This window comes from Miscanthus floridulus, chromosome 8, assembly GCF_019320115.1.
Source record: "Miscanthus floridulus cultivar M001 chromosome 8, ASM1932011v1, whole genome shotgun sequence".
In the NCBI taxonomy this organism is placed as follows: Eukaryota; Viridiplantae; Streptophyta; class Magnoliopsida; order Poales; family Poaceae; genus Miscanthus; species Miscanthus floridulus.
Window position 1 is genome coordinate 80,975,721 of NC_089587.1, and position 72,089 is coordinate 81,047,809.

Here is a 72,089-nt window from a genome sequence, read left to right on the forward strand (position 1 = left end):
TCTCAATGGATACATCAATGAGCTTATGTATGTTGAGCAACCTCCTGGTTTTGAAGATGAGAAGAAACCCAACCATATTTACAAGTTGAGAAAGGCTTTGTATGGATTAAAACAAGCACCTAGAGCATGGTATGAGAGATTGAGGGATTTCCTACTCTCTAAGGGATTCAAGATGGGAAAGGTTGACACTACTCTCTTCACCAAGAAGCTTGGAAATGACTTGTTTGTAATGCAAATCTATATTGATGATATTATATTTAGGGTCAACAAATCAAGATTTTTGTGAGGAGTTTGGCAAGATGATGGCAAGTGAGTTTGAGATATCCATGATTGGAGAGCTTAGCTACTTCCTTGGTCTTCAAATCAAGCAAATAAAGAATGGCCCATTTGTGAGTCAAGGCAAGTATATCAAGGACATGCTCAAGAAGTTTGGAATGAATGATAGTAAAGCTATTAGTACACCAATGGGGACAAGTGGAAGCTTGGATAGTGATGCTAGTGGCAACATGGTGGATCAAAAGATGTATCGGTCTATGATTGGAAGCCTACTCTATGTGACCGCATCAAGACTGGATGTGATGTTTAGTGTATGCATGTGTGCTAGATTTCAAGCCTCACCAAGAGAAAGTCACTTGAAAGCAACAAAAAGGATATTGAGATACTTGAAGCATACACTAAAATATTGGATTAGTGGTATCCCAAAGGAGCAAGGTTTGAGTTGATTGGATATTCTGACTCCGATTATGCTGGGATGCAAAGTTGAGAGAAAGAGCACATTAGGCACATGTCAACTATTGGGAAGATCACTTGTATCTTGGTCATCAAAGAAGCAAAATAGTAGTAGCACTTTCAACCGCCGAAGCGGAGTACATTTCGGCCGGATAGTTGTTGTGCTCAATTACTTTGGATGAAGGCTACTTTGAGTGATTTTGGAATTAGGATCAAGCAAGTGCCATTGCTATGTGACAATGAGAGTGCCGTCAAACTTACCAACAACCTGGTTCAACACTCAAGAACAAAGCATATAGATGTCCGTCATCACTTCATAAGAGATCACCAACAAAAAGGGGACATTTGCATAGAGAGTGTGGGCACCGAAGATCAACTTGCCGACATATTCACCAAGCCACTTGATGAAAAGAGGTTTAGCAAGCTAAGGAATGAATTGAACATACTTGACTTCTCCAATATGTGTTGATGCACCCTCAAATTTATATGACATGCCTCTCCTTCGAGCAATCCAAGGTAAAAGTTGATTGGCATGGCATACATCCTTGCTAAGGACATGATTAGTGCATCTAGACATATTTCACATTTGAATAGGCTCATTCATGAAAATCAAATGAATTTGATGCTTGTGTGGTACCACTATTGCTTGTATGTTTGAAATGATCTAGTTGTAGCATATGACATGTTTGTGGGCTTGTCAACCTAGTGATTGATCTATAAAATGAGCTATAAGTGTTTAACTCAACATGGTACAAGATAACCCTTATTTGGAGGTGTGAAGAAGCTTGTCCTTAGATCAAACCGAGCTAAATATCTTTTGCAAGTAATCTAGATTGAACCAAATTGGGAAAATGATCCTCATTTCACATAGTTTCACCCCAAACTATCTATAATTTGAGCTCACCTTTTGGACTAATTGTTGATATTAATAATCTCAACCTATCTCTACTTTAAACCTTTGTGGTCATTGATGACAAAGGGAGAGAAATAGTGTACAAAGATAGTAAAAAGATGAAAAGATAAGGGTGAGATAAAATATGACAAAGTGTACAAAGATAAGTAAAAGATGAAAAGATAAGGGTGAGATAAAATATGACAAAGGAAGGGGATCAATTAAAATTTTGAGCATACACGTAGGGGGAGCAAGCTCATAAACTTATATGATGCATTTGTGTATGCTAGTTGTAGATTTGAATGATGAAATGAAAATCTAGCATGCATAGGTCATCTAATGATTTCATTCCTATGTATTTACAAGTGGTATCTAGCCATCAAGTGGTATCTAGCTAAAGTAACTAGACTTAAGTTCATCATATGAAAATTAGACCCTTGCTTGTAATATTGATCTCATGGGGTATTCTAGTTTTTATAAATGGCTAGTTACTAATGGTGCTAAGGATGGTATAATGGTGCACTCCGATTGGTATCACGCTTCAAAGGTCCATCTCTTATACCTTAGCATCATTTGATAGAAATTGACTCCTATATTTCCTATCTAAGCATATGTGTAAAGCTACAATCCAAACTCTTAGCACATATGTAGGGGGAGCAATTGCTACCATATGGAGTTCATGAAACTTGTCCATATCCTTTACACATGGTAAATATGCTTGGGCAAGTAACATGGATTCAATAAACTTTAATTCATATCTTTGTATAAGGGTTAGTCATCAATTACCAAAAGGGGGAGATTGAAAGCTCTAGTTTGGTTTTGGTTAATTGATGAAACCCTAAGTGCTAACCTAGTTTATCAAAGTAATCATGAGATAGGTAGCACTATTCCAAGTGATGAAGCAATGACGAAGATCATGACAATGGTGATGGCATGGGTATGATCAAAGGCTTGAACTTGGAAAAGAAGAAAGAGAAAAACAAAAGGCTCAAGGCAAAGGTATAAAATGTAGGAGCCATTTTGTCTTAGTGATCAAGACACTTAGTGAGTGTGATCACATTTAGGATAGATAGCCATACTATTAAGAGGAGTGAAAACTCGTATCGAAATGCGGTTATCAAAGTGCCACTAGATGCTCTAATTCATTGCACATACATTTAGGATCTAGTGGAGTGCTAACACCCTTGATAATATTTGTGAAAATATGCTAACACATAGTGCACAAGGTGATACACTTGGTGGTTGGCACATTTGAGCAAGGGTGAAGGAGATAGAGATGATAGAAGGTCAGTTTTGCTAGTTTTACAACTGACCGGACGCTGGTCTCAGGGGGACCGACGTGTCCAGTCAGGTGTGGCAGTGATAACTTGGTGTCGGTCATGCGGCCGGACGCTGGGCCTCTGACTGACCAGACGCTGGAAGGCTACGTTCGGTCAGAGCTGACGTAGCTGCACAGAAGTCAGGCTAACTGACCGGACGCTTGTTGTGTCCGGTCAAGTGCGACCGGACATGTCCGGTCGAAGAAATGCGTCCCTAGGAGCTTACTGGAAATGACCGGACGCTGATAGCGTCCGGTCACTTTCTAACTGACGTGTCCGGTCAAGTCTTGACCGTTGAGATCCGTTGGGTCCTGTTGAACGTAGAATGACACGTGGCCGCCATCGGGCGACCGGACGCTGAGCCCTGTGTCCGGTCAGTAGGACCGGAGCATCCGATCACCCTGATCAGTGCCCAGTGAAGGGGTACAATGACTCTATTTTGTGGGGGCTTCTATTTAAGCCCCATGGCCGGCTCAAGCTCTAACTCTTGCACATTTTCATTGACATAGCAACCTTGTGAGCTTAGCCAAAGCACTCCCACTCATCTCCTATCATTGATCCATCATCTTTTGTGAGATTGGGAGAGAATCCAAGTGCATTGCTTGAGTGATTGCATCTAGAGGCACTTGGTATTCATGTTGCGCTGTGGATTTCGCTTGTTACTCTTGGTGGTTGCCACCACCTAGACGGCTTGGTGTAGTGGTGGAGGATCGACATGAGTTGGAGATTGTTCAGTGGCCGTCTCCAGGTGATTGTGAGGGGAGTTGTACCTTCCCCAGGCGGTGTGCCGAAAGGTAACTCTAGTGAATTGCTTATGTCATTGAGTTACCTCACTTGTGGGTAGGTTCTTACGGTGTCCAATCAGTGTCGACGAGGTTCAGTGAAACACCTCTTAGCCGCCGAACCACTAAGTGTTGGTCGACACAACTGAGGACTAGCATGTTGGCAAGCACTGTGAACCTCGGGAGAAAATCGGTTGTCTCTTAGTCATTTATATTCTCCCGATGATTGGTGTAATCTTCATCTTGTGATTGGTTCATTCCTCTACACAACAGGTATAATCATCCTACTCACTCACTTACATTCTTGCAAACTAGTTGTAGCAAGCTCTTTAGTGTAATTAGAATTGAGAGCTTGCTTTGTTATTTTAAGTTCATCTAGTGAAGATCTTTAGAGTAGCAAGATTGAGAACTCTTAGTGAGTAGTAACATTGCAAGTTGTGTGCCTAATAATCATTGCTACTAGAATTATTGGATAGGTGGCTTGCAACCCTTGTAGAGCTAGAGCAAGTTTGCATTTCGCCATTTGTCATACTAATCAAATTGCTCTAGTTGATTTGTAGAAATTAAATAGGCTATTCACCCCCCCTCTAGCCATATTAGGCCCTTTCACCATCCCCTTGAGCGGTGTCCTCCTCGTCATCATCATCTTCCACTACAATGACCTCCATATCTTCTGGCTCTTCCTGAAGTTACTTAGGCGTAGGTGTAGGTGTAGGTGCTAGCCGGGGCGTTCCCCTGGCTCCTAGGATTCCTCATCACATGGTTCCATAGGTTCATACAAGGAACAAGGCGGATAGTAGCCTTCGGTGCTGATGCGAGCGGTCTTGTTGGCATGAGGCATCTACAGAATTTAGATTGAGTTAGAATAGAAGCAATAATTTTTATAATAGAGTGAGGCAAAAGGAGCATAAAATTTAGCACATGACCAGAGAGAGGTAGTAAGCATGAAATGCAGTGGAGCAAAAGAGGCTAAAACGATCATTACTAACTAGGCTTGTGTCCTACAGTTCAACACGACTCTGATACCAATATGTCACACCCAATTTTAAGGATAAAATGGGATGCATAATCTTATGTTCACCTAGAGATCTGTCACACACATAAGCCGACAAATTATAGAAAGTACCATCACAAGTGTTTATTACATCACGAATATTATCACATAGTCTTCACATAAATAATATCAGGAAATATAATGATAACTCTCTCGTAGAAGCTCCATAGCACAGGGACGTCAACTGCTTAACCACAAGACTAGTAATCCTTAGGAAAGTCATCATTATAATAGCAATCTGTTACCTATCCTGGATTTTTATATAAATAATGAAAATAAACAAGCGTAAGTACATGTCATACTCAACAAGTGTAACATGGGGTTCATGAGGCTCAAAAGACTTGACACAGGTTTAACAGCATTTAGCTTTTAGTTGTCACTATTTTAGCTAATGAATAGCATCAAGTTGTCATAAACCCAATAAAAACACATGATCAAGTAAACATGAATAATATATAGCAAAAATAATTAATTAATAGTGATCATCTATTCCATAAGGGTTCCAAGGCCACTCGTGACCATGAACACTGGCTGATATAAAGTTTTACACTCTGCAGAGGTTGTACACTTTCACTGTGAGTCATGATTACCCATATGCCTAGGTTTATAACTCTCAAAACACTTCTAAGGTGAGCAGGTAAGGTTCACCATCAAGTCTTTCAAAGGTTCATCTAACAAGTTAGGGTCCGCTAGGATTCCAATTGGCAAACAGATGTAGAGCTCCGCTTCCTAATGGCACATTCCGCATAGGCTATACACATAAAGACAGAGGCCGCACTATACCCAATTCGGCAAGCCCTTTTTGCGCCATGAAGGTAACCACTAATAAGCTAGAAAAGGTCCTCATACTTGACCAAAGCTAGAGCCATGTGGCCCTCATAGTTGTACTGTAAGTCCTGGTGACCACTTACAAATAAGTTCTTAGGGAGAGAAATCTAGAGCATCTGGAAAATAGCCAAACACTCTAGCCCCCTTTAACCATGTTGTTAAAAGTTATCTTTTAGTGTTTATTGCATATACCATTAGTCAAGTTATAAGATCATGGTTTTAGTTGAGCACTAGCATCACTACCCAATGCAATATCCCACGAGTGACAAGGAATCCAAGATATCAAACAACTAGGAAATTTACTACGGTTGCCAAGGTAGACACATGCATATGATTAAGTTGTTATTAAAGTGAATAGGACAACAAGGATGATCCCTTGCTATACTTGCCTTGATCAAAGTGTTCTTGCTAATCCTGGTCGTCAAAGTAGTACTCTTGATCTCCCACGAATCGCTCACTGTCTATACTCGATCAATACAGCAACACACAAGCATCCAGACGCAATCATGCATAGCAAACAAAGGCTATCGACTTAGGAACAGTACACCAACACCATAGAATCAAGATGAAAAGTTTATAAAACAAATCTACATCTCGCTATGAACACACAAAGATCACAAAAATCAAAGCTATAACGAATAAGTTATGAATTAAACAAGTTTTCCTTTAGTAAAATAATAGATTAAACCTAATCTTAAATTTTAAAAGTTGAAAACATGTTTAACAATAGCATGAGTATGTAGATTACGCTATTATGAATCTAACGCAACTTGAACAGATCAAAATGGAGTTAAAACAAAGAAATTATAGCTTAAATAAGATTAGTGGCAAAACTGTAAATAGATGGATCTAATTTTTGGAATAAAAAGAAATAAAAATGATTTTAAATCTAACCGAGGGACTATGGGTTTGAATATAGAAAAGTCTAGGGGCTCTTTAACAAAAGTAGCAGCTGAAAGGGTATGCCGTGATATGGACGGTTGGATCGAGATTTAACGACAGAGATTAGAAGATGGGAAGGGAGAGGACCCGGCTGGCTGGAGAAGAAAGCCAGTGCGGCGGCTGCCATGGTCGGTGGCGAGAAAACCTCATCGGCATTCGTTGATTCAGCGGTACAGGCCACCGTTTGACTCAGGACCGGTACGGAACAAAAGAGGAGGGAATGACGAACTCACCAAGATCGAAAACGAAGGCGGGAATAGATCGAAGATGATAAGCAGCTCAGAACAGCGGCGGATCTCCTGCAGACATCGACGACAAGGGGTGAGCAAACCAAAATGGGAAAAAGTGAAAGAAGGGTCTCGGTGGCTTCGCAAGCTCGATGCGAAGCTCGGCGAAAAGCTTACGGCTGTGTTGAAGCGACGGAATCGCGAGGCGAGTTCGATGGCGGTGGGTTAGGGCTTGCGGTGGCACTGTGAGCTCGAATTGAGGCTGCACGAGCTAGGGTTCGAGATGAGGGTGATGCGGCACGGATGCTCAACTTATGTAAGGGGGCTCGGCGTGGGGCGCACACCAAATCGCGAAGAAATTGGGAGAGGCAGCGGATTCCTTCGGGAGGAGTCCGGCTCGAACACAAGCTGGAGGTGAGGGATGACGCTGACAGAGCGGGCCCACCTATAGGTGACTCAAGGCATGGGCCAGAGCTATCAAACAAGGGAAGAAGGGTGTGATGGGCGCCTGCGCTGGGCTTTAGCCCTAGTTGTGTAACACCTCTGGTGGTACGAGCTCATTTAGCACCGAGATTTAGGTCTAAGAAAAATTTCTGGAACGAGTTTCTTGGATTTTTTATTTAAAACATACTTGAAGTGATAAGTGAATCCTATGTGACTCAGTTTTGTGAACTCAAATAAATGCCCAAGTTAAATTACTCAGTGCGTAAAGATATTTAGGAATGTCTGACAATAATTCTAGCAAATAGATGGCGAATGGCTTGTTCTGTTGGATTGAGCGTGAAAACCTAATTTTTAAATAAAATAAAATATAACTTGTAATTAGAACTTAAATAAAAATTTGAAGTGCAAGTTGGTAGTTAAAAATGCAACTGTTGGTTTGGTGAATGGATATTGTTCCATGGTTTTTTGATAGCTCAAAAATTGAATTAGAAATTAAAAATTAGCCCTTTTCGTTGAATCGATAAAAATTTGAAGTTGTGTTGAAAGTACACTTTTTGGCGATTTATAAAATGCAAAATAATTAAATAACGCCCTGCTGTTTGATTCTACTTGTTTGGTTTGATAGACTGGTAGTGTGGACTTCTGATTGGAGGATTTGCTTGGGCCTCAATCGCGATCAATCGCAGCACTTGATTAGCTTTTAAATTCGTGCGCATCACTACTCACCGTCGAATGGCTCGGCCTACGGTCACCGCGTGCACTGCCTGCTAGCCGTATGGCCGACGTGGTGCTCCGCCCACCGCACGAGCCACCTACCAAGCCATGCTAGATGTCGTCACGTAGCCTGCTGCATCACGACATCGCGCTGCTGTGTGTGCGTGGCCGCACGCGGGCACGCTTTAATGCTCTGCCGCTCTCTCTTTCGCGCACCTGAGGCGCCCATGGTCACGCCGCCTGTTGTCGGCCCCTTTTCCCCCCGCTTGCGAGCGCGTGTGTGCCCCTCGGCCCCGCGCTGGACCTGTTGCTCCACGGCGCCCATCTCCTCGCCGCGTCCGGAGCGTAGCACCGTGACCATCGCCACGTCGTCGACCTCCAAGCTGCGCTGCTCTTCTCTGAGCCGCGCCGTCGCTTTCGCCGCGTTGAGCCACCTTGCCTTCGCGCCATGGACGCCGTAGCCTCGCCACCGCGTCATCGTGAGACGTCCTTCTCATCGCCGGAGATCCACGTCGTGCCGCCAACCCCGACGCGCCCTGCTCTAGGTCTATGACGTCGTCGCCGACCCTCCCTCGTGAGCGCGCATGCCCCGTGGCCTCGCGCTGGTCCACAGCTCCCATGGCGCTACCCCTCCCGAGCCCCGCGTTGCCTCACGCCTCGTTCCCGTCGTGGCGGCGCCACCGCCGACCCTGCCACCGTCACGCCTTGCTATGGCCGCTTCCACCGGCGCCACCACGCGCGCGAGCACGCCATGCCCGTGCCCGGATGCGCCGTGCCCGCCACCATGGCTCGCGTGGGCAGGCTGCCAGGGGCCGGCTCAGGTCTTGCCGCAGCCAGCCCGTGGTCACGTGGGCTCCCGTGAACCTCGCCGGTGGGCTTCCCGCCGCCGCCGTGCTTTCCCCGGCCGGGATTGACCGCCGGCCTGTGCCTCCACTCCGTGCTCTGCTTTTGGGGAGAGAGAGCAGGTGAGAAAGTGTGAATAGGAACTAATATAGGGTTCTAGGTATAAATTACATAACTCATATAAATAGTGCTCTGGATCTCAGGTTGAATAGAGAAAAGCGTGGGGTCCTTTCTGCAAAAATGCATGCCGTGCCTGGGCCACGCCACGTGGGCCAGCCTGTTGGGCCGCTCGCCCTGCCCCTCCGCAGCCGCGGCCTGCTCCGCGCCCCGCCTAGGCCGTTCGCGCCGCGATGGGCCTCGCGCGCCGCACGCCCTATCTAGGCCGGCCTTGTGCCACTAGGCCGTGCCTGGCCAGTAGGCTGCGCGCGCCTGTGGGCCGAGCCGCGCTGCCGGACTACCGCCGCACTTGGGCCGCGTGTGCACGGACTCCCGCCTTAGGCCGCTGGGCCGAATAGGTGGCCGCTGGCCCCTTTAGTTTTCTAAGCAATTGTTAGTTTAGTTTCAGAAATAAACTTGTAAAATCAATATAAATTTGTGCAGTTGTCCAAAAATTATGAAATCAATTTTGTTAAGCTCCTAAAATCATGATATATCTATTAGCATAATTGGTTCATCTAGTTTTAAAATGTTTCCAGGGTTGTTCTAATTATTTTAAAATGTTTAATATTGTTAAAATGTGAACTGGTGGGAATTTTTGTGAGAAAATGGTGATAGTGTTGACTCTAAAAATTTTACAGTAAATTTCTAATATTAACAAAATATTATTAGTCTATTGGTTCTTCACTTAACAAAATAATATTAGTCTATTGTTTCAGAGCATAGAGCATACTACACGATGACGCGGCTCCGTTTTTTTCCAAAGAAAGAAAACAACATGCCTCGCCGTTAATTTAGGAAGACTAGGCTGCTGCTCTCAAGGTTCAGTAACCCAAAAAAAAAAAAACGAACTTGCTGGTATGCTGCTTACCTGTCGAATTGTTCTAACTGATGGCTGAACTGCACTGCTGCTAATCGCCAGAATATTAAGCTATTATGAATTGATGGGCAGCTGCTGCTGTAGGAACCAATCCTATATGAGATATTTAGCCCAAGCAAATGCATACACAGGCTAACTGAAGATCGTCCGTTCCTGGGACACGTCTTGCAGGAAACTAACAACAGATATTGGTATATTTGTTCAACAAATCTTGGAGGGAAGCAAACAGTAAGAAATCATCACTCACATTTGTAAGCACCTGAAACCCTTCTGAAGCACAGGGATGGTTGGTAATTAGGGATGAAAACGGATCGGATACGGACGGATATCACCGACATTACATTTGTTTTCATATTTCTGTCCGGATTCGGATTCGAATACGGATAGTGTCAACTATGTCGGATAGGATACGATTGGATATCGACATCATAAATATGCGATTTGAGTATTCAGATACGGATACGGTATCGGATGCTGGATATCCGGACTCGGATACGGACAGATCTCAACCCCTCTAAACGGATTCGGTTTCGAATACGGTCGGAAAATATCCGTACCGTTTTCATCCCTATTGGTAATGGTAAGCAACATGGTGATGGGCTGCCAATCATAATCATAACCCTAGCATAGGAAGCCACACAAATTTTTGAGATAGAGAAAGACGCTCCAGTGTCACAAAATCCACAGTTTCTAGAACTAAGCATTGATGAAGTATGGTAAATCCCATTTCAACAGTGGAGGAAAGAAACCTAACATATGGGTTCTGAACATGAATCTTTGGAAAAAGTTAAATAAAAGTTTAACATGTGGGTTCCGAAGATGGTATTCACAAATAAGGAATATATGGTAGATACACAAATAAGGAATATGTAATTGCTATGACTAACGTATGCTACGCTGATTTCACAGATACTAGCGGAGGCCTTTACTTTTTATCAAAATCATCCAAATTTGATGTCCTTATGTGACACTCAACAAGCATACCTGGTGTTGTGGGTGCTCATCGCTGCAGATCTGGACGCCTGGGTGCCAGGGTGGAGGCAGGAGCGAGCGCGGCGGGTCCAGGTCAGAGGTTGTCAAGACGGAGGCGCAGGGCATAGGGCGGTAGGCATAGACGGCGGCTCCATCGTCACGGACAGCTTGGAGGAGGGTCGAGGCACGTCCCGCAGCGGCGGGCCTTGGGGACCCGCCTAGATGACCGGCGGCATGCCCGAGGCCGCGCCTTGGAGGGCCGGTGGCCGGCGGCTGGCCTAGGCCAGCGCACGGGAGGGGCCGTTGCCGCTCGTGAGTTGGGGGCGGCGAACGACATCGAACCTGCGGGCGGCAGCCGGACTGCGCGAGGAAGAGAAGCGAGAGAGAGAGAGAGAGACTGGGTGCGGCGATTAAGGGTGAAAACGGTACAGATATTTTTCGCCCGTATTCGAGACCGAATTCATTTAGAGAAGTTCAGATCTGTCCGTATTCGAGTCTGGATATTTAAAATCTGATACCGTATCCGTATCCGAATACTCAAATCACATATTTATGATTCAGATATCCAATCGTACCATATCCGTCGTGGTTGACACTATCCGTATCCAAATCCGTACAGAAATATAAAAACAAATGTAATATCAGTGATATCCATCCGTATTCGATCCGTTTTCATCCCTAGCCAGCGATGGGAACGAGAGAGATTGGGAAATTTTGTAAGGGCAGGGTGGGTTAGGGTTCAACTGTACTTCGTTTTCACCGTCGAATTTTGATCAAACGGCTAAGATCGCGGCAGGCTGAGTGGTTGTGGGTTGAATACGTGGAATGGGATAAATTTAAAGTTTTTTTCATTTTCTTTTTCCTTTTTTATACAAAAATTCAAATTTCAAATTTGAGAAATTCAAACGTAATTTTTTTTGACAAAATGATTTCAAATGAAAAAGTTGTCAACTATAAAGTTCTATAACTTTTCGAGATCAACTTTCATTTTGGTCCATCCGTGGTCGTTTGAAAAAATCAAAATTCAAATTTAAAAATTCAAACGTAGTTTTACTCGACAAAATGATCTCAAATAAAAAATTTGTCAACTACAAACTTCTATAACTTTTTAGATCTACAACTTTTATTTTGGTCATCTTTTCACGTAACTTTGTTTGAATAATTCAAAATTTAAATTTTAAAAAATAAGTACTTCAAATAATATTTTGAAAGAATAAATGATTTCAGCTAAAAAAGTCATCAACAACAAAGTTGTAGAAGTCATCAAGATCTACAATTTTTATTTAGGTAATTTGTTCATGCGACAGAGTTATAGTAACATTGTTCACAAATTTTATATATATCTCCAGATATATAAAATTTGTGAACAATGTTATTATCACTTTGTCGGATGAAGAAATGACCAAAATAAAAGTTGTAGATCTTGATCAGTTCTACAACTTTTATGTTCATGACTTTTTCAGCTGAAATCATTTACTGCTTCAAAATATTATTTGAATTTACCATTTTTTGAAATTCAAATTTTCAGTTGATAAAATAGTTACATGAAAAGATGACCAAAATAATAGTTGTAAGAACACAATTAATTGATAGAGCATGATTTAAAAAAATTAGGAAAAAATCATCAAATTTGAAGTTAGTATGAGGGAGAAAGACTAGTTCCAAGTTTTTGCCAAAGATTAAAAAGAGAAATCAGAATAATTCAACAATTTAAATATTGGATTTCTAACAGTATTTTGACATAGTAAATGATTTCAAATGAAAAAGTTATAAACAACAAAGTTCTATAACTTTTCAAGATCTACAACTTTTATTTTGGTCATTTCTCCATCCGAGGTCGTTTAAAAAAATTCAAATTTTAATGCTTAATTTTTACTATTTCGTGGCGGCGCAACTTGACTTTCATGAAAAAAACTATCACTACTACACAAATCTTTTCCAAGGCGGGCAAAAACGATTTTTCGAGGCGGGCATCCCAACCGTCTCGGACCAAAGGTCACGGTAAATCAAACTTTACCAAGGCGGTTGAAATGCCCGCCTCGGTTAATCAAATAAAAAACAAAAAAGGAAAAAGCACGCAGCCCAAACCGGGTCTGGGCCTGGATCTGGGCTGCGCGCCGCCGCCGCCGGGGTTCCTCGATCTGTCACCGGGGGAGCTCAATTCGGCCACCATGGACACAGATCCGGCCACCAACGGCGGATCCACCCACCACGGTCACGGATCTGGCCACCATTGGCGGATCCGGCCACCATGGTAGCCGGAGGAGATGGGGGAGGAGGGCATGTCGCCGCTAGTGGAGGAGCTCGGGGGAGGAGTGTGCCGATGCCGGGGAAGGAGCCAGTGCCACTGGTGTAGGAGCTCTGGGGAGGAACGCTCCACCACCAGATTCGGTGCCGCCGCCACTGCTCCCACTGCCTAAAGGGTGGTGGAGGGCGCCGCTGCCGCCCAAGAGGAGAGGGAGAGGCGCCGCTGCCGCCCAAGAGGAGAGGGAGAGGCGCCGCCGTCGCCAGGAAGTCGCCCGCGCTATGAGGGAGAGAGAGGGGAGGGCGAATGAGGGAGAGAGAGGTGGGCGAGTGAGAGAGGCGTCGGGTGGGGGCGATGGGCGAGTGAGAGAGGCGTCGAGTGGGGACGATGGGAGAGGCGCGGCATCGAGCTGAGGGTCGGGGTAGTGGAGGGAGTGAGTGAAACCCTAACCTTCCCCAGTATATATATATTCAAGGTGTGTATTGGCTGGTTTGGGCTTTTCTCATTGCTAGTGGGCTTGGCCACAATTAAAAAGGCCCGCCTCCGAAAATGAGTGTATTTTTTGGTTAATAGATTTTAGGACGTCTCCGCAAATCGATTTTGCGAGGCGGTTGATTGTGACCGTCTCGGTTAATAAAATTGCCCACCTCGGTTAATCCCAGGCATTAATCGAGGCAGTTGAAATTCCCACCCACCTCCGAGGCTATTTTGAAAACGCTGCGCAAAAGATTTTACGTAGTAGTGTATCACTCTCATGAAAATAGATAATTTCGTGGCCGGGTAGTCATTTTCATGAGGGGGTACTAAATACTCTCACGAAAATAGTTGATTTCATGACGGTGTGTGGAGCACTCTCATGAAAATAAGTTTTCGTTGCGGGATTTACATCACCCTCATGAAAACTATTATTTTCATGAGAGTGCGTTTTCCACTCTCACGAAAAACTGTCCCCTTTCTTCTTCCTAAATAGCATGCATGGAAGGGGATATAAGACTAAGATGCGGGTAAAATCTTCTCTCCAGTACACCTCAATTTTAGTCACTATCAACTTATGCTGAATTTACACTCGACTTGTACTAAGTTTCCGTGACTATTTTGATGTAATTTCTAAATAGAAATGGTGTAACTAAAATTCTGGTGGGAAGGAAATATGTCACCTGATTCCTACAACACCTTTATCTAAATATAGAACTCCTCTAAAACATCCTAATCTTTTCTCTTTCTTATAATAATAACATGCTCATAACATTCAGCTGAGAAACCTTTTCGACTGAACCAAAAAACATAGTCCAAAATGCACAAAAGTAGCCAAGCATTCACAAGACAAACACCACAACAGCAGAGACATCTATCTTTGAAGATCTTCCATCAGCACGCGGCTGTTATGTCAATATATAAATGCCATATATTTTTCTTATACGGGTTAGTAAAAAAAAATCACCAACCCAACCCACTAGCCAGTTGCTAGAGCACAAACTAGTGAAAAAGGAAGTCTACATATGCATATATATGGCTGGGCACTACAACAATGTAAAGCACAGCATATTCCATATGCCGATGCCTCTTGGATGAGAAATTGAGAATTGCTGTCTGCGTTCCATTCCATCATCAGCTCGTCAGACGACTTCAATGCTCTGATCATCACTCTCGCCATCCATGACCACGGCGGCATTAGCTCCACCGATGCTGCTCCGGCCGTCGTCGGCGTCGTCGACCACGTCCATGTTATAAAGTATAGGGATCATGGCCAAGGAGCAGATGCAGGGGAACACGGGCCCAGAGATCCAGAGCAGGAGGGGCGCCCCGGCGAAGAAGAGCCGGTTGCCGGCGAGGTTGAGGAGGAAGCCCCTCTCCATGACGTTGGCGACGTAGTCCCGCGTGACGCCGGGGAGGGGGAGGTGCGGCGACGGCGAGAGCGCGTTGACGAGGAAGGAGGCCTGGTTGAGCGTGCAGATGGCGAGGCTGTGGCAGAGGAAGGCGAGGAGGAAGACGGACAGGATGAGCAGGTACTTGAGCGCCATCATGTACTCGCCGTGCGCGCCGAAGACGGCGTCGCTGAGCGGCTTCTTCACGACGTAGGTGCTGCTCAGCACGGCCGCCACGCCCGTGCAGAAGAGGATCGACGTCGTGCCCACCAGCGTGGAGCCCATCAGCACGTTCCGGATCGACTGCACCACGGTCACCGCCTGCTTCTCGTTGTTCTGTGAATCAATAATGACCATGAGCGTGTGCGCCATGGACGGCGGCCATGGACGAGAAGAAGAGAGGAAAGAAAGTGCGACGACGTACGTACCTTCATCATGGAGAAGACCCAGATGCGGCGCGCGGCGGCGCTGATGCCGACGGTGGAGCTGAGCGGGCTGCGGCGGACGGCGCGGTAGAGCCAGAGGTGGTACACGGCGGGGAAGAGGATGGCGAGCGGGATGAGCACCATGTCCAAGTAGCCGTCCCTCCACGCCATGGCCGACGACGACGACGACCTGATGGACCGCCACACACAAACCTCTCTCTAATATAGGCTCGCTCGGCTCCACGCGATCCCTCTCTCTCTCTCGCTTAGACGGTGACGGTGTATCAGGTGTCGTCGTCGCACCGTCAAGGATGGAGAATATATAGGCAGCTCGCCAGGCTGGCTGGGAGGCGCCGGCCGGTAGAGATGACGACGACCACCACTCGATAGCTCTGGGTAGCGCGAAGAGACGACGACCGCACGTACAGGCGGCGGCACACACACCTACGACAGCGAGTGTGAGTGTGAAGCACATGCACGTACACTACCTCTCTCTCAGCTCCCATGGTGATGGTGGAAACTTACTCGAAGGCCACGACGCTTAGAAAAAACCCAGCGACCTAAAAGTGGTAGAGCTAAGGGGGGGCAGTGGTACGTCGTGACCAAACCTCACACACTGTCTCGATCGCCCGAAATGACTAAGCGTGCTGGATCTCCCTCTCCTGACCTTTTTGTTCGCTTTTCGTGGACATTTTTTAGAAGGTAGTAATATATATAAGAAAGTATACTGGCCAGGTTGCATTGCATGGTGCATGCATAGATTGTCGGCCTTCTCTTTAGTCTAACTCTAATCGCACTAATGGTATATGCTACTTATTAATTCCACACAAAAAAAGGAATATGCTACTTAAAGCTAGAGAGGTACGTACTCCACTCCGTTTGTTTGGTTTGAAAGATTTGTTTTTACATTTAATTTCCGGCTGCTGCATGAAAATGCTATGAGATAAACATTTGCGAATTATTAGTTGGGTGTGGGTTATTCATTAGGATTCTCAAACTATATAAGCCGCGCTCTAAGATAGACAGCACTACTTTGCTCATCTGTCATCCTTGGTTTATGCAGAAACCTGCATAATCATTCATGGGAGATTTTTTATAGTGTCCTTCTGTCTCAAAAGATTCTAAATTAATCTCTGATAAGTTTGAAGAGATCGAGTATAATACTCACAATTAAACAAGGGAACATGCATGCCTTAATCGATCTGAACACGCTTCGAATCGATCAGACTAAATTAATGGAAACACGAGGTAGTGAAAAGTGCGCGGACCAACACACTTCGAGAGTGCATGCATGTCCTGAAAAGTGCGCGGACCGAGCTCGGCGCCGCGTGCTGATTTTGATTTAATTTAGTTTAATTTGGGCGAGGGCGTGAGGCGTGTGTTAGTTATCACCAATGCAATGCATGCACATCATATCATATATATCTACTCGGAGTGCATTCATTCTATCACACGACGCGTTGATGGATGCGAATTGAGCTAGAGGGTTCATCTCAGATCTTGTTTGGCTCTATATCCTCTCTTCCACTGGTGGAAGGATCTACGGTGATAGAAACAACATAATGTGGCCGTGGTTGTGATGCTTGCACGACAGAAGAAAACTTTGTCAATCATAAATTTCTTTTTTTATTAAGGTCTTTTTCTTGTCTTCTGTAAAATGGAAAACAAGCTAGCAACAAAGTGCAGCTGTGACTCTTGTGTAACCAATGTTTCTATCTTTTTTTTTAACTTGTTGATGTTATTTATTCGTTATATAGACCAACTTGTAAACTACTCCATTCATCCTAAAAAGAATACAATTCTAGCATAGTATCCAGTTAAGCCATTTTGAATTTGACCAAATTTATAAAAAAAATAGCAATATTTGCAAATAAGTGTCATCAAATTCCTTATGAAGCATGTTTGTGTTATAAATATTAGCACTGTTTTCCATAAGCCCGATCAAACTCTAGCGCCCTGTTCGCTTGACTTATAAGCCGTATTTTTTCAGCTAACGAACATTATTTTTCTCTCACAACAAATCAGCTAACAGTACTTTCAGTCACGACTTATCAGTCAAACGAACAGGACAATTTTACTAAGGACAACTATGATTGTATCCTTTTCATGACGGGTCCTATACTACTGGACCAGTTTGAGAAAACTGCACCTTTCTGAAGGCGACACTAACATGGCAAAAGCAAAATAACGTAAGCACATTCTTAGTTAGCTTTATGTCATTTTCTAATTTCTGGCAAAGCAAAAATAGGTAAACCAACTCCAGTGCCCAAATTAGGGCCAGATATACAGAAAGTAATAAAAGAAGAAACAAACAAAGCATTGCATTACCATCAGCTTGCACACTCAGTATGACGGCATGGAAGAAACTGGCCAGCTTAGAGTCTACATTCAGTAGCCATGAAAAATTCTTTATATCACCCTGTGGGTGAAAGCACAGAGCATCTGAAGAAAAGAAAAGCGAGCTTTTTTTCCAGTGACGAGGAGTCTAGTAGGCAGGACACAACCATTTGGTGTTGGTGCCCTGGCCGGAAAACATGCATGGTATAGAGTTAAATCATTTTGAGCTTGACCATGTAAAAGATATCAATATTTATGATACCAAATAAGTATCATAAGATTCCTCATGAACTACTCCCTCTGTGCCCAATTAATTGTCGCCGTTGGTTTTCGTGACGAAAGTTTGACTCGGAGCCTGTTTAGTTCCCCTCCAAAACGCCAAATTTTTCAAGATTCCCCGTCACATCGAATCTTTGGACGCATGCATGAAGCATTAAATATAAATAAAAAATAAAACTAATTACACAGTTTAGAGGAAATCCACGAGACGAATCTTTTAAGCCTAATTAGATTATGATTGGACACTAATTGCCAAATAACAACGAAAATGCTACAGTGTCGTTTTGCAAAATTTTCGGCAACCGAACTGGGCCTCGATTTATAGAAAATACGTGCAGCATTTATATCTCCAAATAAATTTATTAAAAAACTAGATTCAAATATCTATCTAATGATATTAATTATGTACCCTAAATACTAATATTTTTATATATATTTAGCCAAAGTTGTTTCTCGGGAAGCGAAAACAACAGATATTTAGGGACGGGGAGTATCTTCTTAGAGTATAGCTATTTTGTCATAAATATTGATATTTTTTCTATATGAATGGGTCGAACTTTAAACAATTTGACTAAGGACAAACTATACTTGCATCATTTTCATGGCGGATGTAGTCATGTAAGCATTGGGCCTGTTTGAGAAACTCCTTTCTGAAGGCCACACTAGCATGGCAAAACAAAAAAATGTAAGGACTTTTAAATTAGTTTATTTACTGCCATTTTCAAATTTCTGCAAAGAAAAAGTAGGTAAATTAGTAAGCAGCACATCTAAATTACTCTACCATTGGACCAGTTATAGAAACTGACTATACCATTGTACCGGTTATAGAAACCAATCTTCTTTTTGAAGGCGACACTGCTAGGTCACTAGCATGGCGAAAGCAAAATAACGTAAGCACATATTCCTTTCTCTTAAAAAAAACATTCAAGTTTTAGTTTACTGTCATTTTTTTAAATTCTGGCAAAGCAAAACTAGGTAAATTAATAGGTAGCATCTGGCCAACTCCACCGCCAAATAAAATAAGGGCCAGATATACACAAAGTAATTAATAAGAAAAGAAACAAACAAAACTATTGCATTGCATTGCCATCACCTTACACTATCAGTATGAGTGCATGGAAGAAACTGGCCAGCTTAGAGTCTACATTCAGTAGTAGATAATAAAGCCATGAACAAAGTCTTTAGAATAATTAAATCACCCTTGTGTGAAAGCACAGGGGATCTCAAGGAAAGAAATTAAAAAGGGAACCTTTTTTCCAGTGACGAGGAGTCGAGTAGGCAGGACACACAACGATTTGCGCCCTGTTTGCTAGGCTTATTAGCCGTACTTTTTTAGCCAACGAATATTATTTTTCTTTTACAATAAATCAACCAACAGTACTTTCAGTCATTGCTTATCAGCCAAGCGAACAGGAGATCGGTGTTGGTGCCCTGGCCGGAAAGGGCAGGGGAGATGTCTGGGCATTTCCAGCGTACCGACGCATTCCATTTGCAGCCCATCAGCATGCAATTCCCCCAAAAAATTTTATTTTTCAGCTTTTTTAAAAAAAATATTCATAAATAGATCCCTAGTGCTTTGATTTTTGTTTATGACCCTGATCTCGGCGCCATAGCTTTTGGCGTCGAGAAAACACGTCTCGGCACCATGGCCAATGGCGCCGAGGTCTTGGCGAGACATCGGACGTGGCGGTGACCTGGCGTCGACGTGGACAAGGCCTCGGCGCCGAGCTCAGCGTCGTAGATCTTGACGCCGAGCTGTTACCCTATAGATCTTGGCGTTTGAAATAAAACAAGTATAATTGTTTCGAGGAACATACAACAACGCCATTACGGTTCTGTTGGTTATGACGCGCGCGACTTAGCTCAAAGGCCTGGGCTCAAACTCCAACGCTGAATCTTTTTTTGCTACATTTTTATAAGCAATAGAACAAGAAAAATTATTTCGAAAAATATGCAATGATCCCATTGTGGTCCAATTGGTTTGGACGCACGGGTCTTAGCCCACAGACCTGGGATCGAACGCAAGCAACAAATATATTTTGTTAAATTTTTATTTTTATAAGCAATTACAACAAGAAATATTATTCCTTTACTAGTATATTGCCCGTGCTAACGCTATGGGTCATATTAAGTCAAAGTTAATTCTATTAAATTTGAAGTACTTAGCTAATTGTGCTTTGTCAAAGTTGTTTCCATATCCCTGAACTAAGCACTGAAAGTTACATTACAGGAACAATAAATTTATTCACAAATAAGACTCTCCTAAAAATAAAGAGGAAAGAAATTGAATCTCTTAAATCAACTCAAACTCCAAAACTTAGAGCTAACAAAAAAAAGTTCAGTCCATATAATTGAGTCATCATGGAAAATTTTTCTGTACTGTCTTGCTTTCTGTACAAGTGAGTAACCGAATAACATGCACATGGCCGTAACTATTATAGGCATACTACAACATTCGAAATACAAACTGCTTAAGTGACTTTTTCAACCCTAATCAATGTTACCATGATATAAGGGGAAAATTGTGATGACATGACATAAAGCTGGCAATTACCATGACTTTGCATCCTTCCCATCCTCTGCATCAGGTTTCTTTTCAATTTCACTCAGTACTTTGTCAAGTAGAGCGTAGTTCAAGCCCTTGACCAGATGTGTATGCTCCAAATTACCTTAAAAGCATAAAATGGAAATGGAACGTCATTCAAAGAGCAGGTCATAAGATGGAAATATAAAGAGCGACATGCACATAAAAATTAAGTTACCTGCTGCCCTGTTTCTTAATGTAGCCATTTGACCTCAAGCAGTACGCTATTGGGGATTTAGATGAGCATAATAAATGTTGACCACATGACCTGCATTTTCAATTCAGGAGAGATAACCAGAAGAAAAATTCGCATCAACACTATACAGAACAGTAAACCGGTTGAACTTGTAAGATGGCAAAGCAAAAACAGTCATTTTCAACTGAGGAAGCACGACATGGCCGCCTGACTCATGAAATCCTCCCACAGTCCACAGTCATTTACGCCTGAGGGAGCACGGCATGGCCTTTTTTGTTTTTAATTAACCACAGTAGAATTCATGTATTGTATTTGTATCCGTATGAAACTGAAAGATGCAAATATCAGGACGTTGTGTTGCTATCTCTATCCAGCTACCACATCCGCATTGCTATCTTCTCTATGTAGTTTCAGTATAGAATAAATTAAGGACGAAAGTATAGATGCTAACCTGCGAGGGTTTAGGGTTCAGGCGTGTATTCCTCCACTGCGCTAACTCCGTCGAGGCCGCCCGCTTGCCGCCAACGTCGTCCGCTCCTGGAACCTGCGAGTGTTTAGGGTTCAGGCGTGTCTACGCCACGGGTTTATCTCAGGGATGCACATGAAAACAACCAAACGGCGATATTTTTTTTTCATAGTTTAATCTGAAAAACACTCATGCATAGCAAGACATAATAGGTCATGTTATCACTCAATCTATCAAGTGTGCAATTTCATTTAGGAGATCAACAAGCATCTGTTTGAGGTTACCTGCTCATGAACCCAGCTCAACCTTGACACATGAGTACATACATAAATAAAATCAAAATAAAGTTTTGAGAAGTGGCCGCTGAAATTGATTCTAGAATGTAGTTTTTATACCGATGCTTGTTTACTTAGACGAAGTTGCTCCAGCACATCAGCTGTCAATCGATTTGGTAGAACTTCTAGCAATTTAGCCACATGAGATGCAAGTGGAAAGCAATATTTGTCATCGAAGTTTTTAGTGCTCGAGTACTATATGATTCAACACGGCTGACGTCAGATGCTTTCACAAATTCCTAAAACAGTGACTCAACAGATGGCTAGTTGACATGATCTCTACCAAACAGTGGCGGATCTAAAAAATTTCATGTGCAATTTGCTAAAACATATTTAGCAATTCAGTAATCCATTTCAAAATTTATCTCATAATTTAATATATACAAGTACTAAATAACATAATAGATTAAGAACTTTGTTACTATGCTTGGGAGGAACCACCGGTTCCTCTCGTAAACTCTCCCCTAAGACTAAAGGGTAGTTTAGTATTTTTTTTTCTCTTATTCCAAACATATAGATACTCACGAACAGGAAGTAATTCGCCGGCGACGACCACCCGCCGCCCCGTTAATTCGCCGGCGACGACCATAACATGCAGAACAAATCAAACCTGCCTCTTACTCGATGTCTGCCTCCGCCGCGCCGCCATCATCCCCAATTTTTTTCCCCAAACTTGGAACCCTAAATTCCGAACTGAGGCATGAATTGGCGGATTAATACCTGCTCCAGCATCAGTGACGGCGTGCCGCCGCTGCCAGGAGGCTCCCCTCCCGCGCACGCATCCGCACGCCATCGACATCCTCCTGTGCACGCCACCGTTGCGAGACCGAGGACCGGCCGGATGCAGTCTCCTCGGCGACCGAGGGCTTGGACGACTACGGCACCGATGCGCCTCCTGCTGCTGCGGATGGCTGGCGGCCAGTGCCTTGTGGTCCGGCGCCCTGGTGGCCTCCCGTCCCGGCGCAACGTCGTGGGAGAGTAGTCGTCGCGTCTCGTGTGTGCGTGGGAGAGGAGGAGTCGCGGTGCGCCAGGGAGCCGCGGGGCTTCCTCTGGCTGCGGGGCACGGGCACTGCGGCTGGGGGCGAACGGAGGGCGTGCGCCCGTGGGGGAGTAGCAGACACATTGAACGATGGCCGTCGGATTTGGTTGACTAAGGAGAGAGAATGCATGTGAGATGATCTGGTGTCTTCATTTCGATGGTGTTATATTTTCCAGGTGTATTTGTGGGTGTGGATGTAGCATAAGTCATAACTGTGGAGCAGATATTTACTGTGTGGCTGTAGATTTATTCTAACTGGTGTATTATAGGGGTAGAGATTATTAGCGTCCTGGGTTTCACCGCACACTGTATATTATTGTTTCATTGTTCCATCGTACACTGTATATTTAATTTATTTTTTATTTGATTTTGAAACATTACGTACCTTGATCAAGTTGAGTTGAGTGACGTGTTTATATATATTTTGTTGCTTGGCCGTCCTTTTACTTACATGCATATGGCTTTTGTCATCATATATAAGTTGAAGGCTTCCGAGGCAAGAGTAAATAAATAAAAAATTTATTTTACATTAAGTAAGTGTAATTTTCTTTGCCTTCCTATTTCAGTGTTGAGCTCTTTAATTTGCATACCTCCCTATTTTACATGAAATAGAATTAACAAGAAGAATTGGCTTAATGTATTAACTAAGAGCTCCATATTATCATCATTTGGACTGTTCAACTAAGTTTGGTGAGGCACGGAGGAGGATCTCTCCCTCATAAGAAAAACACTACTACCGAGGTATATAAACTAATAAATAAATAAATACATCCATGATTATGACAATATAAGAAGGATTTTGATTTAGATAATATATAAATAAATGCACCTTGAGATGTATCCTTCATCTAAAACAAATTACAAATTAGTGAATAGTATTCTCTCATGTTAATAATAACAAAGTTTGGTGGAACCAAGGACGTTAGTAATAACTAACTAAGCAAGAAAATGATTAATAAATGTAGCAAATAAAATTTGCCTGCTGGATTTGAACCTAGGTCTCATGTTAGAGCCAAGCATCCTAACCAACTAGACTACAACTAAGATATATCATGTTTCTCGAATTTTTTTTTCTTGTTCTATTGCTTATAAAAATGTAGCAAAAAAAATCAACGCTAGGGTTTGAACCCAGACCTTTAAGCTAAGTCACACGCGTCATAATCAGTTGAACTGCAATGGCGTTGTTGCATGTTCCTTAGAACAATTATACTTATTTCATTTCAAACGCCAAGATCTATAGGGTAACAGCTCAGCGCCAAGATCTATGACGCCGAGGCCTTGCCCACGTCGGCGTCAAGTCACCGCCACGTCCGAAACCTCGCTAAGACCTCGGCGTCATTGGCCATGGCGCCGAGACGTGTTTCCTCGACGCCAAAAGCCATGTCGCCGAGGTCAGGGTCCATAAACGAATACCAGGGATCTATTTATGAATTTTTTTTAAAAAATGGCTGATAAATAAAAAATTCGGGCATTTCCCACTCTCCTGAGAAAAGAATGTGCGCGCGCGCGTGCTGTGCATGGTTACACGTCTGCAGATTACGGTAGGAGTTTCAGGTCGGTTCCCCACTAAATCTTGACGATCGAGTTGGGTATGCGTGTTGGCGTGTCGCCAAGACGATTGCCAGACGGCGGGATAATGCTGATTATAGGAGAGAGCATGGCGAGTTGGGCACGATGGCTTTTTTTTTTGCACAAGTTGTAGCATGGCGAAAAATAGCTCCAGCTTCGTTCGTTCAATAAAAAAAAGTACTTTCTCCGTCCTTAAAAAAACGTAATTCTAACTATGAATTATTCAGATTCATAACTAGAATTGTGTTTTTCTGATGGAGGGAGTACTCCAAAACTAAAAGAGCTACGGAATAACGATACGGAGCGGCTGCGCTCGGAGGCCCGCGTCGGCGTCGTCCTCGCTCGCCGGGCGCCGACCAACGAACGAACGCCTTGGATCGGGAGTGTCACCTGTGTTGACACGTCCGTGTCCGTCGATGGATCATCAGTCCCCGTTCGCATCTACATTTTTTTGCTGTCGCAGGCGAGGGCGCAGACGCGCAGTGTGTGTGGCAACGAGGCCGGCCAGCCCGTGCGGAGCAGTGTAGTGTACAGTACGGCGAAATGGCAACTCGCACCAGGCCCGTACCTACGATTTGGAGGTACTTGAACGAAACGCGTGATGTGGCCCTAAAATTTATAAGAAAATAATATAATAAAAGCATACTTTTATTTCATTATAAAGCTTTAAATATACGTTGTTCTTACGGTACTTAGAACATATCAAATCTGGATGCTAAAACAATACAAAAAGTACTTAAGCAACAAACTGACCTTATGTTCTACTGAAAAGCATCATTCTCTTAGTATTCTTTGAAATGAAGTCTTCAGTTATATCTTCATACTTGATCATCTCCAAGATATCATTTGCAAGTGCTATTGTTGCCAACCCATTGAGTCTTTCTTGTGTCATTGTACAACGCAAGTAGGACTTCAATAACTTGAGTTTAGAAAAGCTCCTTTCCGCAGATGCAACAGTAACATGAATGGTTAACAAAATTCTGTGTGCAATAATGGTGTTTGGGAAAGAACCATGCTGTTTCAAATGTTTCAAAATATCAAGAGGGCCCATAGATCTGTCAATATGATCTTGGATGAACTTTAACTCCGCATATAATTCTCTTCAATTCCATCAATATCTGAACGTTCACTCTTAAGTTTCACTTCTAGCTTGACACAAGAAGAAAGCAATTTTCTATCATCCAAGAACTTAGTGTATTGTGTAAATTTGGAGGCCCTGTAATTTTGGAGGCCCTGAACAGTCGCATACTTTGCACCTGCTAATGTACGGGCCTGCTCGCACACACGTTGGAGGAGGGCTTTTCCCTCGCTCACACGACGACTACATCGAGGCCTGCCTGCCTGCCAAGGTTCGACGAGGCGAACCGGCAGCAGGCCCATCTCGAAGAAACAAAAGCGATCCAGGCCGTAGCGGCCGACCCACCAGACGAACGCTCCCGCATCAGCGTATCAAATTAGGCCCATCCAAGCAGCAGCAGCAGACCAAAATATGCAAGTTTTTTTCATCACACGAAAAAGTCCGCACTTCTCCTCATCCGTCAGCTCCACAAGGCCATGCAAATATGCAATGCACGCGAGTACGCGACACGATCCTGTCACGGTGCCGACCGCTGTTCAGGGTCCGACAACAGGCGTTGCTGAAGCAAGCTCTGAAGCCGGCCCGTTACCGCGAAGGTCCACCAGGCCGACAACTCAGAACGTGCGGGTGTTTGGCCCAGACTGGAAGACGGCGTAATCGATCAGCCAAGCTCGTAGTCATATATATATAGGTGTTTGGCCCAGACTGGAAGACGGCGTAATCGATCAGCCAAGCTCGTAGTCATATATATATATATATATATATATATATGTGTGTGTGTGTGTAATAGGGAGAGAAAGAGGGAATCATTGATTGATGCAAATTGTAAACCACTTGCCTTCTCCTGCAAGCACTCTTCCGATCCCCTTCCTCGTGCTTTGCTTTCCCATCCTCCACTCCAATCCATTGCTGCTACCCTGAATTCTGCATGCTACTATCCTAAATTTTCCAAATACTATCCTTGATCGTAACAGCAGCCTGTTCGTTTCGGCTAGATTGGCTTATAAGCCATGCCTAAAAGTACTGCTAGTTGGTTTGGTGCGAGAGAAAAATACTATTTAAGCCATGGATTATAAATCAGATGCGAGCAATCCAGCCGAAACGAATAGGCTGCAGATCCCCACCTCCTCCGTGGTGTGGTGGGCTCCGTCTCCGTAACTGCCTGGTGTCCGTCTCTCTACCTCCGTGCGTGCCTTTCGCCCCGCGCTCACGTTTCTTTCATCACACTTTGGAGCCAGACAGCCAGCCCGCGCGCGTGGCCGGTGCGGGAAACGACGGGGATCGAGCGAGCTGCTAGCGACGCCGTGACCCTTTCGGCACGTTTCGCTGCCGGCGGTTGCACTGCACCGTCCGCCAAGCCCTTTCGGCACTCTGTTTACACGGTAGCTTACTGCTGCCAGCAAATCCCTTTATTTTAACCCATCTGGACCTATATATATATTAACGGATTTTTTTGTTACTAAATCTATCAGATTCTTAAACATTTGATTGTGTTTTAAGATTTATGCGGTAACTGTCTACTAGGTAGCATTTATAAAAAATCTGAGACCATATAAAATCTGTCGACAGATGACTAGACACTTCCTGTATATAATACAGTATATAAATAAAACAAAATTGTGTGTATGAATAGATCCATATTCAAAGTTTATATTCCTTACGAGTTTACAATAATTGCAAAGAGAGAGATCAAATGTCACTCTTTATATGACGTTTCTTTTACCAAAATATGTTCATCATCCGCGAAAGGGATGTTGCCGCAAAAATAGAAATAGATATATATTTGTTTTCATTTTTATTTCTATAGGACATACTCCATAATAATCGGATACTCCAATTGAAATGAAAGTACCTGAAAGGCAGAATAGCTATTTTGGTCCTTCAACTATTTCTCAAGGCTCAGTTTCGCCTCTGAACTTTTAAAATGGCCGTTTTAGTCCTCCAACTCTACTTTTAGGCTCAATTTAATCTAAAACTATGAAGATGATCGTTTTAGTCCTCGAACTTTGCATTTTGGGTTTTTTCATTTATAAACTATCAAAGTGTATTTTGTTCTTTAAACTTTTATTTTCAACACAACGTTGTCTACGTTCTACGTGGAACGCTGTACTGTTGCACCTGGTTAGCTCGAACACCATCAGCGATTGGAGATAGAAAAATAATATTCATCCAAAAACTCTTTCGTGGTCATTAATAATTCCAAGCTATTATTTTTTAGTGTTACCTTATAATGGTACCATTTGTATATATCCGACTAAATGATATTACGGGAGTAATTACAGTTGTATCGAACACTATTTATTCATTAAGAATACATTGATATATTGAAACAATAGCAGATCTATAATTTTGATAATTTATGGATGAAATTATGCCTAAAATATAAGGTTCTCTTTTTGAATAGACAAAATTGAGTTGAAAATAAAAGTTAAATGCACTTTGATAGTTTATGGATGAAATTGATCCCAAAATGCAAAGTTTGAGGACTAAAACGATCATCTTCATAGTTGTAGTATGAAATTGATCCTAAAACTAAAGTTTGAGCACCTAAACGACCGTTTTAAAAATTTAGATATGAAATTGAGTCTCGAGTAATAGTCGAGGAACTAAAATAACTATTATCTAAAGCGTCAAATATACCTTGTCCGCCCAGCTCATGGCCCCACAAAAAACCCCATGTCCACGGGGCCCACCCCTCGCTACCGACACACACAGACACACCGAGTGAGAGGGCTCGTAGAACAGAGCTACCCAAATAAACAGACCGTCAGGATAGATCCAGAGCTAAAATGAAGTTTAGTGACTCCTACCTTGTACAGTTCGTTGCTCTTACACGTCATCTTCAACTTTCAACATCACATCCAACATGCCTTTTTTTGGTTACTTTACTGGACCATAACCAATAAAAGAAACTTGCGCGCCATAACAAAAATGCTAAAAGGGGCTTTGTTTTGTGTTAATTAACCCCTCTGCGATCCGGCTACACCATACAAACTAAACAAACTTGTGTTATTATCTCCACGTATTTATATATATAATAATACATATACCTCATTTTTTTAAGAAACGTCGCATTGGCTTCCTTTTATATATATATACTGTGAAAATAGAAAACGGTTATTTCTTCTCTTTTTGGACTATATAAGAGTATAAATGAAAATGAAAATGAAATAATGCCTGAAAAACACCAAATAGATCTTGTTTGCCAGTATGCGGCCCCACAAAAAAGCCCACGTCCGTGAGGCCCAGCCTCACGCTAACGACACGAGCCGAGTGGCCGGTGGCCGGACGCAGGCCTTGGCTTGAACTTATCAGCCGTACAGGTTTCAGCGAAATAATCAGCATCAGCATCGGCCTTTTTGTAGCCGAATGGGGCTTGCGGGCGCTTCCGCCTGTGAAAAAACGCACGCTCCGACTCCGATCCGAGGTTCTGGCCCCACTCTGTCAGGGACTCAGCGGGCGGCCGCCGCACGCGGCGCGCGTGACGAGGACGCCTCCCTACTCCTCACACCGTCGCGCACGGGAGCCGAGTCGAGCCCCCTCCCGCTCCGCCTTGCCTCGTCTCGTCACACTCCTCACTCACTCCCCCTCCCATTCCGACGCACTTGATCGGCCCAGCGAACTGGGTTCCCTCCCCTTCCTCCTCTCTCCGCATGGCGCAGCTCCCCTGCGTCTCGTCGCCGCGCCCGCTGCTCGCCATGCCCGCGGGCCGGTGGCGCGCCGGCGTGCGGGCGCGGCCCAATGCGGCGGGAGCGGGAGCAGGGCGGGGGCGACTCCGCGCCGCCGCGGCGCGGCCCGTGGCCACGGCGGTGCAGGCGGAGCAGGATGACGGCGAGGAGGAGGTGGTGGTGGAGGAGAGGTACGCGCTGGGCGGCGCGTGCAGGGTGCTCGCGGGAATGCCCGCGCCGCTGGGGGCCACCGCGCTCCACGGCGGGGTCAACTTCGCCGTCTACTCCAGCGGCGCCTCCGCCGCGTCGCTGTGCCTCTTCACCCCGGACGACCTCAAGGCGGTGAGCTTCCCCCACTCTCTGCTGAATGCAATTTCTGCAACGCGTGCTGCGATCCTTCTGTGTCGTTTTTTTTTCTTTTTGAATTTGAATGAAAGAAAAAAGCCTCCTGTGTCGGTTTCATAGCTTACTACTCCGATGCTGTACGCTAATTTGTTCGCGAATTTGTTTTTTTTATCGGGATTTGTTTTGGGTTCATAGCTTACTCCGATGATGAAATGAATTGAGCTCTGTGTATTGCTGGTATGATGCAGGATGCGGTGACTGAGGAGGTGCCCCTTGATCCCCTGCTCAACCGCACGGGAAACGTGTGGCACGTGTTTATCCATGGGGACCAGCTGCACGACATGCTCTACGGATACAGGTTCGATGGCGTGTTTGCCCCTGAGCGCGGCCAGTACTATGATGTGTCCAACGTCGTGGTGGATCCGTACGCCAAGGTGACGAGCTATTAGCTTTTACTTGGCTATGCGTGTGAGTGTGATACACTCAGAAATTGATTGCTGGGTTTTTGCTCATGTTTTAGTTTTTTCTTCTTCTTCTTGTTTTCTCTAGGCAGTGGTAAGCCGAGGTGAATATGGTGTGCCTGCGCCTGGTGATAATTGCTGGCCTCAAATGGCTGGTATGATCCCTCTTCCGTATAGTACGGTAAGCGAGAACCACTCTCACACTAGTTTCCTGTTTTCTTTCGTGCCTGTTTCCTTCTCTTCCAGTTTTATTTTCCCATGTTTGACCCAGTCATGATTAAACAATAAAAGCAATCAAAGCATATATTTGGTCATTGATGATTGTGAAAAGTCTGATGAACTGACTAGAAGCACTAGAACTGTCAAATGTAGGTTAGGATCATTGATTGTGTTACTTAGTTTCTTGTTGCAAGTTAAAATGAAGTGAAATTACCTTCACTTGTATTCTTGTTGTCTTCTTTTTTATTTCATTTCATATGGTAAGGGTTTGCATTTGCAGTTTAACTGGCAAGGCGACCTACCCCTGGGGTATCATCAGAAGGACCTTGTCATCTATGAAATGCATTTGCGTGGGTTCACAAAGCATGATTCAAGCAACACAAAACACCCAGGAACTTACATTGGTGCTGTGTCAAAGCTTGACCATCTAAAGGTACTGCTGTGAACAGACTAGTTATAAGCCTGAGAAAGTGTTTTGTTTAGAATTTGCATTTCTACCAAGTAATGCTGCTCTATGTCTATTAGTTCATAGGCATAAATACATATTTTACTTTGTGCTGTATATATTGCTGAATTGACTAAGCATCTATATTACATAACTGTTTTTGCTCAGTAAACTCGTCAGCTCAGTATTGGCCATTTTAGACTTTTTGGCATGTGTTTATGACTGAACTCTTTGTATGACCTGCATAAACTCCCTTTGCAGGAACTTGGAGTCAATTGTATAGAGTTAATGCCCTGCCATGAGTTCAACGAGCTAGAGTACTTCAGCTCCTCTTTCAAGTATGTGGACTTGGATTACAGTATATAGATGCCATTAGTTTTTTAGGACTCTGGAACTGATATCTTTTTGTTTCATTCAGCATGATCATATATGACCTTTTCAGTTCTATTTTCCATGCTATTTCCCCCATTTCCAGATTTGCTAGTGTGGTCTCTAATTTTGTGCCTTACTCTTATAGCATGATCACAACTGGCTTATACTGTGACATTGTTTCATATTGCTCATCCTTGTGCTAGGATGAACTTCTGGGGATATTCCACAATAAATTTTTTCTCACCAATGGCAAGATATTCATCAAGTGGCATAAGAGAATCTGGACGCGGTGCCATAAATGAATTTAAAACTTTTGTAAGGGAGGCCCACAAACGGGGAATTGAGGTAACCAGGCCGATTTAAGCTAATGGCTTAACTGAAATAACAGCTTCCTTATCTTATATCATTTTTGACATGAAGATATGTCACTGTTAGGTGATCATGGATGTTGTCTTCAATCATACAGCTGAAGGTAATGAGAAAGGCCCAATATTATCCTTTAGGGGGGTAGATAATAGTACATACTACATGCTTGCACCTAAGGTGAGATACGTTGTTCATCTTGCCATTCTTCTTTCCTAGTCCACAAAGTATAATTTTGTTATGTATTCCGTTTCATAGATTCACGTCTATATAACAAGCTATTTGAAGGGCATTTATTTGTGCAGGGAGAGTTCTATAATTATTCTGGTTGTGGAAATACCTTCAATTGTAACCATCCTGTAGTCCGTGAATTTATAGTGGATTGCTTGAGGTACAAATCTGTATATAACTTTTATTAAAATTGCTCCTAATTTCTTTATGCCGCTTGTCATTCTATTGGATGATGCAAGCTTTTGAGGGATAGATAGCAATGCTGATGCTTTGCTGCCTGAATATATAAGAATTTTGAATTTCTTGTATTCCAACAAAACAGAGAAACAAGTTATGTCTAATTGATATTTTGTCATTGACTATCGGTGTTTAGGCTATATATTTGTGAAGACAAATTGTTTATGCACTATTAACTGAGTTTGATATTGCAGATACTGGGTAACAGAAATGCATGTTGATGGTTTTCGTTTTGACCTTGCATCTATAATGACCAGAGGATGCAGGTAAAATGTTATTCTGATTTTCTCCGTATTTTGTCTTTTTAGACATTTCTTAAGCTAACCTTTCCTTTACCAGTCTATGGGATCCAGTTAACGTGTATGGAAGTCCAATGGAAGGTGACATGATTACAACAGGGACACCTCTTGTTGCCCCACCACTTGTTGACATGATTAGCAATGACCCAATTCTTGGAGATGTCAAGGTAGCTGTTATATTTGATACTTATGTTTTGTCACCTGCAATCACTGAAGATTCAAACCCATTTTATGGTTTGGATATGTGTACACATGCTATGTAGCTAATCACAGTTACCTTCTGCTTGATGCTTTTGGGTAATATATGAACGTGATTGGCTGTTAAATATGCAGAATAGTATATATAATAATCGACAGCCTCAACATATTATAGTTTCTTGGTTCTTGTTTTCACTACTTCCTCCATTACAATTATAGCTCATTGCTGAAGCATGGGATGCAGGAGGCCTCTATCAAGTAGGTAAATTTCCACACTGGAACGTTTGGTCAGAGTGGAATGGAAAGGTAAGAATTTTATACTTTCAGTGACTTGAAAGTCTCTTTGCTACTTGGTACTTGCTAAATAACAAATGGAGCCTTGTCAAATACTGAATGTAAGTTTCAACAGAGATATTTAAATAGAGGAGTGCTTCTATGCTACCCGTGAAATGTTGCAGGCATCTAATACTATTAAAGCCTAAAGTTAGTTTCTTCTAGAGGCAAATCAGTAATTTAGTCTGCTAATTGGGTACACCGATACAGTTTGGAATTATGGATAGAACCAGAATCTACGTTCAGGCCCAACTATCAAACAGACTCTGAGGGCTGTTTTGGGCAAGTTCCAGTTCCAGTTTTCAAGCTCCTGAAGAAGCTGGCTCCAATGAACCTGAGCCTCGGATACTTGGATCTCATAATTCTGTTTTTTACTCTAGAGAAGCTGGGTTCAGAAAGGTCAACACTTAGGACTTCAGAGCCCAACCATTTTTATGTGGGTTGAGCAGAGAATCCCAGCTAGACAGAAAACACAAACAACCCTACATTTGTTGGACTATAATCTATGATGAAAAGAATTTTAAAAGTATAAACACAAGAATGATTGCTGAGATATACATTTTGGGCAATAGCCTCACTGACAACATAAGGTAAGTGCATCTTTGGTCTTTATCTGAGCATGATGCTGATGAAGTTTTGATAATTAACATATGATCTTTTGCAACCTTCTTCAGCTAAACCGACATCTTCCAAATTTATTAGTTCTCTATAGTTGTTTCACCAAAGTACTGACTCGTTTAGTTGTTATGTTGTTTTCTCAGTATCGCGATACCGTGCGTCAGTTCATCAAGGGCACAGATGGATTTGCTGGTGCTTTTGCTGAATGCCTATGCGGAAGTCCACAGTTATACCAGGTATGTAGCATAAGTACCCATCAATGAGCATGGTGCTACATGTCCTGAACAGAAACTTTTGAAAGAACTAGGTGGTGATAGTGATACAGGTAAACAGAAATAACATAATATGACAATATAGTATATATTTCAACCTAGAAGTTTAACACAAGTTCCACATTCTATGTAGCAGTATAACCTTTAGGATCCAGTCTGCAAGTAATGGACCTTTGCAAGCCATTGAAAACTCCTACTATATTTGTATTTTCATGGATGAGAAGAAGCCACATGAATAAATACTATCTTCATGTATACTTCATGAAAACATTAATAATGAACTGCTGAATACTTTGCTTTGTTACTACAAGTTTCCTTTAATTTTCACCCTTCTTGGAAGCACTGCATGTATTGTATGCAATTAAGTGGCTTAGTGTTTGTCTACAGATATATTGGTATTGATAAGTGCATGCCTTTTATTATCAGGCAGGGGGGAGGAAGCCTTGGCACAGTGTCAACTTTGTATGTGCCCACGATGGATTTACACTGGCTGATTTGGTCACATACAATAACAAGTACAACTTGTCAAATGGTGAGGACAACAGAGATGGGGAGAATCATAATCTTAGCTGGAATTGTGGGGAGGTAATTCGAAATCTCATGCTTTTATCTCTTGTAGCTTGTTTATGTTAGTCAAATGTCTGTCAAATGACCTTGTGATGGTTTTCTAGTCATGAGTACCAAACTGGTTTCCCCTACCACAGGCTATATAGTTTGTACACGCGCATTTCCAGCTAAATTTATGTGGCAAGTATATACAGAATCATCTTTATAGTGTAGCGCACTTTACAGTTTCATTTGAACAATGCAGGAAGGAGAATTTGCAAGTTTGTCAGTCCGAAGATTAAGGAAGAGGCAAATGCGCAATTTCTTTGTTTGTCTTATGGTTTCTCAGGTAAGAATTAGTGTCTGATCTTTTAAGTTTTTTATGGGTTGTGCAGGTCCCTATTTGTTCAGGGTAGAACTCAAGATTGCATTTGCAGTCAGTGGTATGCTGGAATATGCATCATTGGTTCAGTCCTTGAGTTTAGTCACTTGATGAGGGTTAGTACTTACTAGGTTGTGTGAGGATCCGTGTTTTCCAAAAGATTATGCCATGCTGCATTGAATATCCAACTAGCTGTCTTTGTACATGGGAAACATAGTTATTTAAACAGAAATTACCGTAGACATCATTTATCTGACAAGGTTTCAGTTTTTCCCTGCATCCTAATATTGGGGTAAGGTTAAAGTGGAGCTGAAGTCACTTTATTTTTTTGTAGTGATTTGGTACTATCTTGTCAATTGTTTTCATTTTCTAAATTTTTAGGGAGTTCCAATGTTCTACATGGGCGATGAATATGGTCACACAAAGGGAGGGAACAACAATACATACTGCCATGACCACTATGTCAGTGCAATGCCATCATACATATTATTCTAATCAATTTCCTTGACATTCTTGTAATCTTCCAGCTTTTTATTTTTGTTGTGCAGGTCAGTTATTTCCGTTGGTATAAGAAGGAAGAACAATCCTCTGATTTGTACAGATTCTGCTGCCTCATGACCAAATTCCGCAAGTAAATACTCTTCCCACCAAATTTTTTCTGTGTGGAACCAATGATGGTTCCTCTGTTCACTAATGGGTGAGATCCTGTACAGTTTACATTGTTCGTATTGCCTATTTGTGTTCTTTTGATGTGCAATACAGGGAATGTGAATCCCTTGGCCTTGAGGACTTCCCGACTTCAGAACGGTTGCAATGGCACGGTCATCAGCCAGGGAAGCCTGACTGGTCGGAGGCAAGCCGATTCGTTGCCTTCACCATGGTACAGACATAACACGTACCACCTCGTCACCATAGTCATTACAAAAATCGTTTTTCTACCATTAAGTACATCAAAGGGACATCTAAAAAGTACTGACGATTTCTTATGTATCTGTTGCTGCAGAAGGATGAAACCAAAGGCGAGATCTACGTGGCCTTCAACACCAGCCACCTGCCGGTGGTCGTCGGGCTTCCAGAGCGCCCTGGGTTCCGATGGGAGCCGGTGGTGGACACAGGCAAGGAAGCACCGTATGACTTCCTCACCGACGGCCTACCAGACCGTGCTGTCACCGTCTACCAGTTCTCTCATTTCCTCAACTCCAATCTCTACCCTATGCTCAGCTACTCTTCTATCATCCTTGTATTGCGCCCTGATGTCTGAAAGAAGAGAATACAATAAAGAGTATACAGGAGTAGTAGTTCTCTAGGCTGTAGCATGCAATGGAAAATGTTGGGTTGCTCTGTTGTCTGTAGTTTACATGTGTATATATAGCAGCTGGTGGATGTCACTTCTCAGATATGTTGGTCGGACTCGAGAACTGATTCTCAACTGGAACCAACTGGTTCTCAGATATGTCAGTGCAATTACTAATACCCTAACTAAATGGGCAATCCGTACCCTTCCCAAATGCTACGGGTAGAGTAGGGGCACTTTATACCCAGTCCCAGTGCCCTAGCATGAAAACGGATGGAAAAACTCCTCTTCCATTTTAGTTTCTATATTTTTAGCGGAAATAGGATCAGGTTCGAAAAAATAGAATTGAAAATGGTCGAGGATATATGGAAATACAGGAACAGATAGGAACAGATAATACGGACGGAGGGCTGAAAAATTAAGTTAGAAAAAACATGATCAAATATTCTCCAGTATACATGAACAAAGTCACAAAATAATATACGCGTACGAAGTTATCGGTCCAATGTTCATTAGCATGCCATATGTTAACATGTTAATATGCATAATTGGTGATTAATAGATTTATGAACATAGCAATTTTTAGACATATCTCACAGATTGAAAACGGGTTGAAAAATGGAATAAATACGGATCAATTTCAGATGAAAACGGGACCCTTGGAAACAGGCGGAAAAAACTCTCTTCCATTTTTGTAAATACGGAAACAGGATCCACAAATATGGAAACGGCGAGACAAAAGTAGAAAATATAACGGGTCGGGACGGGATTTTTTCCATCCATTTTCATCCCACTGCCATCATTATACCAAATCCATCGGTCCAGTGGCCTTTTCAAAGTGGAGCTCCAAGATTGTTGCAAGAACTTCCTTCTCAGAAAATTCTTCAAAAATACTAGGTACTCCCAGATTGTGTTGTTGAATGTGAGGTTGTCCCAGTTCAAAGAATGATGAGTTCTTGGAGTCGGATCCCCAAATAAATTTGAGAAATGAACGTGGGCCTTTCCGGGTTGTGACAAGACTGTCCCATTCTTTGTCCCACGACTCTGAATAAAGTTTATCCTTTTCCTTACATTGGCTCTAGGTAGAGCATAACAGCTTGGAATATGCATTGGCTGCTATGATCATGGTTGTCTAGCTAGAACTTCATATCTTTTTAGCATAAGTTTGGCAAGAGTTTTGCTTACTAATAAAGAAGTACAGTTGGACGGAGCCCAATAGGAAAAGACGGAATAGTTATTTTGGCAAGCTAAACAGCAGCATCACCTCCGTCAAACACCTTTAACAAAAACAAGAGTAAAATGCACCAGCGGCCCTTAAGCTTGGCCGGCAGAGGGTGTGATATAAGTCCCCAAACTCCTAAAATGAATTGCACTGTTCGTTTCGCTGAAATTTAGTTGCTGATGATGCTTATGCTGATTTGTTGTGAGAGAAAAACACTATTTGTTCGTTGTGAGTACTGCTGAAGTAGTGCTGCAGAACATGGTGAACATCCAGATCCTCAAACTTGGCACACGGTACGTCACAGGTCCAAACTAGACCTGTTTGCTGATGTGGTGGTCCACGCTGACACCAACGATGCTAGACCAACCTCTAAACTTGGTAGAGTGTATCATCTAGGTCCCTAAACTTTCAAAATACACACTCACGTACATGAAGTAGGACCATGCTACATTGTAGGTCGAAATAGGTCTAGGCTAGACTTATTTGCTTACATGGAAGTCCACGCTGGCACCGTCTACTAGTGACCTCTATAATATATATATATATATATATATATATATATATATATATATATATATATATATATATATATATATATATATATATTCTTATCGATAGTTTTAATAGAACAAAATCATTATACATGTAAAGAATATGATTATATAACCCTTAGATAACGAGAACTTATAAAACAACATATATATAATAAATATTTTAATAACTAAACATATCAAAAATCAATAAAACAATAATAATATTTAAAAAAATCAGTAAAGTACTTAAAATAATATGATTAGCCATATTAAAACTAACCTTTCTATCATTATTAATAATATTATTATATAATGTTATTAGCCACATAGATGAGTTTTAAATAGTTTAAATGATGCATTTTTTGTTATATTAAAGTTGATATAAAATAATTTCACCAATATATGAATAATTAAAAATCCTATGTTATTTCCTGATACAACTAATGACGGATATTTGACATTTTTTGGAATATGAATGTGGAATCAGATATAGAAAAATTATAGAAAACAAATATGGATACATCCACTTAGTATCCACATTAAAATCAATTATGAATACGAATATCCATGTTGACACTAAAATGAATACAGATACTGGACTTGTGATGCAGCGTGGGCCTAGTTCATGTATATGGTTGTGCATTTTGAAAGTTTAGGGACTTAGATGACACACTCTGTCAAGTTTAAGGATTGATCTGGCATCGCTTGTTCCAACGTGGACCACCACATCAGTAACGGTTCTAGTGACGTACCATGTGCCAAGTTTAAGGACCTAGACGTGCATTTTAGGAGTTTGGGGACTTGACGACACCCTTCGACAAGTTTAGGGGCCGTTGGTGCATTTTACTCAAAACGAAACAACTTGCCTCCACCGACACATCGGCACAGGGCTTCGCTGACACCTTCGGTGTCTACACCAACATCACCTTCACCAAACACCTTTGCAGGAGGGTCCTCGTCAACATCTTCGACGAATCACAGCGACACGCTTCCACCAACATTTCGGCAAGAGGGGCTTCGCCAACATCTTTGGTGAACCACTATGACTCGCCTTCGACAACACTTCGGCAAGAGGGGCTTTGCCATCATCTTCGCCCATGACAATGACTCGAGAGCATTTGTCGACAACTTCGGCATCAACACCTACAATGACTCGCCTTCGTCGCCGAGCTCGAGGGGCTACATTAGCTCATTTGGCACCGAGCTCTACATCACCTTGGTCGACCACTTTGGCTCGAGGGGCTCACCGAAAACTTTGGCTTGAACATCTACTTCTGCTACTATGACTACTATGACTACATCGACTACACCAAGCATGACTAAGGATTCATTCATGAGCGCTAGCCAAGAGGGGCTAGGGGAGCACACCAGAGGACCGACCACTCTAGAGGGTGAAGTTTTTTGCCAGGCACTCGTGAGAGAAGATTTGGGGGCCTCACAACATCCTTTGGCCATGACTACATCGACTACTTCAACCATGAAAACTACATCCATTTCCGAAGGGAAGATGCGTCATCAAGCAAAGCTTCCATCGAGAAGGCCCAAAGACGAAGATCTGTGCGCCGAGATGGTCATAGAGGTGAAGACCTGCGCGTCGTGCGAAGCCGATGAAGCATGCCATAGAAGTGGCAAAAGGAGCCTAAGCCCAAAGATGAAGACATCAGAAAAATCAACATCAAGGCACTTGGAGCTAGAAGCCTTGGGAGTTAGCACATGTATATGCTAGAGTCATGCGCGTGCTCTTTTCTCCATAGCCTTTTTGTGATGGAGTTTTTTAGTGAGGCGTGCTCGAGTTGTATTTATGCCTCTTCTAGTATGAGCATCTATTAGGTCATGTTATATCGGCCATGACCTAATAGCTAAGAGGCTATGTTGGGAGGAACCCATATAGTATATGGGACAAGACTCCTTGGAGAGTCCCAATAGGTGCTAGTGTAGTGATATGTGAAATTCGCCCCCACCAAGGGGGCACTAGTATCTAACCATTATGTATATGTAGTGCCCAAGGGCATGAGGGCAAGGGACTCTCTCCCCTCACTCATTTGGTTGTCTCAAAACCCAAATGTGTCCCATCTCCACCACCAAGCTCTCTCCTATCTACTCTCCCCCCTAACTTGATCGGAACCCAAGTTCCAACAAGGAATTACAACATCCATTGCATACCTTGAAAAGAAAAGTGATTTAGAATACTGGACTTGTGAATTCAGCGTATCAGCAAAATATAACTGCAAGACAACATTACAAAATAGTGCATATAGATCAATAGGATTCTCAAACAGGATGCCACCACGAACATAATATTAGGCTAGCAAACTTTCAACAAATATGTAGTCGAGCATAAACTGTTCGACTTATCTTGGTTTTGTACACAACACACATACATATAAGAAGATTGTGACTGCACACGCGTCTCTTGATTTGTGTCGAACAGATTATGACTGAAATGATAATATGTTTTCATGGCGATATTCATAGGATAAACCATGGTTTAGATTCTAGGAATAATAAATTCATTGTCCCTAGGGTGAACATGGATGGACTACGCATGGACGACACATGGATGGACTACGCCGAACCACTTGGGATGAACCATGATTTTATCATCAGGCTGGACAAGAACTCATGACTTCTCAGGCTTGAACTCGACAGTGAGGAGGGGGAATTTAGAAAACAACACCAATAATTGGTGAATTCATAGAATACACTGAAGGCAATAAATACATTCATAAAACAACACTCTACCTCTATTTTTTTCATATACTTTGTGAATACCCCTGTGCTTCTGAAAGGCACACCCATCGTGTTGACACCAAATTGGGTCACACACACCAACAAGGGCTAGCACGCCATGGTCGCACACAACCTAGCTCACATCAAGAATCAAGAACATAGTAAATCAGCAGGACCGACTAGCAAGCGGTCAGGCCGATGCGATGCCCGTTCTTCGCCTGGTAGCCAGGAAGACCCATCGGGGAGGGACACAATGAGGTTGTACTAGGGTCCGCGAGGCCACCTAGAGAAACACCAAATCTCGTCGAGAGGCATGATAAACAACAAGGATAGAGAGAGCTAGGGTAAAAAGGGTAGTAGATGTGTCTTTTGGTGATTCAAAGTTGGAATACTCAATCAATCGTGCTCCTCTTGTTCATATAGAGGGGGTGGTCTTATTCAAGTAGAAAACAAGTTTCCCACGACTAATGTCAGGATTGGCTCCCTCTTTAAGTAAATTATCTAACTAAATAGTCTTTCATTGACTATCATTAGATAGATAATAAACTTAATTGGTCATCCTAGTACACCACATATATTGCACTATGTCCGATCTTCATCCAAGATTATACAAGTAGAAAGAATTATTACAACCTACATCAAGTTCAACATAACATTAAAAGAGTAGTTAGGTTATAACACATTGTTTCACACATAGTTCATTACACCATCAACCCTAGAGTACGAGTGACAGTCTTTCAAACACAATATAGTTTTTACGATAGAACTTATGAACGTGTCAACTTCATGAATTCTATGCAAACGAAGGCATCCTCTACCAATCTTGGTCTTTAGAGGACTTAGGGACATAGAAGAAACCATACACGAGAGCGGGAGTACCTGCAAGGTTAAAACATTAACAAGATGAGTACTCAATTGTACTCAATGGGACTTACCCAAATATAATAACAAGGACCATGCATTTGGCTCATTAGAAAGGGATGAAGTTAGTTTTGCATACAAGCATTTCATACATGAATAAAAGTGACCTTATCAACTAAGCAAGTGTAGCATGGTTAATGAGAATTCAAGCAATTAGCCATTGGAGCTTGATCTTCCATGAGTCCCCCATTGATCTCAAGTGTGAGCTCTGTCTTCCCCCTCACTCAATCATTCCATAGATCCCTCAAGTTTCCCTCTAATGGATATTCTATGGTTTTTGCAAGAAAATCTTGATTTTGCTCGAATCCATCTCTCTCACTTGGAGGCAAGAAGGAGCAAGGCAATAGCTTGACCTTGGTGGCCAAAGGGTCACCCAACTCCCAAAGTTAAGTTACCATGATTTAAGTTACCAACTCGTTTTTCTCAATGTTTAGCTCAATCTCTGATCACTAGTTTCATCTCCTAAATGGAAGCTCAAACTCTAGGTAGCACAACCCTAACACCTCACTCAAACACTCCTAGATGATCACTACACATGCCTAGGAAACATCACCCAAGAACCTAAACCTCCCCACCAAGAACACATGAACCACAAGGTTCTATCGATGTCCCCCACGGACTGACCGATAGATCACCGGATCGTTCGTAGGATCACTCAGAGACGATATTAAATAGATGCATGCACAGAATGTTCTAGTGAACCGCCGATGTTCCCGTGGACCATTTGGAGGAACACCAGACTGATCAAGAGAACATCGAGTCCTAGCCTAGAAAACACCCTCTTGGGGTTTGCATCCGCTGGTCGTCCGGTAAAATTGATGAATTTTAAATTTTATAAACCCTTGACCCCTAAACATAACCACCCTAGCACATGTTTACATACCACCTAGTACAAAAATAGTTCACCTCTCGATCCATCCAAATAGCTCTCCATCTTGAATCACAAGCTTATGCCTTTTATCGCTTAGTTTTGCCAATCTCTTCATCAATCTCAACTCCAACTCTCTTGATGTCTTCTTACAGGTTAATCTATGGTATGAGGTATGCATGTTAGTTGTCATGATCCTCCTTGATCACCGAGACATCATGATAGGTAGGCACCACTACTAATAAACCCTACTTTGGATATTCATGACAATCGTTCATAATGTGTTTGCATATCTTTTCAAAAGTGCTTAACTAACTAAATATGAACCCACTAAAGACAGATCAACTCACTGAAGTAAGGATGCATAGCCTTCTAAACCATTACTTGGTTTGGGATGTATAACATGCTTAGTTAGCTAGAACAGATAGAAGTTGAGTGTGAGCGGGAACTCACTCTCGCGCAGTAGATGCTTCACCGGGTTAACCAACTCTAAACCTATAATTGGGTTTAACTTGACTAGTCTATTTAATTTCCTTAATTAAGGACCAACCCTTAATTGGTTTCATTTATGAACTTGATGTGAGCTCAACTCAAACGAGGGGTAAGGTCACTACGAGTGTTGGATCTTGAGTGGCATAGCTCGTGGAGTAGCTAAGGACTGTCCTTAGGGATAGTGAGTTTGAGTAACCCCCTATAGACCACACGTCATGTATGGGAGCGGTAAGCTAAGTACTTAATGGCAACTTGACAATCATGTGGATTTGGCTCGGATTGTGGCACGGGGTAGCTCAAGGAGTACTTTGGCTTATTACCATACCGTTCATGGTTTAGAAAGCCACATTAAGGAAAGGTTGGAACCTCGGTGCAACCCTTACTCATGCATGGGTATGCCGGTTCATCCTTGGTCTCCATATGGGTACAGTTGTACACCTCTCTGGAGTTTTGTTCGAATGCCTGAAGTCTTCAGATGGAATATTTTGGTTGTTCTCTCTTCTAGACTAGACTCAGTGTAGTGGGAGTTAATAAACCGGTGTTTGAGATGAAATTTTACCACTTGCTACATGTACATCTTTAATAGTTATGAATTGACAAGTTAGATTAATACTCATGAGCATGTCATTTTCTTAACATACATACGCCATGCTTTTTTGCAAATTATAAATACCTATTAATGTTTCCCTTGCATCCATAAGATATATATTTTTGTTGGAATAAGCCCTCTCAGCACAGTCATACTCATGGTACCACCATTAACTGGCGAGTTAATGGGCATAATTAGTTAAACTTCACCATGTATTTGAAACCTATTTTATTTCATGTAATTATAATCATAATGTAAGGTTCTTCAATTAATTTTGTCATATGATTTCAAACCATGTGAATCTTGGTGATTGGTTCTTAAAGTGAATTTCTACAACTTGATCCTGCAAGTATAAATCACACGAGTGGAGGTTGTCGACAACAACACCATGGACCTCTACATGACCCAGAAGTTAGCACCACATTAGTCAGGAGGGAGACTCGAGGTGCTAGCTTGGTGGGAAGGGCCCAACCCTCGTGGTGGCTGCCTCTCATAGACAAGGTCTCTTAAAACCTGAAACCCCACACTCTCGGGAGGGACCTTGTTGGGGGCGAACGACGGCTATGGGATGCCCTAGCCAGCTTGACTGCTCTATAGGGCTTTGTCATCGTCAATCCACTGGCCATGCAGTAGCGACGAAGAACGAGAAGAAGTAGTAGAACAAAAAGAGAGGGCAAAAGGGAGATAAAAGATTGTTTTTGTCGATTGTGTGTTGGATTACCTCAATCAGCCATGACGGGCTTAGAACTTCTGACTTTTTCTAGTCCGATCTAGGAGAGTGCAAAATCGATCCAAATTCGTGGGAAACTTGATAATTTTGTCTCATGAGGGTTTCCTACCGGGATAACATCACCCACCTTTATCAGCCATGACCCTTTTTGTCGATTGTGTGTTGGATTACCTCAATCAGCCATGACCCTCCAATATATAGAGGTGGGTGATGTTATCCCGGTAGGAAACCCTCATGAGACATAATTACCAAGTTCCCCACGAATTTGGATCGATTTTGCACTCTCCTAGATCGTACTAGAAAAAGTCAGAATCCGACCTTGTGAAAGTTGGAACTTTCGGTAGGGGTCGGAACTTTCGATACGGTGATACCTTTCCGAGGGCCTAACTCCATCCGGTCTCTAAATATATTGAACATTCCATATATGTTTTTTGACCATCTCGATGAGAGGAACACAATGGTGGAGTCCATTCTATATTTTGGCAACTTCACAAAATGAACAAATTTGGTTGTCAACACTATCTCATGGTGATCCTCTCACCGGCTACTCAGAGCATCACCTCCCACTGCTCAGTGCCATCATGGGGCCTCCACCACACACCTGCTGGTCCTCGCGGTGGTTGTGCTCTAGTGCAAGCCCTCCATGCCGAATCGCCTCCTCATCCGTGGTGACAGGTTCCCACCCCACGTCGCTCTTCGCCGCACCACTCAACGTCCCTCAACTCGCGGTTCCTCCCGCAGCACTCCAACATTCGCACCGCCGTGATCGTCACGGTCGACGATAATGTGCTCCTTGACTCTGTGGCATTGTCCTTCGCCTTTACGACCTGGCATCAACATCAGTGATAGGCGGCGGGGCCTCTTGTCGTCTTCTTCCCGCGGTCGCACCACCTGAACCTGGCCCGTGGGAGGTGGCAGTACACGGCGACGTAGCCAGGGTGGTATTCCATGGCGCTGACCAAGCTCATGCTCCTCGGGTCTGACCTCCTTTACAGGTACTCATGCTAGCCAAAGCTAGCGGCCACGCGTGCCGTGGAGGACCGAGAGCGCAATTGTGAAGACATCCTCATGAACTTCTTCGCCGCCGAGGCGTCTGGTGCAGGGCCCATGCTCATGGAGGTTGGCGGCATCAGGGACTGGGACTTGTGGATATCTGTTGGCATGCGTAGTTCCCTGAGGAATCGGCACATATGTACTCCCTTCATTTCAAATTGTAAGTCATTTTGGATCTTATAGATAAATAGCTTTTGCTACGCTTCTAAATATATATTATGTCTAGATATATAATAAAAACTATGCATCTATAAAAGACAGAAGAACTTAAAATTTGAAATGGAGGTAGCAATAGGTTGAGGGTAAAAAAATTGGTACAAAATTTAGGCGTCATGGGTGCGGTAGAACTAATAGCTGTAACATCCCAGGTGTTAAGCTTGCATATTGCACTTGCATTACATGAGCATAAGCATCATCCATTCATAAGCATGAGCACATGTTAATGCATTCTTTTGTTATATGTTCTTCCATCAAATGCTTAAGTTTAGGCATTTGTATGCTTGATGATCATGTTGTTAATGCAAGTGAGTATTGTTTGTTCACCTAACCAACCTAGGCATACCCTGGATAAAAAATGAGTTAGATTTTATATTCATCTTTTAGGCTAAAAATGCTTTTATATGCCAGCTGCCTGGGAGCAACTTTTTTCAAGATGCTAGTTTAACCTGAGTTGATCTGTTGCTTAGAGTGCTTGCATGAGGTTTGACCTTAAATAAAAGTTGTAGTTTAGTTTGAGTAGAACTAACTTTGTTTTAGGGCCAAGACCTAGTTGAGCCTCTAACACAGCCAGCAAGAGCCCACAAATCTGAATCCAATGCTGTTTTCAGGGTCCAAAAATCGGCTAAGTCTGGAAAGTCTGAAAGTTCAGTTTTAGTTTCCAAGTAGCCATCTCTGGGAGTTTTTACATTGTAAACCAGCTCGATTTGGACCAAGCTCCTTTAATCAATGTTGTAGTACTCATGCATCTCTAATTCTCTATAGCATGGAGCAATTGGTTCTCTACAGCATGGAGCAATTGGTTGATCAATTCATTAACCGGTTAGAGAGTTAGAAGGGGGAGAAAATGGAGTTTTAGTCAGCTTTGTAACGGATTTGAAACGACTGAGGCAGTTCAGTGGCCGACCGGCCACTGCGTTTGGACGCCGTGTGGCGACCGTACGTCGCCAGCGCCCCCACCTCTGCCCGAGGCGACGCTAAGGGTCGCACGGACGCCTCTTCATACTCGCTCTCTCTATCGCCCATTCCCCCTCACCGAGCCAAGAAAGGCGACTTTCGCCATTGCCGTCGCCACCATCGTCGCCGGTCAAATCCACCGCCACCAAAGCACCACCGCACGATTTCTTCCACCCAAAGATCCACCATGGCGCCCTCTAGCTCCCCATCCTAGCTAAGCCCTCTGTGGTCACAAGGTAAGCCCAGGCGGGCCAAAATCGCCGCCGCCGCCGCGGATGCCATGGCCGCGAGCTCGAGCTCGCCGTGGCCATGCACGTCCCTTCCTTCTCTTCTCTTCTCTTCTTTCTTGCTTGTTTTAGCTTGGCCTTAGGTCACAGAAGGTTGAACTGAAGCCCATTAGCCAATTCCCTTGCCGTCCTCGCCGAAACGCCTCATGCCGTTGCCACGCTCTGGCCACTGGCCACTGGCCGCCATGCACGCGGGCACGCACCTCGCCACCACCCAACCGAGCTCAAGCCCAAACCCTAGGACGCCTCACGGGATCCCCGGAGCCACGCGTGTGCGCGCCGGCAGCCTTTCCGGCCGGAAGCGGCAAGCCCACTGCCGCTGCTCTGAAGCCCGGCCCCCGGAGCCGCCCTTTTTCGCCGCTGCCCTTGCTCGGAGCACCACCGGCCCAACCGGCTGCACCCACGAACGCGCGAGACCGAGAGGAGTCTAGTGGTGCCGGTCTCGCCGTCGGCGAGCTACTGGCCGGTCAAACCGGTGCCCTGTTTTGCGTGCATGACTTGTGGGGTCATGTTGACCATGGGCCTAGCAGTTAGCGCCTTTGGGTATACTGAGCCGGGTGCCTGTAACAGTGTTTAGGGTTTGGTTTTAGTTTTCGTTTTAATCTATTCCAGAAAATGTGATGAACTTGTAAAATCTATAACTTGAGCTAGGGAGGTCCAAAATTGGTGAAACAAATTTTTTTTTGTCTTGAAGTTCTCTACCTGATAGAACTATAAAACCTGCTGTTTGAAGATGTTTTATATGCTGTTTTGTTTATCCATGTTTAGTGCTACTTAATCTTGTAAAATGTGAAACTGGAGTTAGAAGTGTCTAAAAATCATGGTTCCAGTTTTGTTAGCTCACTCTTGACATGTTCAAGCTAAGAAAAATGATAAACGGGCAGTATGCATGCTTTTTTTGTGATGTTATGATTTAACTTGGGTCAATGCTTGTTTTCATGTAAAAGTGAGTATGGCTATTATATGTATCTTCTGTGTATGAAATAATTTTCATAGCTTCCTGGTGATATGTTGAATGCAAGAAAAATCTGAAATTTATTGTTTGACACTTTTCACTAGGGTAAACCTGTTTAAGTTGACATAAGCCTGTTTTGCTTGTTAATGTTGTAGAGGCTGTTTTACTTGCTCAAAAGTTGTGAAATGTATATAGTAGACTTTGATATGCATGACTAGGCTTCTGCAATGTTCTCAGCATTTACTGTGCACAGGAAGTAGTTCTCTGCTTCATCTTGCTAACTTAGTAAATCAATAAAGGCTTATAAATAATTTATTTGGGTGCAACCATATACTTTTTTAGCATGTTTGTGATGTATATAATCTGTTAGTATAGTTGGTTGCGCACAGATTTGATGTTTGGTATGCAGTTAGCTAATTATTGTTCTATAATTAGTATCTAGCTTTTCTTGAATTGTTTGCTTTATTTGAACTTGATGCTTGTTAAGTAGTTGCTTAAGCTAATTGAGATAAGTTGCTAGCTACATGTTTTAGACTTCTTACAGATAATGAATTTTGTATCTTAGAATTCCAGGATGTGGTGAGTGTTCCTCTTCTCTTCTAGAGAAGAGATGCACCTACTCAGTAAAATAAAGTTGATCTTGTAATCACCTCTTATAACCATGCTAAACATGTTTATGTAGTAGCTTGCTGCTATGATACCATGTTATGTCCAGCCATATGTTTGCATCATATCATACATACATGTCTCCTCCTATGCTATGCATTCCTATTATTTATCATGTGCATGTCCATACATCGCCGGAGGGAGTAACCTTGCTGGAGATCGAGACCGTGGGAGAGGAGATCCCACCAGAGGTGCACCAGGAGGTTCCTGAAGAAGGACAGGTCCAGGAGTTGCCTGAGTGCCCGGCGCATGCCCCAACCAACTACATCAAAGGCAAGCCCCGGAGCATATTAAGCCTCCCATGATTTATTAAAAATAACTTGAGTCTTTTTGTGTTTAATGCATTAAGTTATAGGAGTTGTTTGGAACCGTTGGTGCATATATCTTTCCTTGTATAGAAATATATCTTGTTACCCTTTTTAGGTCTAGGATCAAAATATATGCTTAGCCATGCTCAGATCGCTAGAAGTTGGGTGATTTTCTATCGCCTATGAGATATAGATGGATACCTGGTCATAGTTGGCTATATTTTCTATCGTGAAAATAACCATATGGTATTATATAAATGGAGGCCGGACGGGATTTTATAGGTTGATGGTAATTGGTTAACTTATGTTGATTCCGTCTGTGTTGGTTAAGGACCGTACCATTGTTGGAACTTCTGTCAAGATTGAACACCACCTTTCACTTAGTCGGTCGGATAAGTCGTTCCGACCGCGAAGCTGAGTAGCTCAATTCAGGCTGGGAGGTTGAGATGATGACGCGCACACCGGAGGGGAGGATGTATGTGCAGGGACATGGATGGACCTTGGGCAGACCGTTGTCTGAACATCCTGACTTCCGGTTGGTCCATGAGTGTGTGGCACAACTCAAACCCACTATGTATTCTGAATTGTACCAAAGGTGACCTAAGGCGACTAATAATCTGGTTTGTCTGAGTTTGTGTTATGGATTTTCTGCCCAGCTGGTTGCAACCGATTCGAATCGTCGTCTGTCCCGAATAATGAGATATTCGACTAGCTTCAGCATCATAGTAAGCTGATGAAAGATGATGGTTTGTTGTTCATGATAATAATTTTAATATGGTTACTAATGTGATGCTTCAGTCCTAAATAAACTTGATTGGCACAGGATAGATGCAAACTTAGCATAAATAGCTCTAATGAATTTGAGGTTAGAATAAATAAAAGTTGAGGACTCACTTAGTAAGCTTTTATGCAAAAATGTTGTCAAGCCAGCTACATTATAAAAAGGCTTGCATACTCCTTGGTGTCAATTTATTTTTGATTTATGATGAGTAAGTCTAGCTGAGTATATCATCGTACTTAGGGTTTATTCCCCCTTGTTGCAGATGGCGTGGTCTACCACGGGTACTGCAAGAATTGCTTCTCTCCTGCCGTGGATGAGGAGTGAGGCCACGTGCAATGCCTTCTTTAGTATCTTATTTATGTTGCTTTTGTTGGACTTATCATGGACTAGCATGCATTTGAACTATGTGTGTGTGGAATGTTTTAAAACTGTGTTGCTTCCACTACCGAATCCTCGTGTTGTAATAATTATATTTGAATTCCGTGTCAATTATTTGTGAACTTTATATGTAACATGTGATGTGTGTATGCTGAATCATGTACGATTTTGGTTGTATGCGGCTTGTATTTCGAGATCATTCGTGATACTCAATGGACTACCGGGTTTATATGTGCTCAAGTGTGAACGTGCGACTATCTCGGCAGTTGTCATCGCACTTGTGCTTTTATAAATTGGATGGTTCTGTAACAATAGTTATATTAATCGTATCAATATGAAAACGTCCGTTGCATATGGTTGAATGATTTTTGGTCATTATCTATTTTTGTAAACAACATTGATGAAGGATAAGACATAAGGAGTCGAGAATATATTAGATATTTCTTTTATTTTAAATTATAAGATATTTTAATTTTTTTTGGATATACACCTTTTATTATGTACTTAGATATTTATTATATATTATATATATAGAAAAGTTAAAACGTTTACAGTTTGGAATAGAGAATAATAAGTATTTATCAAATATTTTGTTCTTTTTTAGTAGTGTCGCCGCCTCCCAAACCCAAAGACCTGACCTTCACGTTCCCCTCCGGCCTTGCTTAGCGAAGCGTTGTCTGGACCTGCTGTGATTCACATCGCTGCCGTTGAACATGAGGATCACCGGCAGGTCGTCTTTGCCTGATGATTATCTAAAATTGTATTTTTTTTCCTTCGCCGAGTGTTAATCGATTCGCATCAATACTTCAATACTACTAGTTTGGATCTGAACCAGATTCGTATCTGGTGCACCGTCATGTCATCGTCGAGGTACCAGAGTCGGCCAAAGGTCTTGGCTGTGCGCTGCGGCAAGCGCCGAGCAGCCTTGTCTGCGTGCAGCAGCACGCGCCGGCGACGGAGGGTCACTGATTCCGACGCCGCCAACACTAGGGACGGGTCGTCCTCGTGGGCGTCCCTGCCCGAGGATCTGGTGGACCTGATCGCGTGGCGGGTGCTGGCGGTCGACTTGCGTGACTACGTCCGGCTCCGCGCCGTGTGCGCGCACTGGCGCTCCAGCACCGCCAGCCCGCGCGGCCGCGGCATCGTGGACCAGCGCTTCCACCCGCGGCGGTGGATGATGCTGCCCGAGGGCCACGGCCTCTACCCTGGCCACGACAAGCTGCGCGGGTTCGTCCGCTTCTTCAACCTCTCGACGGGCGCCTTCGTCCGCGTCCACCTCCCGCTCTTCAGGGACCACTGCGTCCTCGACTCCATCGACACCGCCGCCCGCCTCCTCAACCCCTTCACCGGCGACATCCTCGACTTCCCGCCTCTGGAGACCCTCCTACCGTACGAGTGCACGTTGCCGCACCGAAGCAAGCGGATCTATATCAGACATGTCAGTGCTACCTCCATGAACGTGAGTGCGGATGGAGTCGTCTCGCTCATGATCTTTGGGGGATGCGGTTGGTCCAAGATAGCCTTTGCTACCTCCAGGGAACAGCGATGGAGAGTTTCAAGCTATTTTGTGGATCAATACTGCAGTCCACTCTCGTTCCAAGGCAAGATATATGTGTTGAGGTGTACTGACAGTTACGCGAAACCAGATATCCTGGAGATCGGCCCCCCACACAGCTACTACAAAGGGATGGAGGAACCCTGGATGCCACCACCAAGGTCCATTGCCAAATGTCCACTTCCATATAGTTCAGACGAGACCGGGACTAATCACCACTATCTGGCAGAATGTGGCACAGAGTTGATGGTGGTCAGTATGAGTAACGTTTATAAGAAAGTTTTAGTTCACAGAGTAGCTGACCTTGTGCTGGGAAGAGCTGTCCCGGTGACACGCATTGGTGGCAATGCCCTCTTCATTGACAGGAGGAAGCTGTGGGTCGGTTCTAAGGCGTTTCCTAACATTGTGGATGACACCACTGTCTTTTACAATGGGTATAAACGTATTCTCGCTCAATATCACCTCAGAAGCGGCACAATATTGCCGGCGACAAATATACCTAACGCAGAAGATGTTGGGCCAAGTCCTTGTAGCATCATTAGCCATATGTACACATGTTGCTATCGCCAAAAATGGTCAGTATGGCCTGTGTTTCGTTTTCCATTCCATCATTGTCCTTGCTATTGCGCTCCATGGTAAGCTCATTATCGTCCCCGGAACATTTTGCGCTCCATGGTAAGCTCATTATCGTCCGCCCCCCCCCCCCCCCCCCCCCCCCCCCCCCCACCACCACCACACACACACACACACTTCTCTGCCTATAGGAACAAGGGATAAATAACGTTTCGGAGGGGAAACGACAGGTGGCGGGTGAAGAGAAAGTGGCGAATCGGGGTAAGTCTTGCCTCTGATGCAATGATCCTGTTCTAGAATGTGTGTTTGCTAGGATGTATATATTTATTTTGCAAGTTATTACATTGTTGATGAGTCAAACACACACTAACGTTGACATGTTGTTTCCAGAAGTTGTACAAGGATAGTTGTAGTATTGTTCATTAGAGATGCTATAGCTTGTCCAGCAGAGCAAACAAAATGGTCATACTGATTTCACATCTAGACCACTCCTTTTGTACTTTTTTGCATAATTAGAATCTTATTACAGTTTAGGTATCTCAAAACTTCATTGGTGCATACGCTTTGTACTATTATATTTGATCAGATTGTCTAACCACTGACTTGACGCATGCTTTTCTGCTTGTGTCATGCTAGGCTTAAGCAGCTTCCGTACCATGGTGGATTATTGGTGGATGGTGGTGGTGCCTGCTCTTGCTTCCTCTACAACTTTATCTAAATGTTAAATTGTTATTATGCCGGTGGTGTTCTGTATTTAGTTAGGTAACTCTTTCATACTCAAACAGATATTTTAGCAGTTGTAGTTGCCAACCTAGCAAGGTTAACCGAGAATGAAAATCAAGGTTTAGTGGCTTAGCAACTTGGCATGCTCATTACTATATTATGTTAAGAGTAAAGTGCACCGCCAGCCCTCGAACTTGTTTGGCTGTGTCATCCCAATCCCTAAACTCACAAATCGATCGTTCAAGTCCACAAACTTGTTCATCTGTGTCATCCCAGTCCCTAAAATCTCAAATCGCTCGTTTAGATCCTCAAACTTGTTCGGTTGTATCATCTAGGTCCCTAAACTTACAAATCACCCGTTTAGATCCTCAAACTTGTTCAGCTGTGTCATCACAGTCCCTAAATACTGTAAACTTGTAAATTCAATATATACTTATAGAACTATCTAAAAATTATAAATCTAATTTTGTTAGACTCCTGGTAACATGTACTTTAAATTAGAATAAAAGAAATCATTATGTACTTTCTATTTTTAACTCTACTTTCTATTTTTAACTCTACAGTTCAATAACTAAATAGGCACATACATTTTTAGGATTTATAAAAATATACGTGCCTATTTAGTCATTTAACTACAAAGTTAAAAAGAGAAAGTATATGGTGATTTCTCTTATTCCAATTTAATGTACATGTTAGTAGGAGTCTAACAAAATTAGATTTATAATTTTTGGATAGTTCTATAAATATATATTGAATTTACAAGTTTATAGTATTTACAATATTTTGGAACCGGGATGACACAACTGAACAAGTTTGAGGACCTAAACGGGTGAATTGCAAGTTTAGAGACCTAGATGATACAACCGAACAAGTTTGAAGACCTAAACGAGCGATTTGAGAGTTTAGGAACCAGGATGACATAGATGAACAAGTTTGAGGACCTAAACGGTCGATTTGCGAGTTTAGGGACCGGGATGACACAGCTGAACAAGTTTGAAGACCGCTAGTGGACTTTACTCTTACGTTAATGTGTAGTTGTGGTCTTGGCATGCTCATTGCTATATTATGTTAATGTATAGTTGTGCTCTTAAGATACCTTCGTGCTCCATCAGAGACACACGCTCTCTCTATCTATAGAGGGGTGTTTTAGTCGATTTTGAACCATCCCAATATTTTTTAGTCAATTTTTATATTTTTTTAGGGATAAACATGAGATTTCAAATCTAGGCTCCGGCTTTGATTTGAATCCATATATTTTATTCGAACTTACATATACATTTTATTCAAACCCATGGGTTATTGTAGTAAACCTGTGTGGTCTACTAACTGCTGAGTTGGGTTGAGTTGAAACATTAAAGTTGTGGAGTGAGATGGATTTGGTGAGAGAGTTAGGGTGTGTTTGGTGTGGCTTGGCTCCTTGTGCTCTGGTGCAAGAGCGCACGCGAAACGGATGCAGGAGCCCCACTAAACATGTCCTCAATTTGATATGGATTGAGTTGGGTAAATGGTGTGTTCAAATCTATTAACAGGGCTACTCTCGACCATGCCTTTGCTCTAAGCATGGCATGAGTACTACTGGCCTGCCTTAGGGTGTTCAGTAGCAAGGTTTTCATTTTCGGAAATTAAAATTTATCAGGGTCACAGATAAAGAGGATAAACAGGATATATCGAAAATATCAGATCAAATTCAAATAAAATTTAATTTGAATTTAAGTAAATTTAAACAAAATTTGTACGAAAAAGATAGATATTTTCTTATCGGCATCTACGGATAAAGAGGATATATTGAAAATATCGGGAGATTTTGGCCGATATTGGAAACCATGTTCAGTAGCACTAAAGTAGGTGCTGTGGCCGTAGCTTTTTACTGTTTTGCTTCTCAGTGATACACCGTGACAACCGCTGTTGCGGCTTAAATTCATCTCAAACAAACCGTTGTTGCCTCTGTAGCTGACTAGAGCAACATGCTATGGTCATTTAGGTTGCTGGAAGCTCACCCCTTTGCTGTTTCCCTTTAAAAAAGAGAAAAACAAGTACAAGGGATGCATGTGTAGTGGCCTTTGTTAGAACCAATCTATAAGAAGAGCAAGCACCTGTGTGAAATTAAATTGGTAGATGCACAAATGTTCTCCTGTGACTGTGAACATGATCAGAAGATAATAATTCTTCTTCAAACATGATCAGAAGGTAATACAGTATGTTCGGTTGGCCTTGGCTTGTCGTAAACGATCGTAAATTTCCAGCTAGAACAGTATTTTTCTTTCACACAAACTAGCCAGCGGTACTTCTTCACGAACCAATAACGATATGAACCAGCCAACCGAACAGGCTGATAATCCACAAAATCAGACTCGCTCGAAACAAACATGATCCACATCCCATAAGTGTGACCATGACGGACGAGATCACAATTCATTGCTCTCGGGGAATGTGACGCACTTGTACACCCTGCATCTTGCGCACAGGATGAAAGCCGCCTGCATGCAATGTGATGATGTGACGGTGAATGTTTATCAGAAAGATTCCAGGCGAGCGGAAGCGAGGCCACATTTAGCCCTTGTTTAGTTCCAGCAATTTGGATTTTGGGGCTATCGTAGCACGTTCGTTTTTATTTAGTAATTAGTATTTAAATATGGACTAATTAGGCTCAAAACGTTTGTCTCGCAATTTCCCACCAAACTGTCCAATTAGTTTTTCTTTTCGTCTATATTTAATGCTCCATGCACGGGCCGCAAACATTCAATGTGACAGGTACTGTAGCACTTTTTGGGATTTTGGGGTGAAACTAAACAAGGGCTTAGTTCACCTAAGTTGGCGCCGCCCGATTACTGTTGATCACGGTAGTGCACTGTAGCATTCCATTTGTATTTAGTAATAATTGTCTAATCGTTGACTAATTAGGCTCAAAACGTTCGTCTCACAAAGTACAACCAAACTGTGCAATTAGTTTTTAATTTCGTCATCATTTAGTACTCCATACATGTACCGCAAGTTTGATATGATAGGAAATCTTCTTTTTGCATAGTACCAAAGTTTGGATTTTAGTGGAACTAGGCCCTGTTTAGATCCCACCCAAAAACAAAAAATTTTCAAGATTCTCCGTCACATCAAATCTTACGGCACATGCACGGAGCATTAAATGTAGGTAAAAAGAATAACTAATTATATAGTTTGCCTGTAATTGACGAGACGAATCTTTTAAGCCTGAATAGTCCATAATTAGACAATTTTTGCCAAATACAAATGAAAGTGCTACAGTAGTCAAAAGCCAAAAATTTTCGGAACTAAACGCGCCCTAAACATAGAGAGAGATGAACGAAAGTCTGCAACGATGTGACGGGATTGCAGGTCGGGCAATGGTGGTACACCCGGCTGCTCTCCAACTTGGACGTTGCGCGTGTTTAGTTGCGTGAAAATTGGAAAGTTGGTTACTGTAGTATTTTTATTTTTATTTGGCAAATAGTGTTCAATCATGAACTAATTAGGCTTAAAATGTTCGTCTCGTAATTTTCAACCAAATTGTGCAATTAGTTTTTTTTTCGTCTATATTTAATGCTCTATGCATGTATCACAAGATTCGATGTAATAACTACTGTAGCACTTTTTTGAAATTTGGGTGGGAACTAAACACGCGCGTTGTTCTTCTTCCCCTTGCAAAAGTCACAGAGCACCCATAACCCGGTGCCACCACACCACACCCTACGCATTCTACACCTTTTTCCTTGGGACAATTCAATTCACGAGAAGACAAGACACATGGAGAAGCATCAACTTACCTGTACCTATGCCACATGAAAAATGAGTTGGAAATCATGTGTTCATACATCTTGTGACCATTTTTAGACTCTTGAGATTGTAGTTACTTAATTTGTTGCCTTTTATAGTCTTCCTATATGAGATTGTTGTTACTTTTTGAACCATTTCAGAATCAATGCACAAAAATGATACAAACAAACTCTTTTCATATCTTGAATTTGACTAGCAATCATGCCCGTGCGTTGCAACGGGACGTATAGCTTGTTGTTTGCTCATAGCTTGGAAATTTATTCAATAATCGTGACTTTTCTTCAAATTACTCTGGAAATCAAACTTTGTACTGTGTTGGAGGCCCGCTGGCCTATGCTCTAACTCCGCAACTTGTATGGACACGGGAGGGTCAGATATTTATCCGATGATCATGTCATGCATTTCAATTTGTTTTGGAAGCTATGACCAGACTATGCAGTGTCCCTATACACGGCTGCTCTAGCTTGTATATGTAGTCACGGACACGAGAGAGATGGATCATGAAAAACGGTCTCTCTCTAAAAATTATATTCGAAGAAGAATATTTTTTATTTTAAACCACAGAGAAACATATTTTTTTTTTGTCCCAAGATGCTTCGTTTTGGATATGAGAAAGGAGACGTAGACGTAACTTTCTCGTTTGTCCTCCCATGGGGCGTGGGCAACTGTGCATGATTCTTACGTGAGTCCGCTATGTCTGTACTTGAGTTTTGGGATTTTTTTATCCTAGAAAACTTGTTTATTTTTTTAACCCAAGGGGAGAAAGCTTCTTTATTTCTGTTTTACCCAAGGGGGAGTTTAGAAGGCTAGGGAGCCCCGTGCGGACTTGTGCGAGGAAAGGAGGCATGCAGGAGGTGGAAGCAGAGGCTACACAAACCTGAATTTTAGATGGATTCTGTGCGCTGTGGCTCTGTGCGTTCGTGAGTCGTACGTTGTTAGGGATAAATACGGAAGTTGATGGATGAAAAATAGGGTGGAGAGAAATTGTGCCAAGTGGGTCCATATATTTATTTGAACTTATATATACATTTTATGCAAACTCATAACTTACTATAGGAAGCATGTGGGTTCTACTAATTGATGGGTCGGGATAGATTGGGTTGAAATACTAAAGGTGTTTGGTTTGAGGAATGAGTTAGTCCATTATATCCTCGCTCCTAACTTTTTTGTTTGGTTTGTGAAATGAAATGGATTGATGCATAATCACACCATTTCTCATAAACTAATAATTAGTACTAGTATGAGAAATGGAGTCATCCAACTAAATTTAAGGAATGGACTCATGATACACCACTCCAGCGAATGTGCTCCCCCCCACACACGGTGGATAGCGGAAAAAGGCCTAGCAGGACTCATCTTGGGCATTCGGCGAAACCAATCGGTTCGGTTCTTCGATTTTGTAAGAAATTCAGTTCCATCAGAACTAGGGACCGATCGGTTCTTTGCAAAACTAGGAAATGATGAAATCAGGTTTCGGTTACTTCGGTTCGGTTCCGGTTATAACCGAAGTAACCGTTTACATGTTCACCAAGCCAAGAAACAAAAATAAAAAAGAGGAAAAAAACAAGTCATCGATGTGTGCCTCGCCACGCGCGCTGCTCTGGCTCGTGCTCGTCCCTGCGACGGGTGGATGGAGAGGGAGGTGGAGGTTGGAGAGCCGCCGGCACCGACTCACACAAGCTGGGGGCCGACCACCGCCGCCGCCGCTCTCCTGCTTCGATCCAGTCCCGAAGGGAGTGTAGGGTCGAGATGACGGACTAGAGGGGGGGTGAATAATCCTTTCTAAAACTGAAACTATCCGGCTAACCGAAACAAATGCGGAATCAAAACTATTGGTCTAGCCAAGACTACACCCCTCTATCTAAGTTTTCAAGCATCTTAAAAAGATCATAATTAGGCAACAAAGGTGCCGGGCTAGCTAGAGCTCACCTAACCAATTCTAGAAGCAAGGTCATACAAACCTATGCAACTAGTACTTCAAGCAACGGGGAAGCTCCTACATAATTCTAGTAAGCAATAGCACAAAGCTCCTAAGCACACTAGCAATGCTCAATAACAAGACTGCCCAAGGCAAATTAGAGAGCACAAAATTACTTAGCTACACAAACAAAGCAAGGCAACTAACAAGTCTACTCAAGCCAAATTAGTTGTACAAGGGAGCTACTTCTATGCTACACAAGTAAAAAGGTAACTTAAAAGCTACACAAACTAGCTAATTATAAGAGCAACTACACAAGCATAATATAAATGAAAGTAAATACAAGCTTGTGTAATGATGATGCAAACCAACGGGAAGACAAGGATGACACGGTGATTTTTATCCCAAGGTTCATGTGCTTACCAACACGCTAGTCCCCGTTGTGTCAACCGTTCATTTGGTGGTTCGGCGGCTAATTAGCACCACACCAAGCTCACACGTTGGGCACCTCAAGAACCCCATAGACCAAGTGAGGGTAGCTCAATGACATGCTCAACTAAAGTTGCTCTTCACGGCTCCCGTGGGGTGAGCACAATACCCCTCATAATCACTTCTCCAGAGCATCACACAAGCTTCTTGTGTGCTTCAACAGAGACCACCACCAAGCCGTCTAGGAGGTGGCAACCTGTGGTAGAACCTCCCGAAATAACATGCTTTTAGAGGCGCTCGTCTTCCACTAGACCCTAAGCACCCTGAAAGTTAGCTACATCGGACAGTTCCATCGAGCACACCCCATGGGAGAACTCGAATCAATCCATGTTTTACTTCCAGAATCCAATAATGAGTACAAACTTATAATACTTAGTCCATTTTATATAACATAGAGTCTTCAAAATTATTTATTACAATACCAGAGTTCGGAGTGCAATAATTAAACAGCGGAAAATATAATAATCATCTAGCGAAAACGATATAAGGATCCGTCTGTGCCCACTAGAAGAATCCTCCACACAAGAGCTAGTCCTCAAGCTGCACCTGCAACAGGGTAAAATAAATCCTGAGTACACAATATACTTGCAAGATTTACACGACTTCAAGGGGTATGTTAGGCGATATGGGTTTGTTGTTTTATTTTTGTTTTCGAAAAGCATTACTAGAAGTACGTCCTTAAGATCAAGTTTAATTAGCAGTCATGATTACTTCATTAGCTAACCATTCTAGGTAAGCACATGTTCTACTTTCAAGCAAGGGTTGAGCAATCAGAACCAATTTACCATCTTTCATATTCCAGTTCTTACTACGATGCTAGACCATAGCCAAGTCATATCGTCTCACGAAAATGGCGATTCGCGAACCAATGTATCCTAGCTAAGTACCCCGAAACACACGCCCCATTTGTACCCCAGGCACAAACAAGACAAACCCATTCCACTCCTGTCACGGGGTCTAGGTCCCCGTCCAAACTTGGACTCTAAGCCCCCACACTTGAGACGCAATCTCAATATGATGCTTAGACCTCCACCTTTCTCCGCCTCCAATCAGTCGGTCTAGAAATAGCCAAAACCCACGATAAGAGCGTAACGAGCCTTCCCGCTCCTATAAGCAAGTATGTTCTTAGGATAATAAGTCTGTGACCTAACTACCATCCACAACAACGGATGGTCCTCAATCGACACAGACAGGGAAAATAGTGTAACCAAGCTAAGCCCCGTGGCTGTGGGACACAACTCGTTACACCCACCAATACCCATACCATATCCCTGCCCGGTCTCCATTTTTCTTTTATCATTTTTATCATGAGAGTAATTATATGTAACACCCTAAAATTTGCTCCTTCTAAAATAAAGTTAAAATAATTTAATTATGTATTTTGTGCTCATTAAAACATAGGAAATAATATTTTTTCATTAAATTAAAATTTATCATAAGGTAGCAATATGTTAGTGCATACATGCTGGTGCATTTGATTTATTGTGATGAGTGGTTTTGATCTAAAATTCAAAATAAATTCAAATGCTTTTAAAATAGATTTGAAAATATATAGATTCCAAAAAAACTCTTTCTCCCTCTCTCATTTTTGGCCTGACAGCCCAGCTAGCTGGCCCGCCTCCTCACTCTTTCATCAAAGCCCAGTCGGCCTGCTCCCTCTTCTCTTCCCCATGGCCCGCTTCCTCTCCTCCCTTTATCCTTCTTAGGCTAGCCTAGCAGCCATGCCGCCGCGCCCCTTTCTCCTCTCTCCCTCTGACTGCCCAGCACCGTGCTCTGTGCCACTACCACCTCAGTCCCGCATGTCAGCGCTATCTCCCTCCTCCAGCTCATCTTCGCGACGGACACCATCGCCAGGAGTCCGCCTCCATGCCGACTCATCGTTGGCGTGCGCCCCATGCCGCTGCCCTCATAAAATACTGAGCCCCCACACCACGTCCGCCTCCCCGTTCTCAACCCTAGCGCATGCGCCGCCTAGCTTGAGCTCGACGCGCTGCCGAAACCCTAAGCCGCCGTGGCTAAGATCGCTTCACCGCTCTGCTACTTCTCTGTCGTGGCAACGACCTCTCTGAGCTTTGCGTGGAGGTAAGCAAGTCACAGGTGCCACATATGCCCTCCTCTCTCTCTGTCTCTCGCTTCACATCGCTAGGGTTCCACCGATGAACCCAAGCCGCTTGAGCGAGCTCCACACAGCCTTGGTGCCTTCATGACCGTCTTTGACCTCCTAGTCGCGTTCGCCATTGCCTCCTCTTGCTCCCTATGTTTTTCCCATGTTAATCCGAGGTCTCTAGGGCCGGTTTCAAGATCGTCGGCAAGCTCCTTCGCCACCGGCAATGGCAGCCACCGTGGTGGTCATCTTCTCCGGCCAGCCACGCCTCTCTTTCCCTCGATCTAATCAGCGTCGTCCAATCTCAATCCAACGATCCAGATCAAGCGATACCCCTTCGCTGTTCTTTTTGCTAAAGAGCCCCTCTGTTTTCTACAAATTAACCCGCAGTCCATGGCGCACTTCCAGAATATGTTTTCATATTCTGAAAGCGTAGTTTCTTTCTAGTAGATTCAAAATATGCTTTCATCTATTTACAGTTTTGCCACTAATCTTATTTTAGCCATAAAATCTCCGTTTTAACTCTGATTTGATCCGTTCAAGTCGTGTTAGATTTGTAATTGTGTAATCTACATATTTATACTACTGTTAAATATATTTTTAACTTTTAAAATTCAAGGTTCAAATTTAATCTATTATTTTATTAAAGAAAATCTTGTTTAGTTTATAACTTTTCTGTTATAGCTCCGATTAGCGTACTTTTTGCGTTTGTGTGCTCGTAGTAACATGTAGAACATCTTTAAAACCTTTTTACTTGATGTTTCATATGTTTGGTGTACTGTTCTAATTTAGTTCTATTGTTTGCTTCGTGTATGATTGCATGGATGCTTATGTGGTGCTTTATGATCATGTCCAGTCAGTGAGCTTTACGTGTTGATCAAGGAGTTCCATTGAAGGTTTGGACTAGAAGAAGGATCTGAGTCTAAGGCAAGTATAGCATGGGATCTTCCTTATTGTCCTATTCACTTTAATAATCTAATCATAAGCATGTGTCTACCTTGGCAACCGTAGTAAGTTTCCTAGCTATTTAATATCCTGGATTCCTTGTTACATATGGGGTATTGCATTGGGTAGTATGATGCTAGTGCTCAAACTAAAGCCATGATCTTGTAACTTGACTAATGGTATATGCAATAAACACTAAAAGATACTTTTTAGCAACATGGAACAAGGGGCTAGAGCATTGGACTATCTTATGGTGCTCTAGATTCCTCTCCCTAAGGACTTATCTGTAAGTAATCATCCGGGACTTATAGTATAACTATAAGGGCTACATGGCTCTGGCTTTAGCTCAGTATGAGGACATTTTCTAGCTTGTTAGTGGTTATCTTTATGGCACAAGTGGGGCTCCGATAGGTATGATCTTGGCCTGTTAAGAGGGTGCACTTTGGTTTCTTGGTATTTTGTTAGTCACTCCTTGGAGGGGGTTCATGCTTATTGATGGGGAAACCTTAGTGGTCCTAACTTGTTAGACGAACCTTTGAAAGGCTTCATAGTGAACCCTGTCGACCTTCCTTGGTAGTGGGTTAAGAGGCTCATGACCTTGGGCAAAAGGGTAAATCATGACTTATAGTGAAAGTGTACAACCTCTGCAGAGTGTAAAACTGGTATATTAGTCATGCTCATGGTCACGAGCGGCCTTGGACACTTATGGAATAGATAATGAACACTGATGATAAAGATACTTATTAAGGGTTAATGGTTTATGCTATTCATTATTCATGTTTACCTGATTATGTGTTTATATGGTGTTGTGAATAAACTTGTTGCCACCCAATTGCTAAAAGATGACTCATTAAAAGCTAATCGCAGTTAAACCAGTGTTAGCCTTTTGAGCCTCATGAACTCCATGTTATATTTATTGAGTACAATATGTACTTACGCTTGCTTTACTGTTTAAATCTTTGGAAAAAATCCTAGATGGATACCAGATTGCTAGAGTTTGGAGGAATTAGGCTTATGATCAACCAGTCAGTTGTCCCTGTGGAATTGGAGTCTTCACCTAAAGATCGGAGTTGTCTTTCTGTTGTTTGCTATCTAAGGTTATATTCTTTATACTAAGTATGTTATATATTGAGCATTGTCTATTGATATTACCCTTGTTTGTAGCTATATGTAAAATTTGACTTCCTAGGCTTATATATGGTGTGTATCTGGTTTTGTTATTAAAACCGGGTGCTACATTATAATAATCACCTATTGTGAGTAACGGCAGGTTACTTACGCTACCGAAACCCTAAGCATAACAGCTACTCAAACCTACACTAGTAGACTCATAGGACAGATATATCTATCCATGTGGTTTCCATAAAATTCATGTAACATAAATGCACATCACATATATACATATAGTGATTATTAGAAATAAGGGTTATGCATTGGGGCTTGCCTTAGGTAGGCGCGGTGTCAGCCGAGTCAGTCGGTGGTGGCTCTGGGATCTCCTCCCTCATGAGGACCTCCTTCTTGTATTCCTCGACGATCTCCTTAAACTCACGATCATCGGTGGTCACTATCTCCACCAACTTGTTCTCTACATGCATGCGATGATGATGCAACCATTTAGCATTTAGGCAACATCAACTCTTAAAATAAGAATATGCACACCAACCTACAAAGCTAGCTCTAATAACTAAGATACTAAGCTAACTATTTTCTTCATCAAGCAAAGTGTTGGGTTCAACTAACAAACCCTTAGCTTGGCACATTAAGGATATATCTTTATTTCTACCAGTGATTTAATGTATAATGAAACAAAGAGCATTTAGCTACCCTAATGCTTAGTCTATTTTAAGGCTACAAAATTACAGTGAGCACATAATAATACAATGAAGCTACGGTAAAAATTTTAGGATTAAAGCTATCACCAATTTACCACAAAAATTTCTACAATAATTTTCCTAATAATATTAATCATTTTCAAATGATTTAATAGCCCTTAGTATCAACACAGATATGCATGATCTATCTATAGTACCGGATAGATCATAATTTTAGGAACCTAACAAAATTTGTTTTATAATTTTTAGACACCTACATAATTTTATATTAATTACCAAACATCAGCTCAAAAATTAAATTAGAAAACCATTACTAGTTTCCTAGGAAAAAGAAAAATGAATCTCTCGCGCGAGTGACAGCTAATCACTCAACTTCTATCGGATCCTATAGCATAGCAATCTACCCGATCCTGACATACTAGTAGGACTCGTAGGGTAAGGATAGATATATATATGCATGTGGTTTCATTCAACTCCTTAAAACTTAATGCACAAGGATAAAATAAAGTGCAGAATAATAGGGGTTATGCACCGGGGTTTGCTTGGGCAAGATATAACCAAAATTTAGCATTCCATTGGTGACACAATCATCGATGCACTATCTTTTCCACTACTTTGGTCGACTTCATGATCCATCATTGTTCCTATTATGATATATGTGGATGCAATGCAGAGATATAAATAATCAACGGCAACTACAACTCTAAAATATGATTACGCTCTGCAAGCTAACGAGCTAGCTTTAATGACTAACGTACTAGTCTACGTATCCACGTCGTCAAGTAAGGCTTTGTCTCTAGAAACATGTTTTAGTTCTAACATCCCAAGGTGTTTTAGCATTTTATTGATTAAACATATATTTCAAACTAGGGCTCATTTAGCTATCTAGGCCAACTAATTATTATGGAGCTACAAAAATTACAGTGAGTACCTAATAATGTTAGGAATTTACTGTGAAATTTTCAGAGCCAACACTCTCACCAATTTATCACAACAATTCCTACAAGTTTATATCTTACAATATTAAGCATCTCAAATTAGTTACCTAACTCCTAAAAATATTATAAAACTATGTGAACAAAATATACTAGCAGATAGATCATGATTTTAGGAACCTAACAAAATTGGTTTCACAATTTTTAGTTAATTACAAAATTTTATACTGATTTTACAAGTTTACCTTAGAAACTAAATTAAAAATGCAATAGAAACAGAAAAGGGCCGACAACAACCCCTTCTGGCCTGGCAGCCCAACACAGCATGGCCGTGAGCGCGTCGCGGTGGCCTAGTACGGACCAAGGCTGGGGGCACCCATGCGGGCGTGCTCATTTCGCAAAATAGGACTCGTATTTTTAAACAATCAAGCGGCGCAGCGAAACACTATTACAATAGATTCAAGTTTTGCACTTAGGACCCTAGAATATGTTGCCTTCGTAATGAGGCGGTCCCTGGCGTCCCCCCGCGCGCGACGGTGTGGCTCTGGCCGACACAGCATGGCCACGCCGGCCTACCGAGGGCCAAATTGGCGCGTCTATCGGGCCTACTTGGACCCATGGGCCAACGCGCAATGGTGAGAGGTAGCGGGAAGTCCAACAGTGTGCTACTCAACCCTAGCCTCGATGATGGTGGATCCGTCCGACAGCGTGAGCGTTCTAGCAAGCCTACGCCCTCACGGAAAGGTAGAGATGGCAGAGAAGCATCAGTAGCTCACCAGGATTCGTGCTATGGTGGCGGTTGAGGTGGAGTGCCGAGGTGGCCTAGCCATGTGCACGTAGTGATATCGATGGCGCTCCAAGGTGGACACCGATGTGTTAAGTACTCACTCATGTCGTTCCTGGTCAAACGAAGATGAGCAACAACACGAGGGGACCAAGGTGAGCTCATAGGAACAACTAGTAGAACCCCTACCAAGGGATAGTGCCTTACCCCCAAGTCATGCTCTGTTTTAGAGGCATGATGACCGGGGACCAAGGTGAGCTCATAGGAACTACGAAGCTTCGAACTAAGTGAATCGAGAGGCAGAGCGCGCGGTGCACCCGCTATCTTCATGTCGTGGAGAAAAGCATACGGATGAGCTCGAGCGGTAGGGTGTGTTAAAATGAGGCTCCAGTCGATGGTGGCAGAGCGAGCTCATGCACACAAGTGATGAGACCAAGCGGCTTGGCACGACGCGCTTGAATTAGAGTGGCCGGACCTGAGCTGGTCGCACCGACGTCGGCTAGCGAGGGCAAGTGAGGCAGGAAGGCATCCCATCGCACCTATGATCGGGCCAACGACCAGACACGGTGACAGCGGCATACGCCAAGGGCATGACATGGTAGGTGATACGAGGGGTGAGGCGGACACCACATCGACCGAGTGATGGTAGCTGCAGTCTTGGCTCGGCCCAGCACACGGCACAACAGGAGCCAAACCGTGGCCAGCCAGGACCAACCAACGCTAGGCCAAGGCGCTACGAGGCACCATCCATGCAAATAGGCTCATCCATGGCCACGACCTGACCACGGCATGAGACCAATGCCCACATCATCTGCGCACATGGTGACCACTGACTTATGCTGAGCGGCTGCGCTCGGTGCCGTGCATACATTTTAAAGCGAAGCAAAGAATGCCGATCATCTCAACCGAAGTTCAACCAATCCTACTAACCTAAAGTCGACACTACCACCTAGCTAGCAGAGCAATCGTCATAACCCTAGAGAAACCAGAGAAGGATATAAAAGGATGCCAACTTGGGTTCATCGTTGGATTGTCGATTCACGAACAGAGCGCCAACAACATGGTTTACAGCGCGTTCCAACAAAGTTTGGGCAATTTTTATGAGAGCAATGTGACATCCAACACAACTTTAACCTATGCCACGCTCAAGCACTCACTTTGATGCAATCAACAATACCAAAACATGCAGCTGGTGTTTAAACATTTTTGTTAGAAATTAAATGTCAAAATAGCATTGTCTTACTACTTTTCCATACTTAGAAAAGTTAAAGATTTCAGTTGGGGCTAAGCAACCACTAACTCTTTTGTCGCAATTTTTAATAGGTCTAAACCTTGTTAACTTCAACCAACAAATACTCCATGCAATAGTCCATACCTTATACTAACCCATAGGAGCAAAATATTTAAGCACCATTTCACTATTTTGCTCAATATAATTTGCCAAAAATGGTATTTTAACAATAGTTCAAGTGTTTGCCGACTTAACAAAAAGAGCTTATCTTAACATCAAATTTGATTTTTTAGCTCCCAAGAGCACTAGTTAACACTATTTATTTTGATTTTTTCAATCACAAAAGTGAGTCACATAGGATCCGCTTATCATTTCTCGTGCGTTATAAATTTTTAAAACCAAAAACTTGTTTGGCTAATTCCTCTCGGACGTAAATCTCGGTGCTACACAAGCTCATAACACTAGGGGTGTTACAATCTTACCCCCTTAAAAGAATCTCATCCTGAGATTCAAAACAAGAATCAGAAAGGAAAAAAATGTGATTACACTTCGCGGATCTAAAATTACACGGAACATTGCACGACGTCGAACACTGAACCACACCAAGATTTAGAGATACATGGTTAAGAGCAACCTAGTACAACCAAGGCTTAATCCAAAAGTTGACATAGATAGGGACAATGGAGAAACAACATGAAAATAATTATAAAAAACATGGCATATGTCCAACAGATTCAGAAATAGGAGACTAAGAACCCAAACATCATGAACCCTAAGACAAAACTAACCAAAGGTGGACTTGAACTTCTTCGACGAAAAGCAAATCCCTCCTTCTCGGATTACGCAATCACCTCTGACTAGCGACCCTAGTTCTATGAGTGATGGCTAGATCTCTTAGCTCTGCTTCGGATTCAAGGGGATGGAGATGAAGGAGAGGCGCACAAGGTGGCATCTTATAGCTTGGTGGGTGGAGGTGGGGCGTAGCGCACCAGAAGTGAAGGTTGCATGGATGGAAGACACTGATGGTTCACGAGGTGAGGAAAAGGTCATCCATGGTGTGCTCCCAGCGTGAGCTTGAGCAGAGGGAGGATAAAGGAGAGGAGAAGGGGTTCACTCGACGAGGAGGCATGTGGGAGGCCATGTCTCTAAGTGAAGAAAAAGGAGAGGGGAAGGGGGGTCTGATATGAGAGTGAGGGTGGGGATCGAGAGCCGATAGGGTGCCGAGAAAAGGGGAAGCGCATAGTGCATGAGTACGGTGGATGTGGCATAATGCCGTGGTTACTGAGGATAGGGTGCTAATGGTCCCTAACACTGATGACGTCCGTAGGGCACGCGGCAATAGTGACTGACGTGCATAGCGTGGCCAAGCTGGACACAGGGCTTGGTACATGACGTCCACTCAGGCTTTTCCCATAACTCCCTATTATCTGAGGACTAACTTTTCCCTATTGCTCTTCTTTTCCTTCCCTTCCTTGTCCACAACATGCGCCAACCTTTGTATGAACTAAGATCGTGACATACATGCTTCCTCCAAAACCACATTCTCTTGTTTACTCTGAGTGAACACTATTTCATCAACCCGTTGTGGATTTCCCGTTTGAACACCCAAATATTTCCAAGAAGAATATTTTGTATCAAGAGCGATATAGTGGTGTAACTTGGTAAAGGTACTTGGTCAACAACCTCGATACCAGTGTGTGCTGAGTAGCGTCACCATGTGGCAGCTGTTCCACAGGGGTCCTCGGTTTCATCATGGCACCATAAGCTATTAACCAGGCAACTATTACCAACTTACATGCAATGAAGGCGGTGGGGTCATAGACCATAGAATCAGAGGAGTATTGCAAGGGAAGATTCAAAAAACAAGGGTTCCTTTAGCAACAAGGGACAAGGAATTTAAATCCCACAACATATTTGATTTAGAGATATTCAAGTGTTCTGCTGGGACATCCACAATTAGTCAATACAGTGTCCTACATATCCAATCACGGCTGGTCTGCTCACACCTAAATAGTAACTTTTCTTGTGACCTACTTAACGTCGTCCTTGAAAACCCTAAGCACATCTAACGAGACCTAAGGGTAGATGGATGCAATAAACACAACAAAATAAAGAAAATGCACATTCCAAACGTATATATGCTAGTACAACATACAGGCGCTCACTCTCCCATTATCGACACATCATTCACCATCCTTACGACCAGATGATCTCAACAGCTACAGATGAAATACAATAGAAAGATTACAATACTAGAGGACGGCGATGAAGAGCACCACTAACTATGGGTATACCTTCCCAAGGCAACTAATCTACTTTACCAAACCACACATCTTCATTCCTAGGCTCGACGGATTCTTTTACCGCCCTAGCTATGGATCTACCTACTCTCTTGGCAGTGGCTAAGTGAGGGGAAGCAATGGCTCTACTTCTGATACCTTTGAGGGTGGAGGTGCTAGCGGTACTGCAACATCGGTTCTCATTTTTTCCGGTAGATGGACAGGGATTCCCTCCAAGATCTAGGGATCATGCCTTTCAATGGCCAGTCGCCTACGCTTGGCCCTGGTGACAAGGTAGGCCTCTCCCAATTGATGGGCATGCCGATCTTCAGCCTCCTTTAGGGCTTCTGACATGGCAGTCTCTTGAGACTCTACGACTACCACACTGACATGCATTTTAGCAAGCTACACCTAGAGCATCCTAGAGAAGATCTCGGCTTCCTTGGCTCACCAAAGGCACTTCCTCAGCTCTGAGGCTTGCCGATCATACTACTCATCCAGAGCGAGTAGGTACATGGTCAAGTGCACCATGGTTGGGCTATCTTCTTATGCATCCCACTCTTACAAAGCCTCCATGTGAGCCCTCCATACCCATTGATTCTTTTCCAAAGGTGGAAAGAATCTCATGGGGGTATGAGCAATGGGCTCCTCATAGATCTAGCACAGATGCCGCAAGGCTTTGTGAGCCACAACTTAGTAGGTGTCGATGAAGCAAAACCCAGTTGCGGTCACATTCCAAGCCTTAGTGATGTCGGGGAACCCCTCACTCTTCCCAATTAAGATGGTAACTTCACACCGCTTAGTGCCATGCTTTTTATACTCAGGACCCTCATACTTAGGACAATCTTTGACTCCGAGTTTTTGTAGGGTGGCATACAAATTTTTGGGAAAACCCTTAGTGTTCAGGTAGTAACTGCTAACCCAGACTCCTGCCATCCCTGGTGGGTGGTTACAAGGGAGGATCAAGCGGAAAGCTTGCTCAAAAGGAAAAGCTAGGCGAGCTGGAGTGCACTGAGTGGTGGTACCAATGGCTAGGCCAAACCCTGCTTATAATGGTAGAGCGGTCAGTGGTCCTGGCACAATCCGCCTATGGTTCCTGCATGGGCCACTACAAATGAATCGACCAAATTTTTCACACGTTCGGGGCGAGTGATTTTCGAGGCCATTAATGACTAGTACAGCTATAGGGAAAGGGTCCAGCAATAGCGCAGAAAGGAGTATGGGGAGACATGGGTCACGCTAGGCGTGAACCACAGGCGAACACGAAGCACGAAACCATAGTTCAGCAGTAATTCCCGAACAAGGGCCGGTTAGTCATGCACAATACAACTCGTGTGACATCTATGAAGGGACTATCTACCAGCAATACAATCACGACGACTAGGGCATTACTAGCGCGACTGACTTAAAGATCATATACTACACGAGAGTCAGTCCACTAGAGAAACCCTAGCTAAACCTATTCTAGATGCTTAACTATAGCAATAGGGCTACTTATATAATTCGTAGTTAAACGCCCTAACTTTTTGCAAAAGCATAGGTTGTCAAATTTTTGTTTAGAAAAGGATTTTGAAGCTTTATTTCCTCATTTATGCTCTGATACCACCTGTGGTAGAACCGCCTCATCTAATACCTCTTAGGAGTACTTGTCTTCCATTAGACACTAAATACTCAAGAAAGGACACTAAACTACATAGTTCCATCGAGCACACCCTAAGGGAGAACTCAAAAATTCACATTTTTCCATCAGGATCATAAATGAGAGAATAAAGCTTACAACATTCTTAGGTCATTTCTTACATCACTTTGTTACAGTAACATGATGTTACCTCAATTGATTATAATAGCGGCATATAACACAGTTATCAGAGTTACAGAGGAAGCAAAAATTCATTTAATGACATGGTGGAGCATTAACATAGTGGACATTTTTATACAAGAGATGCTAACATATTTTACATCTTTTCTTATAAAAATCTTTAGTCAGGGTTATAAATAAACACTACGGTCATATCGTGAAAGGAATCCTCTTTGAGCCCACCAGAAGGTTTCCACACAGAAGGGTTAGCTCTATATATCCTTCGATCTCCTACAACAGGGAGAATAAAACCATGAGGACTCAATTGTACTCAGTAAGACTTACCCGATAGGAGGAAAACAAAAGACTCCAAGGATATGTAAGGCTTATTTGGCTTGTGGGTTATTGCATCTACGGAAGCATTACTAAATGTGCGTCCTTATAGTCAATCTTATTAGAAGTCATCATTAGTTCATTAAGTAACTATTCTTTATAAGCACCTATGCTACTTTCAAGCAGGTGGTGACCAATCAGAACTATTTTACCATCGATCATATTCTAGTTCTAACTATGGTGCTAGACCATAGCCAAGTCATATCGTCTCATGGAAATGGTGATTTGCGAATCAATGTATCCCAGCTAGGTACCTCGAAACACACGCCTCGCTTGTACCCTAGGCACAAACAAGACCAACCCATTCCACTCCTGTCAAGGGGTCTAGGTCCCCATCCAAACTTGGACTCCAAGCCCCCACACTTGAGACTGAATCTCAGTATGGTGCTTAGACCTCCACCTTTCCCTACCTCCAATCAGTCAGTTCAGAAAGAACCGGAACCCATGACAAGAGTGTAACGAGCCTTCCTGCTCTCATAAGCAAGTATGTGCTCAGGATAATAAGTCTCTGACCTGACTACCATCCACAGCAACGAATGGTCCTCAATTGATACAGGCAGAACAAATACAATCCGAGCCTTACTTGAATGCCTAATCAAGTCCAGATCCAAAGTATCATTCCACCTGGTCTCCAATTATCCTTCATATATATTCCATGTGATAGTAGTATAATAACAACAATAATATCTTTCCTATCTCTTGTGAGTGACAAATAATCACTAGACTTGTACCGGATCCTATAGCATAGCAATCTACACGATCCTAACATACTAGTAGGACTCATAGGGTAAGGATATATATATATATATATATATATACACACACACACACACACACACACACACACACACAAGTGGTTTCATTCAACTCCTTAAAACTTAATGCACAAGCATAAAATAAAGTGCAGAATAATAGTCTACATATCCACGTCATCAAGTAAGGCTTTGTCTCTAGAAACATGTTTTAGTTCTAAAATCTCAAGGTGTTTTGGCATTTTATTGATTAAACATATATTTTGAACTAGGGCTCAATTAGCTACCCAAGCCAACTAATTATTATGGAGCTACAAAAGTTATAGTGAGCATCTAATAATGTTAGGAATTTACTGTGAAAGTTTTAGACCCAACACTATCACCAATTTATCACAACAATTTCTACAAGTTTATATCTTGCAATATTAAGCATCTCAAATTAGTTAGATAACTCCTGAAAATATTATAAAACTATGTGAACAAAATATACTAGCAGATAGATCATGATTTTGGAACCTAACAAAATTGGTTTCACAATTTTTGGTTAATTACAAAATTTTATACTGAATTTACAAGTTTACCATAGAAACTAAATTAAAAATGCATTAGAAACAGAAAAGGGCTGGCAGCAACCCCTTCTGGCCCGGCAGCCCAGCATGGCGCGGCCTTGCATGCATCATGGCCGCGCGCATGTCACGATGGCCTAGTACGACCCAAGGATGGGGGCGCCCATGCGGGCGTGCTCATTTCATAAAATAGGACTCGTATTTTTAAACAATCAAGCAGCACAACGAAACACTATTACAATTAGATTCAAGTTTTG

General features: G+C 42.8%; 3 protein-coding genes and 1 pseudogene across 5 annotated transcripts; 3 read left to right on the forward strand and 1 right to left on the reverse strand.

The window, feature by feature from the left end:
- Positions 1-14,497: 14,497 nt before the first annotated feature.
- Positions 14,498-15,563, reverse strand: LOC136472741 (uncharacterized). Its single transcript, XM_066470448.1, has 2 exons — positions 15,321-15,563; positions 14,498-15,228 (listed from the first exon to the last, which is right to left on the reverse strand). The coding sequence occupies exons 1-2, from the start codon at positions 15,486-15,488 to the stop codon at positions 14,644-14,646; spliced, it is 753 nt and encodes a 250-aa protein (XP_066326545.1). The 5' UTR covers positions 15,489-15,563; the 3' UTR covers positions 14,498-14,643.
- A 13,109-nt stretch (positions 15,564-28,672) lies between these two features.
- LOC136472742 (isoamylase SU1, chloroplastic) lies at positions 28,673-35,655 on the forward strand. Of its 3 annotated transcripts, none has more exons than XM_066470451.1 (18): positions 28,673-29,210; positions 29,462-29,647; positions 29,763-29,855; positions 30,174-30,326; positions 30,600-30,676; positions 30,914-31,055; positions 31,146-31,253; positions 31,379-31,464; positions 31,736-31,807; positions 31,881-32,007; positions 32,258-32,344; positions 33,133-33,225; positions 33,688-33,846; positions 34,073-34,156; positions 34,571-34,651; positions 34,738-34,820; positions 34,952-35,084; positions 35,193-35,312. In XM_066470451.1, the coding sequence occupies exons 1-17, from the start codon at positions 28,854-28,856 to the stop codon at positions 35,079-35,081; spliced, it is 2,118 nt and encodes a 705-aa protein (XP_066326548.1). In that variant the 5' UTR covers positions 28,673-28,853; the 3' UTR covers positions 35,082-35,084; positions 35,193-35,312. The 3 variants fall into 3 exon arrangements, with proteins under 3 accessions (XP_066326548.1, XP_066326547.1, XP_066326546.1); XM_066470450.1 differs by having other exon boundaries at positions 28,679-29,210; positions 30,965-31,055; positions 34,952-35,069; positions 35,193-35,655; XM_066470449.1 differs by having other exon boundaries at positions 28,682-29,210; positions 34,952-35,069; positions 35,193-35,655.
- Positions 35,656-36,963: 1,308 nt separating this feature from the next.
- Positions 36,964-44,804, forward strand: LOC136469477 (glycosyltransferase family protein 64 C3-like; annotated as a pseudogene).
- Positions 44,805-50,025: 5,221 nt separating this feature from the next.
- Positions 50,026-51,501, forward strand: LOC136472743 (uncharacterized). The gene is made up of 2 exons (XM_066470453.1): positions 50,026-51,299; positions 51,489-51,501. Exons 1-2 carry the CDS (start codon positions 50,026-50,028, stop codon positions 51,499-51,501), a joined length of 1,287 nt encoding a protein of 428 aa, XP_066326550.1.
- The last annotated feature ends 20,588 nt before the right edge of the window (positions 51,502-72,089 follow it).

What these genes read in the sequence shown, in the direction of transcription:
- LOC136472741 (XM_066470448.1), bottom strand. Translation starts at nt 15,488, where the DNA reads ATGGCGTGGAGGGACGGCTACTTGGACATGGTGCTCATCCCGCTCGCC. An exon ending in GGGTCTTCTCCATGATGAAG is followed by an intron (nt 15,229 to 15,320) that starts GTACGTACGTCG and finishes ATTGATTCACAG; the next exon opens with AACAACGAGAAGCAGGCGGT.
- LOC136472743 (XM_066470453.1), top strand. Translation starts at nt 50,026, where the DNA reads ATGTCATCGTCGAGGTACCAGAGTCGGCCAAAGGTCTTGGCTGTGCGC.
- LOC136472742 (XM_066470449.1), top strand. Translation starts at nt 28,854, where the DNA reads ATGGCGCAGCTCCCCTGCGTCTCGTCGCCGCGCCCGCTGCTCGCCATG. An exon ending in ATAATGACCAGAGGATGCAG is followed by an intron (nt 31,808 to 31,880) that starts GTAAAATGTTAT and finishes TTCCTTTACCAG; the next exon opens with TCTATGGGATCCAGTTAACG. An exon ending in CATACTGCCATGACCACTAT is followed by an intron (nt 34,652 to 34,737) that starts GTCAGTGCAATG and finishes TTTGTTGTGCAG; the next exon opens with GTCAGTTATTTCCGTTGGTA.